Genomic DNA, 72,089 nt, shown 5'->3' with positions numbered 1-72,089 from the left:
CTTACTCTTGTATTAGGCACTTAGATAAAAGTACCTTCCATGATTTGAGAGTGCATGTTGGACAGCTCTATAATCTTACATTTCACATGGGTTCTGAAAGGACCAAATGAGCAGTGGTGAAAAATAAACACTTCAGAGAGCCCTCTAGATAGGAAATACAACCACAGCTGTCGCTATAGTCTCCTTTCAGATTCATGTTGATAACAGCAAAATATTTTCTTCATAGCTCCATTCCAAAATACGGCACATATGTCTATGTATAGCAATAAAGAAAGAAGCTGCATGATCTTTGATCTTTGAGCTGAAAGAAGGATACATATAAGCATCTTAAGTGCAAAAGTCTCAATTAGTTTTAATCTAAAGTCAGGACCTCAATAATGCACTGATAAAATGTACTGATGAGGCTTGGATGTCTTTATTTAGTTGCATTATTTTTTAAAGTCACCATCACTTTTGTATGCAGCTCCTGACCTGATCTGTGTTTCTGTCCCTTTTCCCCAAAACCCAAATTCTGTTAGTAGAATAAATAAATACATTTTTTAAAATAGAGTTCTAAGAAATTCCAGAAATAATTTGAATTACACTGTGACCACAATGTGGCCCATATACTTCTTGTCCCTGGAGATCTCAGTTTCTAAGTTCTCAACAAATCAAATTGTGTGACAAGGTTGTAACTAGATCTGAATGAAAAATAGGATTCTATCAATGTGTTAAAATTTTCCTATCATGAATCATATAAAATTACAGCCTCTGGAAATCTTTTAGGAAAATAAAAGTGCAAGGAGCTTGTCTCCTGTTTGATGTTTAAACCACAGTTTCCTCCCTGCCCATTCAGCATTTGGTTCACAATCTTGTCCTCATAAGCCATCTCCTGTGTGAACATTTGACGAGGAAGGCCCTGGAGTGTAAATGGCAAAGTGCAAACTCACATCTCTGCTATGCCTGATTTAGACCAGAACAGTGATTTTTCAGCCTTTGCTCTCTAGACCTCTGTGGTTTTTCAGAAAAAAAAAGACCCAGCAAATAAAAAGCCAACTTCCCATATGCTGCAGAGGTCTACAGACATGTGACATTTCTGAAAGGATCCACATCTCCTTTGGGAAATTTATGCAGGTAAGCAAACTGGAAAGGACTGAAGAACTCTGGACTAGAAATTTGGGTTAGTCACTCAATGATTACTTAGTTCTCATGCTGTTTGGAAGCTTGTGTTTTTTGGATGAAATTGTTTCACTCCATAGGAGGGATTATGTATTCACTGAATGAGTGAGGCAAATGGTGTCTTTGAAGTCTCTGCAAAATATAGGTATGGAACTATTTAGACAAAGTTGAACAGCTTGAGCAGATGCTTATCTAGAGCTTAGACAATGTATTCTTTTTATTTCTTTTCTCTTTGAATCAAAGCTCTACAATAATAATTAAAAAAAAAAACAACATCTACAAGACAAGAGAATGATGAAAATTAAATCACTTTCAACAAAATGGTGAGATTAAGCCTTCTGTATATTTATGAATCCTGAAAAAATGCTTGGATGAAATCAGCATCACCAATTCACTCCTGTTGTTCTCCCTCATACTGTGAGTCTTTCCGAATCAGTAGCAAAAATAGGAATGATTGAATCAGTGAAGCTGTGAACATTACAAGATGCACACTCCAACAAACATAAAATGCGTGAGTGCCTGGTGAGCATTAGGAAATCTGTCACTATGAACAATTGAAGATGACAAGTTTAAATAGACCGAGGAATTCCAGTATTAACTTACTTACAAACAAAATATTTTCAAAATTGTTGTGATCACTTTTATTTTTTTTTTAACTGAAGATTAGCTGCATGAAAAATAAGTTTATTTAAATTCCTTTTTTACGTAAATTAAAAAAAAAAAAAAAGATTCTGGGAAAACAATTAAAAATGGACACGAGCATTTCTGCACTGATCACTTCCTCTTTTTTTTTGCTAGAACTTTCAAGAACACCTTTCCCTACTCTTAGTCCTGGATGAATAACCCAGCATTACAGCCTCTCATGGGGTACTGATGGTGCCTCAGCTAAAAAGTCCTCAGTTTTCTGTTGTTTTCTTGAAAAGAAGAGAATGCTCTATGTTTGAAAAGTCTACTTTTTTCATAAATAACTTGTGAGAGTCTTACATGAGACTGGTTCTATACTGAAAGAGTTCAAGCCCTGCAGAGACATGCCATCAGGCAGCTTCAGGAGCATCTACCATGCTGGCTTTCACAGCAAAGTGGCAAGCACGGGGAGCGACATTAAAAGCATTAGAAGCAGTTTGCCTCCACAGTATTTTGTTCTGTGAGTTGTTTTAGCTGGTTTAATTCTACAGAGAAGAAGATGGGAAATGATAATGAGGGCTAAGGAGAATGGGACTGTTTTGAGATAGTTAATACCCCTCTCAGTAGGCAGATGGATTATCTCAAAGGAGGAACAAAAATTGCATTTTTTGAAAGCAACTCTAGGCTTCAGAGAACCAGGGAAATTGTTTTCTGTTGTATTTGTGGGCACAGTCTCATCTGCAAGATATTTAAATATGAGTACCCCTTTAGCACATAACTTCTGCTCATTCAGCTATCTAATTAGTTTTGTTGAATTTAGTCTTTAAACTTTAACCTAAATGGTAAAAGCAGAATGGCAAGGAAATCTTTGTAGTGTCTGTGGACATAATAAGGGTAAAGTGTCAAAAAGTAGGCTTCTGTCTTTCCTAAAATTTAATATATTCTAGTATAAACACTTGGCAAAGGACCTGTGCACTTTCATATTATGACTTTCTTATACTGCAGGTTAGATGGAAGTGGTAACTTTAAAATTAGTCATCCTAATGTGCAAAGCACTGCAAAAAGATGGATGTTTTGAACATAACAGGCTTTACATTAAACTCCAGCACAGATTAGATGAATTGTGGAATTATGTCTAATACTCTTAAGGGGTTTTAGTGATCAAACACACAGTAGATCCATGCTGACATTAGGTCTAGCATGTCTGAAAAACACAAAATGGACATCCAGCATCCTACAGTCCTGCAGTCCTACTGGTTTATGTTCAAACTTCTGCAGTGTAAAAATTTTGACTGAAAAAGCCCATTTTTTTATAGTCAACAGTAACTTCTGGGCAGTCCTGTCCCTGTGTATTTCACAGACTGGGTGCTGTATGTATCTGCTAAAATACTGTGCAAGTGGACTGATACTTGCAAATTTTACCTATGTGCTAAAAATATTTTTGCCTTCACCATAGGACATTGACATGAAGTCTGTTATAACATATTCATAACATATGAAAGTCTATACATTTGTAATATTCTATTTTTTGAGAGATTTAAATTCATTTGTTGTAAGGACCACTGATTTGCTAGTGTTCACTTACCACTGAGGAATGCTTTTCCTCATCCACAGTATAGATTTAATCTCAGTAATTTTATTCTGCTAGACTATTGCATTAGATAAGGAGAGGTATCTAAAGCCCATGGCATCTAAGACAGATAAGTCCCTGCCTGAAATCTCCTCTCTGTCCAGGACTAGACTAGTCAGCTGAGGTTAAGTGAGATGAATCTCACCTACAGTATGTAGGGCAGCTACAGCAGAGCTTCAGATCCCTCAGGTTGGGAAGTTGATTGCAGAGGAATCTGTGAACTTTTTTTGCTGTCAGAAGTCACAGTGAATAGGTCAGTATGGTTAAGCACAGTGACTAATGAAAAAGCTGTTAGTTGGAGTTGCAAACAGATCAGTTTTAAGTAATGAACTAGGTGTGAGTTTTCACAGCAAAGAATGAAATTAAATAACCATTTTTACTAGTAGTCAGGCTGCATGAAAGAAATAGCACTGTCTGTAATCAGTTTTAAGTAATGAACTAGGTGTGAGTTTTCACAGCAAAGAATGAAATTAAATAATCATTTTTACTAGTAGTCAGGCTGCATGAAAGAAATAGCACTGTCTGGTATTGGCATCAATGAATATGTGCATTTTGGACATTTCTAAAGGTTTGTTTTGGTTTTGTTTTGGGTTTGTTTTTTTTTTTTTCATTCTACAGCCTTATTATGTAAGGTGAAACAAACTGAAAAAACAAATTGGATCTATGTGGCAAAGTTTTGGTAGCTGGGGGCTGTGTGAGCAGCCTTTGTGAGGAGACTTCAGGAGCTGCCCATATGTCAGAGAGAGATCCAACAGGCTCTGAGACAGACTCATCCCTAGGTAAAGCTGAGCCCATCAGGAACAGTGGGAGCACCTCTCTGGTAGCATATTTAAGAGAAAAATGCTGTCCATCAGAAGCCTGGATAGAGGAGTGGGAATATGTAAGAGAAACAACTCTGTAGGCCCCAAGGTCAGTGCAGAAAGAGGGGGAGGAGATAGCCAGGCATACAACCAGAGATTCTCCTACAGCCTGCAGAGAGTGCTGTGACAGGTTTTTCCTTGCATCCTATGGATATCCACGGTAGAGCAAATAGCCACCTACTGCCTGTAGACACCCCCACATCAGCACAGGTGAATAGCCCTCAAAAGCAGCTGTGAGTTGTGAAGGGCTTATGCTTGAATTCCTAATGGGAAGTGCAGCCCATGGAGAGAGCTCCACATAGGAAGAGGCTTGCTGTCAGACCTGGGGCCCTGGGAGGAAGGACAGCCCTCCACAGCAGGACCCACGCTGGACCACTCAGCCTGTGGGAAGGACTTATGCTGGAGAAGTTCATGGAGGACTGTCTCCAATGGGCAAGCCCTTATGATGGAACAAGGGAAGAGTGTGAGGGGGAAGGAAGAGCATAGATGGAGTGTTGTAACCAACTGCAAGTGACCCTTTTCCCCATCCCACTGCACCATTTGAGGTGCAGGAGATGAAAGAGTTGGGAGTGAAGTTGAGCCTGGGAAGACAGGAAAGGTGGGGGAGTATGTTTTTTAAAATTTGTTCTTATTTCTTATTAATTTACTCTGCTTGGCAATAAATTAAATTTATTTTCCCAAGTCCAGTCAGTTTTTCCTGTGGAAATTGGTAAGTGATCTCCCTTATCTCAGGCCATGTGTAGTTTATTGTCCTTCTGTTAAGGAGGAAAAGTGATAGAGTAGCTTGGTGGGTGCCTGGCAACTAGCGAAGGTCAACCCACCACAAAATAATGAGGAATATTTTTTCTGAACCTGAGGCTGTGGAAAACAGATGTCAGGAAGGAGGCAGAAAAGTAACTTGTGAGGGATGAGAACAAAGTCCCCAAAACACTGAGGCTTCATCTATGCACTAGCTTATGCAGTGTAATTAGATAAGTGATTAATCACGGTTCAGTTACCAATCTGAATCTGTCCTGGTGAAACGAGATTTAAACTTGCATAAAATTGTCTGTTCATGAGATTGGATAGTTTAACTAAGATGAAAAGATAAGAGAGTCCAGTAGAACCTGATGGGGCACAGATGAATTTCAGACTAATGTAAAAACTGCCCCTAAACAGTAGAAGATATGGTAGGCTTTTTTTTTTTTTTTAATAGATTTCATAATAAATTGTTCAGTCAAAAATTACTCTGTGTGTTTATATTTTATTTTTTGCCTTTTAAAACTTCTCATGTTTTATTACTTCTGTATTCACCTGCGTGACTCCTGAATCACTCAGTCTATGTGAGCCATGGTAGACATGACTGTTGCATTTGAATGAAGAAATTGAAACATCTGAATTAAACTTCCCCTTGCAGAAACACTTGTCAGTTACTGAGGAGATCTGTTTCCCCTGTGAACTGATGCATAAGGGATTTTAAACATGTGCCACTGAAGTGCATTTTATAGGCTGTTTTTTAAAAAACCTTTTGTACAACCCTGAAATATATTTAACTTTCTCTTAACACTGCTTTGTTGGGCACTTGCCAAAATAAATTTGTAATGCAATGTGTATTATCTGGTTTACCAGTTTGGAATTTTGCCTATGTCTGCATCCTCAGTATTGATAAAACTGAGAATTTTCTAGGAAAATGGTTAAATTCTAAAGGCAATTTCATGGCTTTGATCTTTGTACAGCAATCCCAGTAACAGAGAGAATAACCACGAAGAGAAATGAGGGTATGCTCCAACAACAACTTCATACTTTGAAACAAAATGAGGAAAAGGATTTTGAGGAAATGAACTAAAATAGGTTGGTCTCCAGAATATACAATGAGTGCAATATCTTACATTACAGGTAATATTTCACTGGAGCTTATTTTTGCCTGTTCCAGGAATGGCTCCCTTGCAGACCACACAGATCTGCATCACCCAGTAGCAGGAAGCATATGATTTCCTCTGGAGACAGGCAGGGGAGCTCTTCACACTGACATAATGGAAGTAGACGCTTTAGGAATAGTTCAGAAAAACCGATGAGATGGATTTTATAATTTCTCAGAAAATGTTCAGATCTTTTTTGAGTAGCTGTTCTAATATGCATGTCAGAAAAGAGAAGGGCTATTTCTGATCTCCATAAAAGAAATGTATGAGTTAAATCTGGCAGTTATTACTATTCTAGACTGAATTTTGATCTTAGTACTGTATTGCACTGGCTGTTTTGTAATTAGGTGCCATTAAAAGAGAATGTCTATCAAAATGTTAACAAGGATGGTGGTCAATCTCTGCCAGATTTATTGAAAGCAAATACATTTACAAGTTCCATCATAAATCTTGGTCAAGTAATGAGATTCTCAACTTATTTTCCATAAAGCAGTTATTGCATTATGTAGGCAAAATGTCATGGTACACAACAGTTCAATTTCATCAGCTCTTCACATGGCAGTGAAATAATAAACCAGTACTGTTCCAATTTTGATTTATTTCATTGTCATATATTAGCCTAGAATACATACATGTATGGAATATTTTGTCAGAATAAATGTTTAAAACCACTGAGAATTCTCTTATTTCTGTTGTAATTCTAACAATAAAATGTCAAACTCTTAATTTAAGAACAAAATTAAGTATGAATATTTTTAATGTTTTGTTTTGAAATGATGAAATCAGTATTTGAAATTATTTCTAGAGTTGGCACTAACTGACTTTAATACACACAAATAATATGCAAAACCAAGTGATGCACAACTACTTCTTTAATCTCTTAATTTTTAGTGAGCGGTTCTAAACAAGAACTTGCTTCCTCTGCACATCTGAAATAATTAACTATTTAATGCAGCTTGGAGCTCAAGGTGAATTTTCAGATTTCTGGGCTGTGGGTTAATATTTGGCATCCATCTCAAAAATGTTTAGGTGTTTTTCAAAGACCAGTTTTTACTTCAGTGCCTGAGGATGCCATACAATGGTAAATAGTTTTCTTGTGAGCACACTTAATGAATAGGGAGGAACTTGTGGTTCATCTTTCTGCACTGATCAATGACTAAGCAATCAGCTGATATTTAGGGAATTCATATAACTAGTATTAGCTGTGTGGGTCTAGTTACATCTATATTGAAAGTTAGTTTTAATCATAAATTTATGTTTAAGCCTATAATTGCTGATCTTGGGTACAAAAACCTACCTCAGTCTAGTCCCCAGCAGGTGTCTGTACCCCAAATTCAGCAGTACTTGTAATTTCCAGATGCAACACAGTGGTGTCTATTGGCCCCTTGTGCTGTATATGAGGTTCATCCATATACTGAAAGTTGTAGCTACAGAAAATCCAGAAATGGTGATTCTGCAATTTCTTGGTCCATCATTTCTAGCCCTCTACGAACTTTTATTTCTTTCTGTTTTGCATGTGTTTGGAGCAAGTGGGGACAGAAAAAGAAGCTTCAATCCTAAAAAGGACTTTGAAAAGCAGATCGTGGATCACTCTAGGGTGGCTCCAAAGTAACAGATACAAAAATGTGCATTTTGTGTCTTAAGTCAGGTGGAGATTTCCTTCAGATTAGACCCCAGGGACAGCTGTGTGCTATATTATTCAATGGATATTGTTCCTGAAAGGTGCTACTGACTGCTTTGTTCTGCTTAGATGAGCAAAACAGTCAGATCAGGATTGATGTTTATGCACTATGCATTCATTTTTGGCATAAATTCAGTTTAATGTTTCCATTGTATATGTCTTTTCTGCTCTTTTTGCATTCTATAAAGTGACTGCACAGAGACAATATTGTGTAATTGAGAAAGAACAGTAAATCAGTTGTTTGATTTTGATAGTTTCTGTCCAGAAAATTTTTAGACTCAAATTAAGCATCTGAATAGAAGTTATATTTTTCCTTTGTAGTTCTATGTTTGAAATGCTGGAAGTAAGCCATAATTTTCTGGATTCACAGTGAACCACAATCACTTCAGATCAATATTACCCTGTCTGAATATATGTTATATCTTGGCTCACTACACAACACGGTTTGGAAGTTATCCTACAACTAGACTCAAGCACAGATCCCCATTTATCATGTAAGTAAATATATCATTTGTGTTTAAATTTTTTTTTTTTTTTCTTTTCCCTGCCCAGGAAAGAGGAATTTGATGACTTGCTGAAAGTTTCAGGAAGCCCCAGAGAAATGACTGCTGCACTTCATGATCAGTTTGGACACACAGGATTTATGTACTGTGATAAACATGATCTGGCTCCCTAGAAACACTGTTGTTTTAATGGCTAAAGGGCAGAAGCAACTACAGGGCTCACAAAGTATATGACAGTATATTCTCAAGCATATGGTGTCCTTTATGGGTGTTCCTCTTGAGTTTTGCTGTGAAGGGTATTAAAGGAGAAGAAAACACATTTCCTTGGCTAAACTTCTGCTCATTCATAGGGGAAAAAGTCCAGAATTATATCTTTTCCCTACTGACAGAGTATTGTAACCTTACTGTGAGAAACTTCTGCCCAATATTGTTTCTATGAATTGTTAATTGATAGTGGACAGCCAACACACAATAGTTGGTGGCAACTCTGGATAGCAAGTATCACAAAACTAAAGACTAATCAAAGGAAGCTAGTAGTTATAGTTGTTCTTCCAGAATTCCATACTGGGGGAGAAAAACAGGAGCTGGAGTCATAAGAATCAGGGGAGTAATCAGGGATGATGTATGAGTGGGATAAAAGTGTTCAAGAAAGAATCACATATGATGCCACGGCACACTGTTACCCTCTCTCTCTAGTCCCCCACTGCTGGGGTTTTAGCTGCTTGTGTAGGGGGTCCAGCTTTGATACACTCCAGCTGTGTAACCTTGACTCAGACTGCTGAGCCAGAGCTGTGAGACCGTCTGTACAGGGATAAGAAAAGTAAAAAATTACAGAGAGCAGTAGGACTGCTGATTTGTGATTGCTAGGAGACCAAGGACTCAGCAGAGAAAACATCTATGTGAAATGCTAATACCTTAAGGAAAAGAAAGGAAGGTAGCTGGAGGCTGGTGTAGGCAGGGACAGTCAGGAGCTGCCAGGTTGGGGTTGATCCATCAGTGCTGATGGAGGAAGAGGGAGGAGCAGCTTTGGCTCCATGGTGGCTCTTGGGAGCTGAGGCCACCAAGTCCTCACTCCTCAGCAACACCTGCCTGCCTGGTGAATGCTGTCCAGCTGCTGTACTGGAGGGTGGGCACAATCATGCTTAACCTCACAGTTCACTAAAATACCAGCTGTCTTTTATGTGTACTGACCAATAAGGAATTGCTTTATACCTATGAGTTACCCATATTTTGCTTGCAGAGTATTTTTGTGCCAGGCTAATGATGCCCAAACAAACTGCCTATAAAAGTATTTTGTAGAGGCTAAGAGGTGATTTTATTACTATGCTGGGAAGCCAGCATGAATATTTGAGAAAGTAGTAGCTTTATAAGAAAGGAACATCATCTTGGAAGAAGTGATTTACATTTCTGGAATTAAAAAAAAAAAAAAAAGTCATCTAGCAGAAGGTACACTGTTTCTGGGATGGATGAAGAATCCTTTGCTGTAGACATATATCTAGAAAAGCTCTGATGCTCAGAGCTATCTGACATTAAATCATGTCAAGCAGAAGCAAACAGCAATGGAAAAAAAAAAATCATTGATGTTTTTAATTAGGTTGTCTTGAATGCTCATCTGCATTCTAAAAGCAAAGGGCTTATTTCAGTAAAAATCATGGCCAGCTTCTGTAGCAAGGAAACTGGCTGTACTCAAACTGAATTGGGCCCTAAATTTGTTGCTTGGCAAGAGCAGGGGAATGTTTTGCTCTGGTGTCTGACTCCATTGGCAGTGGTGCTTGTTAATCACACAACCCATTACAATGCACTGTACAAGAAGGAATCTCAAAAACATCTTATTGCTGAGCTAAAGGCTATAAAGTGCAGTCTTTTCTGCTAACCAGATTTGTGCTCTGTTGTGTTTAGTGGTTGTTGTGCCAGTCTGTGATTACTCACAATTGGTGACTAGAGACTGTGGCTGAGAACCCTGAGTGTGAGTGCAAGGAGGCAGGACCTCAGAGCTCATGCTTTGAAGCAATATTTAGGCTAGCTTAACACTGAGCAATAAAATGAAGACAATAACATGGCTAAAAGGAAGGCTAAAAATGTTTAATTATTTTACCCTGATCACTCTTCTCCTTTCCAAATTGGCAAGCAGGAACTTGAACTTGCCAAACATGTTTTATTTTTAAATCTTTTATCCATTGGCAAATCTGCATATTGCATCAGCCCTCATAAAGGTGTTTTATGGTTTTGAACAGTTTCCCAGCCTGTACAAATCCGTGTGTTCGTGCACACACACTTAGAGAACAGCTGCACAGAGGGGCAACTCTGACTGTGGGGTGTGGGGGGGTCCATCCCCCACTGAATTTTGTAGCTAGGCAAAATCTCTCTGAGTCATGCTTCCCCCTTTTCTCAGTGCAGCAGCAGCAGCAGCAGCAAGGCTGGCACCAAGATGAGCTCTGCAGCCCACTGGAGGAGGTGCTGTGCACCCATGCGTTCCTTTGAGGGATGGAATCCCCCTGCCCCAGCACCTTCCAGCCCTCCAGCTAGAAAGCTCAGGGATTATCCACAAATACAGTGGTTTTTTGTATGTTGGATGCTCCCTCTAAACACTGCTCTAGGATCTTGTTTATTGTATAGCAGAGCATGTGAGTGTCAGCAGTGTTGGAATACTGATAATAAATCAGTAAATGGAAAAGGGGTTTAGTCTCATAAAAAATAGATATCTGTTAGTGGAATCATAGTCCTGGCACAGCACTGCCTGACTTCTTTTCATCTGGGAGATGGGAAACACTGCAGCTGTGTACACTTTCATTTACATGGCTCAACTCCTGTCCTCCTTCCTAGTGCACAAACAGCCCAACATGTAAATAACTAATATTTTTTGTATATCAGCATTCTGGTGAGCGTGACATTTAAATTGGGGCATTGGTTAGTAAGCAATGTCTGGCATTACCTGATGGCTGGTAGTGTGATCTTATTCACATTGTTATATTACTTTCAGTTAATTTTCCATTGTTTTATTCAATGAGAAATAAACAGGGTCAGTAGCTGTTTTTCTGGAAATAAGGTATTTGAATCCCATTTTTTGAGGTGCCACAGATGAATGTCACTTCACCACTGAAGAGACTGAGCTAACTTCCTTGAAGTATTTGTGTGCAGTGTGGCTGTTTCATACGACTCTGGATGTGCTCTTCCACTCAATGTAGCATGGTCCAGAGATGTCAGCAATGTTTTGTATTACAAATTGTGACTGAAATGTGCCTTCATTATTACTATGCCCTGGCTGATCTATAGAGAAAGTAAGACGTGTGACAGGGTGAAAAAAGACCATAACTTATAAGTAAAAACAATGCACTTAGGGAGATCTATTTATGTAGTTTGTGTATTTTTAATTTTCACAAAAGCTAATTATTTATTACCAATGCCTGGCTCAAAATTATTCCTACAAAATTAATTGTTCCCAATCTTAAACATTTGACAATTACAAATCAAGATTAAAAGGGAGAACTTAGTGTTAAAAAAAGACTTGATTACCTTTAAAAGGCCCCTTCCAACTCAAACTATTCTATGGGTCTAATTTTCACACTATTTTTATTTTTACCTTAGGTTTTAATACAGTTCCTTTTCATACTCCAACAAATGATCAATGCGTATTACAATCATGTCAGTTCTGTATCCAATTTATTTTTCAAATAGTCAGTGTGCTGAATCAGAGTTATCTTAAAGACCACGTTTCTCTTCATTACCTGTCAACTGATTGTGCTCCATAGCAGCAGTGTGGCCAACCAAGTCCAGGAAGAATGCACTCCTGTGCACCCCATAGCATATTAACAGCTTTAAGTCAATTTCTTCTTAGTTAGTAATGACCCACGTATTTCAGCCAGGTTCTAGGCCTCTTCCTTTCCTGGTAATTTTTCTTCAGTGATGAGAAGTTTCAGATAACAATATTTATCATTAACAAATTAAATTAAATACTGGAATGAGTGACCCAGAATGCAGAATAAAACTCTGAGATATATATAAACCATTATTTTTTACCCTGTTCAAAATAATATTTTGTAGAGATAAAGGAAAGATACTTGATGTATAAAGATTAGCAATGTATTTTGTCCTTTATGGATTTTTAAAGAGATGAATTTTCATGTAAAGATACACAAAATCTTGTCATGATTTTCAGTGTATAACATAGGGAACACTTGTAATCTATCAAAGCTGAGATTTCAATAAATCCTTATTCTAAAATAAATAGGTCAAAATGGGAAATTTGAAACTACACATGGTATCCAAGAAGAAATAATTCTTTGCTGAAACTTCAGTTCTTCCAGGCTTGCATCTTATTGAAACCAATTAGAATAAATTTAATATTTTAATAATTGAAACATAATAAACACACAGTTTCCATTTCTCCTTCTACCAATATTTGTAGATTTTTTGTATGGTAGTATAGAAACAGTATCATCTGAGGTGGTTTAGGACAGTTCAAAATTATGTTTAAGACTCCTTTGCTAGATATTTCTTTTGAGCTTTTCAGCTACAGGCCCAGAATTTGAGTTGGTCTTTTGTAGGGTCTGTGCACAAATGACAGTCTGATGCAGATATTTTGGAGACCTTAGGAAATCACAAGTGGCTTTAGGATCTGTGTTTAATCAACTGTTTTGTCTTTTTAAGATAGACTTTTGTAACATTTAACAATAGGGGAAGGATTCAATTCAATAATGATACCTAAATTAGGTCTTTACCTCTGTCATGTGGCATATATATAATTTGTATGCAGATATCTCAGACAATTTAGGAAATCATAAATGCCACTAAGTGTTGTTTTGGCAGTTGAATTTATCAATTCAGTTGCCTGTATTCTCACTGAAGCCTAGTTGAAAAGGGACTAAAGTGCGATTCAGGGCTTATTTACCTACTGGGTTTGTTCTGCACAATTTGAATATCTGCTTTAGGCAGTTACTAAATCTTTCTGGAGTCACCAATTTATGAAGAAAGACCTATAAAATTAAGATCTTTCCAAACCCTAAAAGTTTAAGATAAATTCAAGGATTTAAAGCAGAATACTCAGGGTTTGGATATTTTAAGACAGAAAAGATAAAAAGATAAAATATATCACAGGTGCTAAAGTGCTCAGTCTCTTATCACACGTTAAAATAAGTATGATCAAAAAAAAAAAGATAAAAAACTACTTTTATTCTGAGTAATTCATTCCTCATTATACTATAGTCAACTGTTGACCTTAGCTATACACAGAAAATTATAATTTCTGAGAGCTGTAACATATTTTGCCATTTCGCACTGCTGCAGCGTATGAGGTTATTGCCCTAGCTCTCTGTCCTAAGCAGGAAGGATATCTGTTTCTTACTGTTTCAGTTTATATCCTGGTATATGAACTCAAACAGTCACTAATTACAATTACCATCCTGGTCTGAGAACTGCAATGCTACATAATAGCAATGTTACCTACACTGTGTCCCTGCAGTAGGGTAACAAACAACTGACCATTGTAATCTCTTCATGAATTGCAGCATAAAGGTAACAGGTCAGCCACTAGCAGAGATCTCACTTATGGAAAAAAAAAAAAAAAATAAAAAATATCCAAGCCATGAAAGTCAAAGCAATGAAGGGCATATTTTATTTTTTTTTTTCCATCAGAAGGATCACATAAATGAACTTCATACTGCTGAAGAACAGAGCAGATGGTAATAAATGCCAGGTTGTCTTTAGATATCTGGTGAGAAAGGCCATTCCCTACTTCAAAACATTTAAATCTGTAACTCATATAACTTTTTCATACATCTAAATGACTTTATGAACTAAGGAGTTTATATTTCATTAAGACACAAGGGAGACCTCATTGCAGTTACAGCTTCCTTGTGAGGGGAAAACCAAGGGCTGGCACTGATCTCTTCTCTGTGATTATCAGTGACAGGACCTGAGGGAATGGCCTGAATTTATGTTTGGGTTGGGTATCAGGAAAAGTTCTTTTCCCAGAGGGTGGCTGGGCACTGGAACAGGCTCCCCAGGGAAATATTCATGGCATCAAATCTGCCTGAATTCAAGAAGTGTTTGGACAATGCTCTCAGGCACATGGTGTAACTTGGGGAGGGTCCTGTGCAGAGCCAGGTGTTGGGCTTGATCTTTGTGGATCTCTTACCACTCAGCTTACACTGCAATTCTGTGATTAATAGCTTGGTAAATTCAGGGGGAATGAGTTTGTTTTTTTCAAAAGAGAATGCTTTTAAAATTTTGATTTGAAGAATATTGGAAAACTTGAACTCTTCAATCCCATTCATATTAAATGAAATTTCAAGAATATTTGAATTTTCTGTGAAAGAGAAAATTTAATTTTAGACTGACTTGTTGAAACCTACACTTAAAATATGATTTATCATATTCTCGCTATTGCGCTAAAAATCAGGATATGTTTTCAGTTATTACACTTGTGGAATTCACATAAGCTCTTAAAAATAAAAGCCTGTGCCCACAGGTCTTCCAGTCTATCCATACCAGAACAAGAAACCTATCTACAATAGGACCCTTTTCAGAAATTATATCCCTAAATTAAAGCTGGGCTGTCTTAGCATGTTCTTTGGGTTTTATGCAATAACATTTTATTCATTAAAGCCAAATGGAATAAAGACATAACCTTATGAAAGACAGACATGAAAAGACATACACAGGAAGCCCGGAAAGATGATGAGGACTTAATAAAAATTAAATCTCTATCCTCTATTTAATTATAAATATTTTCTATATTAAAATCAGTTAAGCAAAAGGACAAAACTACATTACTTATCCTTTTGTTTTAGAAGGGTCTGTTATGCTGGTTATTAATTTTGGTTATTATAATAAACATGCCTGAAAGTAGCACCTCAAATAAATGATCAGACACATGGAAAAGAGAATTGACCTGTTTAAATGTCAAGAAATTGCACATTTAATTAGCGAGCTTTTTATTTCTCACAAGGAAGATTTATCAGATGACAGCATTCATATTTTAATTAGGAGAGAATACCTTTGCACTCTTCCTCAGGCAGAGTACAAAGTTTGTCACGCAAGCTGATTTTCTTTGTGAACTGTTCTGCTCTGTCTGCAGGCCCAGACACTCAGAGGCGAAATTGCACTGAAATAGATAGCAGAGAGACCTGAACAGCCTGGAGAGCCTTGGACACTTTGACATGAAAACATATTGAAGACTAATGGCCTCTTCTGGTTGAGGAGATGTTGTGCTGTCTTAACAGAGTCATAATTTTGCCCATAAACCTAATTTGACTTCATATCTGCATAGTTTTCATATACCCCTTTGATCCTCTATTTTGATCATTTCAACTAACTAGCCATTCCCAATCACAAGACAAATTCAGCACCCATTTATGGTCATTTTTGGTCCTTATGGTTTTAGTTGTCTTTGATTCCAGCGGAATGAAATGTCTACCCACCTCACTCCCCTCAGCAGCAACATCTGTTCAGTCTTTTCCTTTAGTCTCTCTGGCTTCTGTTCTCAGCTCTCTTCTGAGCCATGTGTCTGTGCTCTTCTATTCAAGCAGCTAACAAGCATTGTGGCTGTTTCTTGTGACATTCTTTGATGGGCTTCACTTTGAAGACTAACTCCACTTTGTCTTTTCAGCATGCAATTGAATGTTCTATTCAATTTTTAATATACATGGTAGGTTTGATAATGTTGCTTATAGTATGTATTGCTCATTAGTCAAGATCTCTCATTTGAAAGAGAAATTTATATATGTGTATACATATGTATTTTAAATATATTTATATATATATCACCACATTACTCTGATGACAGCAGCCATAGTATCCTAGCAACAGACTCCTTTTAAGATGAGCTTTTCAAAGGGCTATTGTCCAGAATGCTTCAAATAGGCTTAATTCTCCATGCAGGCTCTCTAGCTTCATAATTTATTTTTTTATGCAAAATCTTCTTGATAAGCCTGTTGTAACCAATAAAATATCATAAACCCTATATTTTTTAAGGTGTTTTTTTTTTAAAGTCTGCATTTTTATAATAGAGTCATAACAAGGAAAAATGGAAGTTCACTTAGAAAATCCCCCACAGTAAATTGATGAAGAGTTTTCTACATAAAATATTTTCATGGGATGTGTATTTCTCTGCATTTGTCTTGTAAAATGGATTGATTTTGCTTTTAAAAACTGTGAAAAACTTTTGCTGCTCCTCAGGGAGAGTAGAATGCCTCCACTGTGAACTCTGCTCCAGGGACCTTCTATTCTGCCCAAGAGCACAGCTTCCAACAGGACGTGCATCAGGTAAGTCTGGGTACCAATACTTGAGTTCAGACACCATTCCAACATGGGTTGCACCTAACTGGCAGATGACTGAATCAGAAATTAGGTCTAACCCTCTGACCAGCTAAGGAGAGCATCAGATGATCAGGGTGCAGGAATACCACTGCCAATAAAGAAACAGGGAAATGGAACAGATAGGTGGAAAGCTATCAGGAAAATTATCTGGTTTTATTATTCCCCAGATATATGAAAAAATTAATAAAAATTATATTTATGCTATATTAGGATACTTACTTTAATTTTACATTCACTCTATCACATAGATTCTCTTCTACCTTCCAGTTCTGTAAAATGTCAAAAATATGTACCTCTGTCAAGTCTTCAAATAACTACTGTTGTTAGCATGAGATAGGACTTTAATAGTTAGTTACTTAGAAGTTTAAAATCTTTAGTCAGTCCATTTTAGTCTCACAGAATGTAGGAAATATAATCAGTTTAGGCTTTGAGCCTTATTTGAATGTTTCATAGATAAAAGGAGTAATTATACCAGATGTAATAGCAATTCTACAATTCAATCTTTGACATTTTTTTCTGTTGCATTAATTTTTTGTGATCTCTTCAGTAAGAAAATAAATTGGGTTGGAATTTTTAAATTTATTTAGTATGTGTCTATGTGTTGATTAGCACCGTTCTTCCTTTAATACTGTTTTTTTTCCAGCATTATTTGGAAATCGGTTCTTTTCCTGTGGAATATGTCAGCAAACTTGTAGAGATAACTTTAGAAAAGAACAATGAGAGAGAGCCATTACATTTTTCACTGAGGAAGTGAGTAGGCAGAGATCTTCCAGTGATGTCCTAATGACTCCCTGTGGCAGATTATAGAAATATAGCTTTTCAACAAAGCAAAAATTAGAAATGACAGTAATGCTAGTGCTGTGGAATCTTTTAAATACTTTATACTTCTAAACTTATATTCATACTCTTCATATGTTTTCTATCATTTTCCTCTGATTTTTCCCTTCTTTGATCATTAGACTATGATATTCCTCTGGGAGATCATGACATTATAGCATTCCCTGTGCTGTGGAGATATGCTAGGAAAACTGAGAGCTGCTCTGGGAAATGTTAAGGAAGAGTTAAAAGTCTTATAGTTGTTACAGTAAAAAAGCCTATTGTGATTGCTTACTCTGACAACACCATAAAATAGTCCTGGAATCTTTAAGCCTGTTTGTCATCTGACTTAAAACCCTTGTGGGTAGGCACTGCAAACAGCAGTCATTGGTGGCAGCTAACCCTGGGTCAAGAGAATTTGACCTATCTTAGTGAGGTTTAGCAAGAAGATGTAGGCATGGGTGAGAATGATCTCTTCTGGCTGTTTTGCAGAAAATACACTGTTTATATTCCAGCTTTCTCCATTCACATTAACTCATTAAAGAGCATAAATATCTAAGGGGTGTTATAAGGCTATTTCCAGGCTCTTGGTGGTGCTAAATAACAGAACCAAAGGTGATGGGCAGAAGCTGATGCACAGGGAGTTCAACCTGAATATGAGGAAGAACTTCTTTACTGTGGGAGTGATGGAGCACTGAAACAGATTGCCCAGAGAGATTGTGGGGTTTCCTTCCTCATCTGGACACAATCCTGTGCCATGTGCTCTAGGATCACCCTGCTTGAGCAAGGAGGTTGGACCACATGATCCACTGAGGTCCCTTCCAACCCAACTGATTCTGTGTTTTCCTTCAGGTTTTATTTCCTTGGTTTCAGAGGTTTAGGTTTCAATATTCTCCACACCCTGCAAAGAAAGGAGAAAATGCCAGACAATTTAATCTATACAGACAGACATTTTTATGGTGCACTGGGCAATAACAGCAGTTTACACTAGGACATCTTACTCAGAACATTTCATATTTTATTTCTAACCTAATGAAATAGGATTTTACAGAAATAATAGACAAAATAACAACCTTAAACAAAACTACAGATCCTCCCTTAACTATGTTAGGAAGAGAGTTTAAAGACAATTAAAGGTTTGCCAATCTTGCAAAATTTCTGTGAATCTCTTTCAATAGCGCTTAAGGGATAATGGTTCTGGTTTCTGTGGCCCACACCTCACAATCTCTTATCCACACTTCATATGATGAGCTTACACACATAAGAAATAATCAGTGGTAAGCTAGAATTATGCACCACTCTGTAAATTCCACAGGTTCCCTTTGGTGAAGTTCTTCTGTAGTTGGGAACGTTAATGAAACAGAAAATGCATCTGCTGACATACATGATTGTACCACCTGCTTTCTCAGGATTTGTCCCTAAACATATCAATGGCCATGCTGCCTGTCTGAAAGGCAGAAAGATTTACACACTGGACCAATGAAAACATAACAGGTTCTCCTGCCAAATCAGAGTTAATCACAGGGCAATTTTTTTTTTTAAAAAAGGGAAAAAGAAATGTTTTTTCTTCTTGAGTTCTACTGATGAGGAATGCAAAAGCTTTGCAGTTTGGGGAAGATAGTTTAGCTGTGAAATGGGTGGTAAATTAAAAGTTTAAAGACCACAGTTTCCTAAATAACAGGAATCATGCTCACCAGCATGTTTTCTGTGATAAAAGTATCCTTGGAATTAAGAAAGAACAATAATCTCCTGAGGTCATGAGTGATAAGTCAAAAATGCCTGGAAACAAAGAAGTAGATGATAGAAGGAGAGAAGCAATTAAAACTACTGTGGAGGTATCAAATGTGTGCTTCTGTTTTATGGTAAAAACAAGGAAAGAACAAACTAGTTAGCATTTACATGAAAGACTCAGTAAAAGGAAGTTAAAGAAAGTATTAATTCTGCCTAAAAAAAGCCTTTCATTTTGCACTTGGTTACTTTCTTATTCCCTGCCTTTCACTCATGTGGGAATAGAGTAAATGGAAAGAAAATGAAAAGAAATATAATGAAGAACTTTAGAAAAACTTGCCACATATATTACTCTAGTTCACAGTATATTGTTTTATAACCAGCAAATTCTTAAGATTTTTAGTGTGGAAAAAGTGACACATTTAATTTATTACTATGCAACAGCTGTTGTGAGAAGTTAGAAACTAGACAGGACTGAGCCACTCATGCTCTGATTTGAAAATCACCAAAAATGTGTGATTTAGTTACTAGTATGATCTCTACTGCTTTTCAGAGCAGCCAGTTCCTCCTGCTGTAGCTGATGTGAAACCTAGATGTTTCTAGTGTTGAGACACTGTAGAAAATAGATCACTGCTAACTCAGACATGCACACTGTGGACCAGCCAGATTGTGTATTAGCTGCTTAGCAAGGGAAAATAGGTAAAGTCTCAAAAAGTCTTGTTCAAATTATTCCTAAGCTTCAGCTCAGTAGAAAAATGGTGATACTCTATCTATTTAGCTATGTCTATGAACTTGGATTTTGCTAATGCTCTCCAATAGGTTGCCTCTGCTTACTTTGATCCTAAAACCTCTTGGCTCAAGCACCAATAATGACTGGTAAGAATAAACTTGCTATTTTATTGTTGGAAGACAAAGAACATAATTTTCAATGTCTAGGAAGAAAATAAATGCCTCCAAAATAATAACTATCTGAATATTCACAGTGATATGCTACCACTACTGAGACAAGTGTGGAATGGTTCTTCCCACAGCAAACAACAGAAGCATTAAATATGGGGGTATCTGTGTGGTGAGAAAATGGCCCTCAAAAACTAAATTATATCTGTGGCTAATTTATTTGCTTTAAAAGATTGAACACACTGTTCTCATGCTGAATGGAACGTGTTTCACAACAGGACCCTACTGGCAAAAACTTTTATGTAACAGTGTTCTGCAAAGTGGTATAGTAGCACATAAATGCATTGCTAATAAACAGAAAAGTAGTAAATGTTTTCTATGCAAACAGAAGGAACAAAGTTATGCATAAAGAAGAATATAAATCTACCATGAGTGTTTTCAAATTTAATCAGGTCAACAGTCTTAGTGTGTCTGAGTTTGGGTGCATCAAAATGAGAGAGTGAGTTTAGTGGCTAGAATACAGAATTGAGAATCAATATTCCTAGGCTTTATTCTCTGGTACTAACTTGTTGTTTGACTTTGGGCAAATCATTTGAGAGCTTTGTGCCTAAGGTTGTTCATCTTTCAAATGAGATATTTGCATGATTTATGAGTATGTTGTGAGGCTCAACTCCCAGAATATTTGCAAGGAAAGGTACAGTCTGAGAGGTACTAGAAATTTTAGATGTAATGACAGTAATACATTGCCATGGCCAACTGTAAACGTTTCTTCATCCTAATGATGGAGCCAAATTGCGACTGTCGAGAATGTCTTCATGCTTCCAAAAGTGGAAAATCATCTAATGGGTTTTTACTAGTATAAAACTGGCTTCCAATGTTGAAGTATAAAGCAGGAATTCATTGTAATCTCTAGTGCCCTGTGGGACTGCACATGGTACCTTTTTGCTGTATTGTTTTCAGAGGTCCTGTGGGATGAAGGAACACCCAGCAGGAATACCAATGAACAGAAAAGAAATTAAAAATAAAAACAAAAAAATCTGTGTTGCAAATCATTATAGCAAAAATCCATCTGCTTTAAATAACAAAAAAGAAAACAAGTGCCTTAATTGTGCTGATTTATGGTGAAGCTATAGTTTGAGTAAATGAGAGAAGATGGATTATTTTCCTAAGAGGAAATGGCTATGCCCCCATTAAGAGCAATCTGACTTTTTTGATAGATAGGTTAAAGAGGAGCTGTTTGGAGCAGCTCAGGTGAGCCACTAGATTCCTGTGTACTTGGCAGGGAGATACAGATGTGTCCTGCCAAGAGCATCTTTATAGACAAAAGGGTTATCCATTGTTAGGACCTGGTGAGGCATTTGAGAAAGAAGAGTATGTGCTTCTTTAGAACTTTGTAAATGACAGATGTCTAGTGAATTTTTTTTATTTTTTTTTCTGTGAAAAAGCATCTACAAAGAGTTATTTGAAAAGCCACCAAGTATTCTACCAGCTGTCATGATCCAAGTTTGTGTCCGGGCTTGGGTCTCAGATGTGTGAGATCCTTATATGAATAGGTAGAATGAGGGAGGAAGGAATTATCACAAAATTAGAAATTGGGGTTTGGGGTTGGAAGTACCTCTGGAAGTCATCTGGTCCAACTCCCCAGACTGATCTAGTGGGGCCAGGACTAGTTGCCTGGAACCATGTCCAGATGCCTTTTGAATATCTCCAAGGACAGATACTGCACAGTCTCCCTGCAACCTGTGCTATTCCTCAGCTACCCTCACAGGGATTCCCTGATGTTCAGACATCAGCTCCTGTATTCCAGTTTGTACCTATTGCCTCTGGTCCTACCACTGGGCACCACTGAGAAGAGCCTGGCTCCATCCCCTTTGCACCCTCTCTAGTTATTCATATACATTGATAAAATCCCTCTGAACCTTCTCTCCCTAGGCTGAACAGTACCAACTCTCTCAGTCTTTTGGCATAGGTGAGAGGCTCCAGAGCCTTGATCTCATCTTGTTTGGTCTCATACTGAAGAGCCTGGACCTGGTTGCAGCACTCCAAGAGGGGCCTCACCAATTAACAGAGGGTTAGAATCACCTCCCTGTACCTGCTGCCAATGCTTTGCCTAACACAGACCAGGATAACCTTCTTTGTTGCAAGGGCACAGCGCTGGCTCACATTCAAATTGGTGTCTGCCAGGATCCCTGGGTCTTTTTCTGGAAGGCTGAATTCCAACTGGGTGTCAGGAAATTGCTCAACCCTGGGTGCAGGATTTTGTGCTTTTTCTTGTCAAGATTTATGAGGTTCCTGTCATCCCATTTCTCCAACCTGTTGAGATTCCTCTGGATGGCAGCAGAACCCTCTGGCATATCATCCAGCCCTCCCATTTTTGTGTCATCTTCAGAACTGCTGAGGGTACACTCTGCTCCCTCTCACAGATAATTAAGATTTTGAAAAAAAATTGAGCCGGTATTGACCCCAGAGGTACACTGCTATTAACTGGACTCCAATGACACTTTCTGTCACTGATCACCACACTCTGAGCTTGTCTATTCTAGCAGTTAATAGCTCACCTCTCTGTCTCTTGTCCAGTCCATACAGCAACATCTTGTATATAAGGATCTTATTGGAGATTGTGCTAAAGGATTTCCTGGAGTCCAGGCAGACAATATTCACTACTTTCCCCTTGTCTCCCAGGCCAGTCATTTCATTGTGGAAGTTCAACAAGTTGATAAAGGATGATTTTCTCTTAGTGTACTCCTGACACTCCTGAAGATTTTCTTGTCTTTCATGGACCTGGAAATGGTTTTCAGTTAATTCCAGGTAATTTCCAGGTAATACTCCTAGTCGCCACAATTGATAAAAAAGCAGAGTGGTCTTCAAGCTACTGAGTTTCAGATAAGATGCTATCTCCCTTTCTTTGGTGAAAACCTTGCCACAGGAATTCCAAAAGCTTCATAAGAATCTAAAAGTCCTGCCAAAGCCCCAGTGATCTAGATGCTGCAAGTTATAGTACTAATTACTGTTTCATTTTGCCACTTTCAGGTCCCTAATATAGCACAAAGTGGGAAAAATGAGGTTGCATAGGCTGACTTTACAAATTCTCCTTAAGTTCTGAAAAGCAGTCACCACTCGGCTGCAGAGGGTCCACCATGGAACACAGTGGAGATCCTGCACATACCATAGAAACTGCTCTCAAAGCATGTTTTGAAAACTTGCTTTTGACACTTTCAAAACTTCAGGCAGACAAATTGTTAAATAGCTCAAGAGAATGACTGGAAAACAAGCATGATATCAAAATACTAAGGAAGGTACATAGGATAGCCCTTTATAGAAAAATGACTTTAAAAAAAGAGAAGACAGTGGTACAGAAGGAAGATAATTCTGAGCTGTCTAGAAAATAATATTAAAAAGTCCATGTTAAAGGAATGATTTAAAAGCTGTGTTGAAGGGATAAAAAAAGGGTGACTTATTCTGATGCAACTGACGGAAAAATGAAGCCTACATGCTAACACCATTTGAAGAGAAAGGAATGTGTTTTGAAGATGTATGTCAGAAGCTCAAAGGGCTAGTGCAAGTACAGAAGTGCCTTAGCCTCCTTGTTTGATAAGAGCTTCCTTTTATATAGATAGCTTTTCCTTCAGAATACATATGCCCTATTGCTTCTCCTTATTCTTGTCTCTGACTTTTGGTTGAAGGTGCCACAGTATGTTGAAAATGCTGTTGATCAATGGCAATTTTAAAGTAAAAATAAAATATACGATTCCCATGCAAGTCACAGACATCATAAGCCAGTAAGTGCTGTAAAATCTTTATGGCTAAATCCCTTTTCATTAAAATAGTTGAGAATATTTCCTGCAAAATGAAGGTATTTGAAATTGTGTTTAAAGTTTTAGTGATCTTGATAGAAAAACTTCCATGAGAAATGATTACTTACTTCCCATGTTCTGCAATCATTGTACTAAGATACACCTAAATGTCAGATAAAGTATTTTCATAAATTATATATACAACTGCATATTTGCATTAGATATTAATCGCCTTTTAAAATTCTGGTAATTATTCACTATTTACTGGACAAAATCATATCTCTTTGAGTAGATGCTTGAAGCTGGTAGGCAGGGGTTTTCCCTGGTTTCAGTTAGAAATGTAGTCAAGATATGCTTTCATGCTTTTTCGTAGTTTTTTGTGTACGTTACCACAGAATAATTTTAAAGCTTAAGCATGAGAAACGTAATTTTTTTCATCATTATCACGCATTATATTATATTGTTTTGTTGAGTTGTATTTTTTGCCATTCTAATTCTTCTATAATCCTGAAGATATATAACCCTATTAAAAACATTATGTACTACTCATAGAAGTAAAATAAATCCTTTTCAAAGTATAGACCCACTTTCACATATGAATCTTACTTAATAATAGAACACACTAATTTGTCAAGCTTTCAAAAGACATGTTGATTAAATATTTTTAACAGGTTAAATAAACAAAAGCTATTGTTAGATGTAAAATGTGGATTTTTCAGCTGGCTATTCATCTTAGCCCAGTAAATGCCTATACCTCTTTCATAAGATAAGCCTTCTGTTTTTCTTCATTTTATTGCATGTGCATTTAAAATCTCAAGACTTCTTTTACATTATGTAATGAAATACAATGGAAGCCAATAAATATGACTTGTAATTGCCACTGATTAAGATCAAGAATGTGGTCTACTGTCTCAGTTTCTAGGCAGTAGTTTGTTAAGCCATGGAAATACAACCACATTCGGTCATGTGATCATGCCCAAATTTACAAAAAATATACAACAAAATTTCTATACTAAGTAGAGAAAGCCTTCCCTGAGGAAACCCTACATTTGTAGGGTTGTTTAATTTAACACTTTAAAAATCACTGTTGAATAATTATTAACAAATTTTAAAAAAATATGTTCTGTCCTTCTGGCATGTGGAAATTTCATTTATTACATATTCACCATCACAGAGAGGAATTTGAATTTTGCTTTAATGAAACTGAGCTGTTTCCTTACCACTTAAAGCTTGCTACAGATGAATGTGCTTTCATTAAAAGTCTTTGTGATCAAATCTGCTTAAGTCTGTTTCTCTGATTCTCCATCTTTTTGCATGAAAGCTGATGACAGATGAGTAGCTAACAATGACAAGCAGTCATAGTGCACATTTTAATCAAGCTTGCCATTCTGAGTGAAAAATTCCTCTTACAATGTTAGAATGAAGATCCTCATGTTTGCTTACACATGTGGCATAAATTTGCTACACTGGCTGTGTAGCCCAGGGGTGCTATAGCATAAAGAAACACAGCCTACGGCTTGCAAAGTGCATTTTTTGTTAAGGGAAGAACAAAAAATATTGAGCTCTTGAATGAAAAAGCTTTCATGGGAACATTTTCTCTATTTAAAGCTGTCACTGATAGCCACCTGAATAAAAGATGAAACTCCTAAAGCATTTCCCAGCCCTGTTGTCCTCAGGGTTAATGGGAAGGACTTCAAAGCAAGTTGCCAAGTGATGGCCATATGGAAAGATTTCTGCATTTCAGAAATCACATGGCAACAAAGTGCACCTTGGCACCAGCAGTTCCAGATGATTAAGTTGGACATATCTTACATCAATAGGTACAAATCTATTGAAGAATGACAGGTACAGTGTGTATAGACTAAATTACAACATTCTTGAAGTTTCAGACTTTATGAAAAGAGTATTTATATAGGAAATGTACTTTTGAAATGATGCCTGCATACTTCCCCTGCAGGTATGTTCCATTGAGGTGGCAGGTGCCACATGGCTGATTTTGATAGAGGTAGATTGGTATAGAGATCATCTAGAGATAGATGGTATATGTCTAGAGTGACAATTACATTCACCAGGCAGCAAACTCAGGCACTGAACACTTGTCTGTCCATCCTGCTTAATTGTCAGCTTGCTCCCAGCTGTCATTACAAATCATTAAGATTAGCTTTCTGACAGACATAAACTAGTGATGTTTCTGAATTTGGTCATAAAAAAAAAAATAAAAAAGATATAAAAGGGAAAAAAAAAATTAAGAAAAACTAGCAGTAGCCTGGGCTAGTTTGTTCCTTTGTTCCTTCCCTCTAGTGCTGCTATACTACCCCTGTAACACCTGCTGGAGCATCCAGCATGTGCATTTTATTATGCTATAAAAACATAACTCTGGTGGCCTGGTACACACTTTTCATGCTGTTTCAAACAATTTGAACTGAAAAAGCATAAGAACAAAAATTACCATAAGCAGAGTGCCCAAGAAGGCCAATGGCATCCTGACCTGTATCAGCAATAGTGTAGCCAGCAGGACCAGGGTGGTGATTGTCCCTCTGTGCCTGGCACTGGTGAGTTTACACCTCTTCTGTCCAGTTCTGGGCCCCTCACTTCCAGAAAGATGTTGAGGTGCTGGAACAAGTCCAGGGAAAAACAAAGCTGGGAAAGGGTTCAGAGTGCAAGTCCTGTGGGTTGTGGCTGAGAACTGAGAAATAGCCTGGAGAAAAGGAGGGTCAGGGGTATTATTCTCTACAGCTACCTGAAGGGAAGTTGTAGGCAGGTGGGGGTCTCTTCCTAATTAAAAAGTTACAGGGGAAGAAGAAATGCTCCAGTATAAGCCATTTGGCCTATGGTCCAGGAACTTGAAGGTCCTCCAAGTCTCCAAGGTCCTTGAAGCCTTGTATTCAGCAGTCTGGAAATTACTGTGATAACTTTATGAGACCATTCATAGTGCTTCAATAAAACTTCTAAGGGGAAAGTAACGCTGTATTTCTGTGAAAGGGGCAATGGAGATTAACTGTAATTTAATTTTTTTCTTCAGAAATTTTCTGGATTTTTCCTCAAACATTAAATAAAGGAGGCTTTTTTTCCCCTTCCAGAAACGGGCAGATTTCTTCTGGCTTTTTCCCTTTAAGGTGTTTTTTCCCTCACCCACTGGCACTATGACATGTAAAAGTAAATCAATCAGAGAGTTGTTCTGAAACTGTTTACTCCCTATTCTCACTCCTTATAAAACACTGGTAAAAGCTCTTGATAGATAAATCAAAAGTACTGGAATTTCTTGAACCCCACTCCATCTTCTGAAAGTCATGTTGTGGGTTAACTTTGGAAGGCAACTAAGCCCCACATGGCTTGCTCACTCCCACACAGTGTGATGGGGGAGGGAATCAGAAGGGGAAAAAAAAGAGAAAACTCATGAATCAAGATGAAGAAAATTTCAGAAGGAAAGCAAAAACTGTGCACTTAAGCATAACAAGAAAATAAATTACATTGAGACTTCTCACTGGAAAGCAGGAGTTTAGCCATTTTTCAGGAAAGCAGGATTTTATTATACATGAACAGTTACTTGCCATCACTCTGAATTTGCTCCTCTTACTTTTCTTCCTCCAGCTTTATAAACAGAGCATAACCCTCAGCCTCCTCACTGGTGGGGTGTAGCAAGAAAAGGCCTTGATGTTTTGAGAACACTGCTCAGCAATAGATAAAACATCCCTGTCTTATCAACACGGTTTCCAGCACATATCCAGAATGCAGCACCTTACACTCTGATATAAAGTAAACGAGCTCCATCCCAGCCAAAACCAACACAGATCATGTTTGGTTTGTTGTTTTTTTGGTTTTTTTTTTTCTTTTGATTTTTACCTTCCATTCCCATATACAATTTGTGGTTCAGAAAAAAATAAAAAATGCACAAACTCAAGATAATTCTTATAGCTGTAGAAAGATAGCACATTGGATAAGTTAAAGGTGGTCACTAAAGACATTTTATTAGACAATATATGTAGAGTTACTGGGGTGGCATTATGGAAAAAAAGTATTTAGAAAACATTAAAAATGAAGCATTGTCCTGTATAATTTAGATAAATACCACATGATGCTTAGGGTATCTGTGTGAGAACTTGTCTGAACAGTTTGATTTAAATGAAGTTACACTTTATAGGGAGACAGCAGAAAAAAACAAAATAAGAGAAAGAAGAGCTGTGCTACAGCATACCAAAAGTCTTTTGAGGAAACAAAGGTGAAATCACTGAAAATATCCCAGTTGACCTCGTTATGTACACTGTTCTTTAAGTAAAATCTGAGGTCAAAGAGAATATTATAACCTGCATTCCTGAAGGAAAAGGTTGAAGTACATTTCACCAGAATGAGGCTGTGACACAGAGACACATAACAATGTGAAAATATGCTTAGACCAGGAAGTAAAAATTCACCCTACAAAGTGAAGAAGTTAATATGGCAAAGGAATAGCTATATTTTCCAGAGTTTATTTGGCTCTTTCAGCTATTATGAAAGGTCTTTTCAGTTGCTTATAGTCTTTTGAATCCATTCCAGTCTAGGGCAGACAACAGGATAAAACTTATTCTGAAAAGGTTAAATGTAAGAATATAGGAAAAGAACAAAACCACAGAGACTGTAAAATCATACTGAATTGCAGAAGTTTTACTTTAGGTGATAATCTAAGCTGGGAAATCATCATCTGAATTGTTTAAATAGGAACAAGCAAAATACTTGAGAAAACACAGAGGTGTCTAAGCCCTAACTTTATCCTGCCTGACTCCCAGCTACCAGAGCAGTGATCTTCCTGCAGAACTTGATTTACACCCTCTATTCCCTTTGGGAACTAAACACTTGAAATGTTTCAGATGCATCAGTGCCTGTTAAGCACTTGTTGCTAGTTATTTACACAACTAAGTCTCTGCCTGGGAGAAGTAATTTAGAGAGTAAGACTATTGCCAGTAAAATAAGGAGCTTAAAGTGACTTTCTCACTTGTGTTTCATGGATCTGATATTTCATTAAATCTTTTAGTAAAAAAAAAAATGTGATCAACAGCTGGTCTACACCCATAAAAGTCAAAACTCCATCCCTTACTATATAGCAAATCTTATTTGCTTGAAGTATTTTTGTGTCTTTGGTATCATATTTTCTATTGTCTTCCATCAAATTAGGCTTTTTTGACTTCAGTTATTTATGAGAGAGAGAGCATAATGGTTGTTTATTGATCATTCTCATTCTCAGTAATTTCTGAGGATTTAGTGTCTGAAAAGTCTCATTAAGTTGTCTAACTCAAGTGTTTTGTGCCATTAAACACAGTCTAGAATATCTTACTTAGACTTTAGTTGCAAAAGGTAGCATTCATTTTGTCATTCTGGATGAATATTTTGAGTATCTTAGGTCATATTTTCATGATGGTTACTAGCTCAGGTTTTTGGGAGGAGACAGCCAAGAAATTTTCCAGTTTAATACATTTGAAGAAGACATCTCCTATCTCTATATTAATTTGAAAATTCCCAATTGCATGTCTGTTTATAGTTATGGTGAGACAAGTGGATGTATGTTAATTTCAAAATCTTCATAGCCAAGTGAACACTGCTTATATTATAGAAGAAATAATGCAGATAACATGTTTCAATGACTGGCTGATGTTTTACTTGTTTAGCAGTTTTATAGACAAAAAAGCTTTCAATATTAGGCTTAATGATAAATTCTTACAGGAACATTATGGTGTTTTCACCTGTTTCCAGGTTACCGATCAACTTCCCTCACCAGTGCCCGACAGCTGGTAGGAAACCTCAGTGAGAATTGTTGTTTGCAAGCCAACTAGTTGTATATTTTGTAAGCAATATTTTAAAGAAAAATAATAAAATATTGATTGTTTTCAGTAAAAATGGTACTGCAGAGTGTCCTTGAATGTAAATTGCTCTCAAGAATTAAATTAGCAATTCACAAAACGCAAGAAATATTATTTCTGACCTCATTACAATAACAAAGCTATCTAATTCTTTTACAAGTCTATGTGCCAGAATCTAATTTGGTTGTCTTTAATCTTCAAAGATAAAAAGGTTTAATATTTTAGTAAACAGCTTACAAATTATATCAGACAAAGAATCAGCAAGGAATTTTACAATACTCTCTGTTGATCTATCTTCCATGCTTTCCCTCTCAGGAAAAATCCCTTATAGTGCTTATCACAATGATTTTTCACTTCAGAAAATTGTATTTACCTGCATTTTGCTCTGCCAGGTTTGTAAAATTTTGGAGCAAAACATGTGATTTTTTTTTAAATAAGATTACCCTATCAACTTCCCTCCCTCCCTCCCTCCCTCCCTCCCTCCCTCCCTCCCTCCCTCCCTCCCTCCCTCCCTCCCTTCCTTCCTTCCTTCCTTCCTTCCTTCCTTCCTTCCTTCCTTCCTTCCTTCCTTCCTTCCTTCCTTCCTTCCTTCCTTCCTTCCTTCCTTCCTTCCTTCCTTCCTTCCTTCCTTCCTTCCTTCCTTCCTTCCTTCCTTCCTTCCTTCCTCCCTCCCTCCCTCCCTCCCTCCCTCCCTCCCTCCCTCCCTCCCTCCCTCCCTCCCTCCCTCCCTCCCTCCCTTCCTTCCTTCCTTCCTTCCTTCCTTCCTTCCTTCCTTCCTTCCTTCCTTCCTTCCTTCCTTCCTTCCTTCCTTCCTTCCTTCCTTCCTTCCTTCCTTCCTTCCTTCCTTCCTTCCTTCCTTCCTTCCTTCCTTCCTTCCTTCCTTCCTTCCTTCCTTCCTTCCTTCCTTCCTTCCTTCCTTCCTTCCTTCCTTCCTTCCTTCCTTCCTTCCTTCCTTCCTTCCTTCCTTCCTTCCTTCCTTCCTTCCTTCCTTCCTTCCTTCCTTCCTTCCTTCCTTCCTTCCTTCCTTCCTTCCTTCCTTCCTCCCTCCCTCCCTCCCTCCCTGCCTGCCTTCCTGCCTTCCTTCCTGCCTTCCTGCCTGCCTGCCTGCCTGCCTTCCTGCCTGCCTGCCTTCCTGCCTTCCTGCCTTCCTGCCTGCCTTCCTTCCTTCCTGCCTTCCTGCCTGCCTTCCTGCCTGCCTTCCTGCCTTCCTGCCTTCCTGCCTGCCTTCCTGCCTTCCTGCCTGCCTTCCTGCCTTCCTTCCTGCCTGCCTTCCTGCCTTCCTGCCTTCCTGCCTGCCTTCCTGCCTTCCTGCCTTCCTGCCTTCCTGCCTTCCTTCCTGCCTTCCTTCCTGCCTTCCTTCCTGCCTTCCTGCCTTCCTGCCTTCCTTCCTGCCTTTCTGCCTTCCTGCCTTCCTGCCTTCCTGCCTTCCTGCCTTCCTGCCTGCCTTCCTGCCTTCCTGCCTTCCTGCCTTCCTGCCTTCCTGCCTTCCTGACTTCCTGCCTGCCTTCCTGCCTGCCTTCCTGCCTGCCTTCCTGCCTTCCTTCCTGCCTTCCTGCCTTCCTGCCTTCCTGCCTTCCTTCCTGCCTTCCTGCCTTCCTTCCTGCCTTCCTTCTTGCCTTCCTTCCTTCCTGCCTTCCTGCCTTCCTGCCTGCCTTCCTTCCTGCCTGCCTTCCTTCCTGCCTTCCTTCCTTCCTGCCTTCCTTCCTTCCTTCCTTCCTGCCTTCCTGCCTTCCTGCCTTCCTGCCTGCCTTCCTGCCTTCCTGCCTTCCTGCCTTCCTGCCTGCCTTCCTGCCTTCCTGCCTTCCTTCCTGCCTTCCTTCCTTCCTGCCTTCCTGCCTGCCTTCCTGCCTGCCTTCCTTCCTCCCTTCCTGCCTTCCTTCCTCCCTTCCTGCCTTCCTGCCTTCCTTCCTGCCTTCCTGCCTTCCTTCCTTCCTGCCTGCCTTCCTTCCTTCCTTCCTGCCTGCCTTCCTGCCTTCCTGCCTTCCTGCCTTCCTGCCTTCCTTCCTGCCTTCCTGCCTTCCTTCCTTCCTGCCTTCCTTCCTTCCTGCCTTCCTGCCTTCCTGCCTTCCTGCCTTCCTTCCTGCCTTCCTTCATTCCTTCCTTCCTGCCTGCCTTCCTGCCTGCCTGCCTGCCTGCCCTGCCTTCCTCCCTTCCTCCCTTCCTGCCTGCCTGCCTCCCTTCCTACCTTCCCCACCTTCCCCACCTTCCATCCATAATTCTATTTTTTTTATTGTGATCTCACTAGATACACTATCAGGAGATATCTACCTCAGAGATACCCTTGAAAACTATAATATACCCTTGAAAACTATAATTTCTTGAAACACAGCAGAATTTTTTTGAATATATTTGAAAAATTCTTTTATATAGTGCTTAATATTTCTTTAATGATTGTCTTTAATAGATATATTAGAAATAAAATAATGATATCCAGATCTCTGCCATGAGTGATACATGAACAGTATCACAAAAGGCATTTAAATGTTTGGGGACATACATACCTACAATTCATATTGCAAGAACCTCTTGAAATTGAGTTCTACTTTTTTTTTACTTGCTCTGTAATTATTTATTATTTATATTGTGGTAAAATCTGTGTTCTTCAGTTAAGCTTTAAGTTAGACACTCACTCACTGAATAAAATTTATTTCCAGTAAAAAAAATGTTTACAATAAAATATAAAAATACAGCAAGAGTGATATAATTAAAGCAGAATGGGGAATCACAAGAAAGCAATTATGTATTATTGGTTTGCTTGCTTATAATATCTAAGACATAATGATGCACTTTCAAGACAACTATTAACTTGGGGAAAAAAAGCATTTCAGTTATACATTGACAAGTTCTGGTAATTTACAGAAACATCTGTCTGTGAAGATCAGTTTTTAATACATCTTTAAAAAAATGCATCTACAGTACTGGAAAGCTCATAATCTTTGAGTAAGTACCAAGAAAGGAGAAACCAGACGATCAGCTCAAATACAGCCCAATATTCTAGATAATAGCTTTAAGCAAATAAATAAACTACAACAAACCAAATTACACTGGGATTTGGGATGTGCTAAATTGAGTCAATAGGGTTTTGAAGAAAATAAATTTTGTTAAGCAGATTTGGTGAAATTTAAAAAAATGACCATATTAGCAAGAAGTTTAGGAATTCTGTTAATGATTAACAAAACAATCACGCATGTGGTTTTGTTTCTGCGTTTGATCACAAACAAGCTTATTTTGGAGTATTTCATATATTCCTGGTATGCATTCCTGCTGCCTACCCAGGACAAAGTTAATGTCAATGGTCAGTATCTTTATAAAAATATAAGTAGATATAGGTGCAAAACAAACATTTTTTCTTGTCCTTGAGAAAGACATAAAACAACAAAAAAGCATGTAGGTATTTTTTAAACTTAGACTAAAGGTAAGGAGAACTTTTCAATGTGGTGGGCTGTCTCTCTATCAAAATTGAATTTTCCAAGACATATACTTTAGCTAAACAAGAGATTTTCAAGAGAAAATCTGGAAATACTGGATAACCTATAATGTACATGAGCTAATAATTGTTTCTGGGGTATTAAACATGAGACCATGAGGAGAAATGGTATCATCTCTATAACACAATATCCTGAAGAAACTGACTGATTTTTAAGCTAAGCATTTCAGTACAGTTAAATCAGCTGTAGAATTCCTACTAAAAATATCCCTAAAAGCTCTGAAAAACAAACAAATAAATAAATAAATAAAGATACTTAAAATTTTATTGAAAATTACAAAACAAGCACTCAAAAAATAGACTATTTTCTTGACTAATATATTAGTTACTGAATAAGGAGTGCAAGATCATTAATGCATCTAATACAAGTATTTTAATTTTAGGTTTTAAAATATTTTTCTCTGAAATAACTGATTTACAGATGAACTTGTCATATATATTTTTGTTCAGACACAAAGGCCCAAAGTGCAATCCAACACCCACTGAAGGCTATTAGAAACCTTCCATTAGAACAATAGACACTGTATCAAATATAGAAATTAAATAAAGTGACAAATAATAGGGTAGGAGGAAGCACTGGAGGAGAAAATTCAGAACAGATATACAATGGATTATGCCAGCACAATAGTACAGTACAATTACTATGGGTGTGGAAGTTTCAATGTTACACAAAAAGGGCGTTTTTGAAACACCTATTGTGAATACGACATGCATTTTAAACTTCTTTTAATATGTCTCTAGAATTAGTTACTAAGGTTGTATAGTCTTTTACAAAGGAATTACATGTAACATGGCATTACAGGTGTCAGAAAGGTGTCTGAACAGGCAATTCCAACAATTTTGCAATGCATAAGAAGTAATTATTAAAAGTAGCTGTGAAACAAATCACAACAATTATTGAGTGAATAATATTTATTCAATGCAAATATTTAGGATTCAAATGTGAGGTGTGTCAAAATTATCAGCAAGTGCATGAATACCTGACAAGCATTCATTCTTTCTATCAGGAAAAACTTGATCCCAATTGCTATAGGAATCATTAAATAGCAAATGTGGACCTATGAATTTCCCATTACAAATATAGATACATTTACCATAATCCCTTTAACTTCATTTAAACGAAAACTCTCTTCCACTTTTCATACTCGTTCCTCCTCTTTTTTTGCAGTGACTAAGACATGAAGTACAAAATAGCTGTGTAAATGGATTCTGTTCATTTCCTGCTTGGAAAGAGAAAAAGAACATTTCACTCTTAATTCTTTTTTTCTGTTTTTTATTATTATTTTTTTTTTCCTTTCATATTATTCTCTAAAACAAGGAAGGGGAAAATTAGGGCAGTCTTTTGTAAAATGCTTATGTGAAATTAAATAGGCTCTAGGCCACTTTGATGACAATTTCCATTATTGGGCGGAATGAATGGACAAGAACAGAAAGCCAGAATCTACTGTTAAATTTTCTGGAAGTCCACTGACTTTCAGTATCTTAGTTCTGTTGCTATTTCCACTTCTCATAATTAGGAAGAGATCTATCAACCTCAGCCACACACATCCTGCCCCACCTTCTCCATAGTGCCTCCATCCAGCAGCTGGGTTCACAGTGGGAACTGGAAATGTTCAACAGATAAAAATGAAATCATCTTTCTTCAAACGATCCCTGCAAGGACAGAGGACACTGTGAGCTCAAATTGTAGGAAACTAAGAGTATGAGGCAAACATAATAAAAACCCCCCATTCCTTCAGAAGAATGTCTCCTATTGTGTATGCATTCTTTGCTTCTGCCATTGTGGCACTTACAAACTGGATTATTGCAAGAAATAAACATGCACACCAGTGGACATGTATATACACCTATGAATGTGATGCTTCCAATTCCAGGCCTACACTGGATGGCAGCAATAAAGTCAACATTTAGTAAAAATAATGGGAAAATAATACAGATGGAGGATGACACCTGAAGAGTACACCTGATTCGATTATAAAGAACAAAATTCAAATGCCGGAGGGGAAATAATAGCAACCCCCAATGTCCAACTAGTTACATCCAGCAGAGGTAGCAATTTCTCTGATTCATCCAGGCTAACAAGCACCATTCTCTGCAACATATTCCTTTACACACTGAAGTGCTATTCAAGTGGTTTTCAGTTATAACTTATTTTCCTAGCTGATTAAAATGTTGAGTATTAAAACTGGCACTGGTTCAACCATCAGAGTTCATTAAATTACTCAGGAGATGTGGACTGCGATAGTAAGGCCCATGAGGTAAAATGAAATGTTCTATTTATCAAGTCATACCCTGCTGTGCTATTCATTTGGTAATAAAAACTTTATTTTCTCCGCTTGTGTCCTTTCTCATTAATGAGATAAAAAGCATAGTCATTTTATTGGTTTGTACAAATACCTGAACAATCAATCAAAAGCCAACAACCCTAGATAAAGCTTCTCTGGAACAAAAAAATAAGAGTTTATTTTTTGAGAAATAATTATGTTCCATTTTAGAGTTGCACAGGATTTTTTGACTAATCAGTCATCACATATACCAAAGTGATAAATATCCATTATCTGGCAAAGATCAATTGATATAAGGACAAAAGTTTCAGTTGTGCAGCTCTGATATGTTTGTTTTTCCCCTTTTCACATGATTTTGGTATTGAAGAGGCAACAAGGCTGGCTCTGTGAGAAGCTGCTAGAAGCTTTCCCCATGTCCAACAGAGTCAAAGCCAGCCAGCTCCAAGATGGACCTGCTGCTGGCCAAGGCCAAGCCCATCAGCGATGCTGACAGCATTTCTGGGATGATGTAGTCAAGAAGGGGAAACAAGCCTGCTGCTACACCAGCAGAAGTCAATGGAGAAGAGTGACAATATACAAAAGCAACAACTCTGCAAACCCCGAGGTCAGTGCAAAAGAAGGGGCAGGAGGTGTTGAGGTGTTGAGGAATCCAGGTGCTGAGATTCCCCTGCAGGCAGTAGTGCAGACCTTAGTGATTAGCTGGGTCCCTGGCTGCAGGGACACAGCTTGGTGCAGCTGTGTCCCTGCAGCCCGTGGAGGACCATGGTGGAGCAGAGAGAAACCTGGAGGGCTGCAGGCCAGAATGGGTGGATATCTGAAGAAGGCTGAGACCCCATGGGAAGCCCATGCTGGAGAATGTTTTCTGGCAGGATTTCTGACCCCACTGGGGACTCATGCTGGAGCAGTCTGCTTCTGAAATACTGCATCCCATGCTGGGGCAATCTGCTCCTGAAATACTGCATCCCATACTGGAACAATCATATGGAGAGTTGCTGCCTGTGGGAAGGAGCCATGTTGTAGAAGTTGTGGAAGACTGTCTCCTGTAGGAAGGTCCTCACACTGGAGCAGGAGAAGAGTGTGATGAGTTGTTCCCCTGCAAAGGAAGGAGCAGCAGAGATTTCTGATGAACCCACCATGAAGCCCTGTTCCCCATGTCCCTGCACGGCTGGGGGACAGAAGGTAGAGAGATTGTGAGTGGAGTTAAGCCACATGCTTCATCTTGACCCTAAGGACCTCAGGACTGAGGCTTGTGAGGCTCACTTTGAGCTTGTCTGTACCTGTCTGGAGGTTTTATTTCACCTGGTTTTGCTGTTGCAGCAGCTTCTCTTGTGATCAGGAGTCTATGTCTAAGCAGTTTTGCTTATCTCTGTGTGACACACCATAGTTTCTATAGAGATAACAGTAACAAGCTGTTATTCTGTATAAATTTAAGAATTTATGACTGTAATTTGATAATGTAATGTGGAGAAATATATGCCTCTTAGCAGGGACCCAGAGAAGTGGAAAAATAGGGTGCAACATAAGGAAGTACAGGCATGGGATGCTAATACATGGCTCATAGGCTTGGTACTGGTCATAACCCCATCCTTATAAATGACTAATAATATATATATGAATATATATATATATATATATATATATATATAAAAATGACTAATATAATGACTTATGATCAGTCAGAGAAGTTCACACCTGGAACTATACAAAAACAGTTTGAGGAGCAGCAAAGAGAACAAATACAAAATAGTTTGCAACATATCTAGCATATTTGAGTATAATGGGAACTTGCTGACCAATCAGGAAAGACTGAGGTATAAAAGCAGATTAGAAAATATTGAACTAGATCCTGAAAAGGGGAAAAAAAACCCACAAGCATCATAGTCCATGATGAAGGGCAAGGGACACTGCTGACACATTGTTCCCTACCCCAAGGCATCAATATTACCACCCCAGAGAGAACTGAAGGGTAATTTGGAAAACCCCAAACAACAGGAGAGGTAAACTCCAGGAAGTGTGTGTAAAAACGATTAAATGTGTTGCTATTAATACTTAGAAATTTTCTGTACAAGAGAATTGTTTTTTTTAAATTTTAATTTTTTTCTTACGGTGAGTTGACTTTGGCTAGCTGTCAGATCCCCATCCACCAACTCTTACTTTCCCTTCTCAACAGGACAGAATAAGTAAGCAAGAAAAAATAGGATGCAGTATATTGTGACTTCAAATAACAACAGAACATCACTTATCAAGTACCAACATGGGCCAAAACAGACTCAGCTTGAGAAAACTGATCTAATTTACTGTCAATTAAAATAGAGCTGGATGGTAAGAAAAAAGCCTAAACCACTCACCCTTAACCATGCCTTTTCCCTGGCTCAACTTCATTTTTTCATTGATGACTCTACCACTTCCTTCCACCCCAAGCAGTGCAGAGGGAGGGGAAACAGAGGATTGTGGGCAGCCCACAACAGGTCATCTCCAATACTGCTTCTTTTTATGCTTTTCCCCCTCTGCAACTTGGTCCCTCCATGGGCTACATTTCTTTTAGTACCTACGCACACAGACGATTTCCAGCTCCAGCCCACCCCCTGCAGCATGTGTATATTTGCTGAAGGGACTGTGGCCTGTGGAACTCCACACTGCAGAGTGGGAAATTCGTGAACAACAAAAGTATTGGAGAGCAGCTTTCGTGGATTGGCCACAACCCCCTCTGTCTGCACTCCTCATTCTTCTCTGAATGGTACTTAGGTAACATTGAAGCAGTATTTGTTCTAGAGATTCCATACATTTGTAGGAAATACAGAAAGTACTGTTATAGGATGTAAGGAAGACAAGCATTTTCTATAATTAGAGACAATTATAGCTATGAATAACTACTCCATCATTTTATATATAAAGATCAGTGACAGAAAAATCAGCAAATCACTTATTGGAAATCACACAAGTACTACAGTAAAAAAAAAAAAATAAAAAAAATCAATCATTTGAGACATCTAGGCCAGTAGCATAAACACAACATATTCTGCCACTTCTAGTGTACCAGCACAGTATCTGTTATAGAGGCATTGCCTGCCTCAGATTACATACTACTCACTGGTTAACACACACACACACAAAAAAATTATCCATCTTTCAGTATGGAACTAGGTTACTTAGCCTGGAGCTTTATCTTAAGTACTGTTGGTGTGACACTGAATCATGTTATCCAGAATTACCATATGTTTTGGTGTACTGAGCTGCTCTAGGATCAGGCAGACTCTGAATGATTGTGCAAAGGAAAACTTCCCTATGTTCTAAGTGATCTCAGGCATTTTGTAGCATTATGGACAACATAGCTACATATATTTTAAATGTAGCAAGTTGGGAATGTCAAGACATCACTATTATCTGGTGCTGGTTCTATAAATGACAAATTTGAGCTTCCATTTCTTTCCTTAACATTGGTAATTGTTTTGCCACCTACTTCTCTTTTCTACATAATCTGTTTCATCCACTTACAATGTTCTGTTTGGCAACAAAATGAGTAATAATAAGTTAAAACCTCTTCTAAGCTTTGCTTACTACTGAAAATGTGAGCAACTGTCGAGGGGGATTGGAAGAGGACTGTGGAGTCACAGAGGATATCCTGAGGGAAGTAGATAAGAATTTAGGTATGCGTGACTGAGATTAGTTGATGCCTAGGTAGAAACATATTGTAAAGCAGAAGGAGGTTTCATTGCTTAAATATCGACCTTTAGGAGCACTTTTTTCAATATAAAATTCTTTCTAGCATTCAGAAGATGTCTTTCAGAAGATGTCTCCTGCAGGTCACACCTCATATACAGAAATCCCTTGCAGATACCCTGAGATTTCCTAAAGGTTTAGGAATGGGTCCTAGAGACTGAAGCTTGTATGTGGGTGCCTGAATTGTACTTCAGGTGCTTTCAGCTTCCTTTCAGTTTCTTTCACCTGACTGTGTGCTGCAGTAAGGTATCAGGAGTATTCAGAGAGCGGGGATTGGAGTTTGCCTTGAGGCATTTCTGGAGAGAATCTGATAGGTAAACTCTACAAAGTAGAGAGAGTGACTCTACAAAGTAGAGAGAGTGATTCTTGCTGGTGGAAGTGTAGGCAGGAGACAAGAGGGAGAATCGTAGTTTTCAGTATTTGGGTATGTGAGAGAGCAGGTGATAATGGAGAAAGGCTCCCAGGTAAGGGAGGAATGAGGAGAGGTTGCTGAAGCCTTGTCTTAGCAGAGAACAATGGGAAGATACGGTTTTGTGGGTTTAAGATTACAAATCTATTTTTTTTCTTTGTCAGAAAAACAATAGCTGTCCCTAAATGATAATTTTTGAATCTTGGCTCCATCAACCAGTCAAACAGATCTATTCATAAGAATTAAAGTATTCCTAAATATGTATTGTTTTAAAATGTCCATCATCACTATCAAATGTCCTTGATTATTGCAGGCCTGGCACCAAAACTGAAAATAAGTATTCATGAGATATATTTGGGAGTAATTTTTGCTATGAAGATGCATTTTAAATCTTCCAAGTTGATTTAAGAATGGGGGAGTCACAAATATAGCCAGAGACTAAATTAGACCACATTCATATGGATTCCTATTAATAATAGGAATGGTTAGCAAATAAAGTGGGTCATTTCAGTAAAGCTCACTAATTTACAGATTTCCAGGCCTGTTCATCAAAATTTCAGTATTATCTAGTTGCCACGCAGTTTGAAATATTTCTCTTATGGAAATGGATTCATGGAACATTCTTGCAATAGAAGATGAAACAACAAAAACTATAAAGGAAAAATCAGTGACTGTGCTTTGTGTCTAAGTGAAGAACTGGTAGAAGATACTCAGAAAAAAACCAACACAGTTAGTGAAGGGTTAAGCCTGTATTGAAGCATAAAACTGGGAGAACAAATATCAGGAAGGATATGTAGCACATGAAGGGTACCTAAAATGTATATCATCTCATATTATGCAAATCATTCTGAGCATGAAACCTCAAAAGGCAAAAATGAAATACTGGCTGAAAATCCAACAGAGATTTTTCAGTGTTAGGAATGAGAAATAAAAATGTTTGGATTTTAAGAGCAACCAGACAACAAACCTTGCAAATGAACTATTGGCTTCTTACATTTCCTGTCTAATTATTAAATATAAACATGCACATACAGAAAATAAATTGTCATTCTTCCCAATGCATTGAGAAGATGTTTTGTTATACATGGGGGCACATTTGCAACTCTGCTAAAATGCATTCTATTGTCCAGTACTGAAGTTATTTGTGTTCAAATAAAGTTACTTCATGCATTTCTATGAACTGCCAAATAACAGAACCTCTTAAAATGTGATCCCAAAAGACTTGTAATTCATTGAGTGTAGAGATGCATTTAATTCAGCTTGACCACTTCTCACTGAAACATATTTCCTTGATGGGAAGCTGTAGGATGCTGTGTTATTTAGCAGTTCATTTTAAAAGAAGATAATAGGAAAATATTGTATATGAAAAGGGGCTATATTGAACAAATCAATGTTGCAACAGAGCTGAGAGGTCTTGGAAAACAGCAGAGTTAAAAAAAATCCAGAAGAGAAAACTTGTGGCTTCCTAAAACTTATATCAAGTCTAAGGTATTCTAAAAGTGATGTAGAAAGAATAAACTTAATAATTTTTCTCTTGGATTTGAAACTGGTTTATGTATTGAACTGGTTTGTATAGAAATGGGAATAAGCTGTCTTGTGGAAAAATCGTAATGCTCTTTTTTTGACATCAAAATTGCACTTATTTAATTTAATATAATTGCTTGAGCTGTTCTTTATCCAAGTTACAGCCAGCAGGGCCTCAGCTCAGTTGGCTAAATATTGCCACTTGGAATGACCAAAAGGATGCCAGTATCTGTGTGTGTTGGCAATTAAGAAAACATGCCTACAAAAGGTTATCGACAAAAGATCTTACTGGCATGACACATGAATAGCAGGCAGCATAGTCCACCATATCTCTAAGATATGACAATCTCTAAAATAAGAGACCTGCCTTTAGAGAATAATTTAAGCCCTATATCTCAGCTGGCTGCAGTAAGAGCTGGGAGATTGTGTGCATGTAGATGTTAACTTAACTGGGGTGTTTAGAACCCTGTATTGAACCCCAGATTAACTTCCTGAAAGAGGAAGATATGACTGAAAAGAAACATGGAAAGATAATTCATTTTGTTGTAGAATTTAGGCAAATAAAATAGTTTTGGACTGCAAACAATGAAGCCAGTTATGGTTTGCTATCTGCCAGGTCCCCTTTGACACTTTTAAAATGTTTTGATGACATAACTGTTGATTAGTGTGATTCAATTCAATGACCCTCAGTATCCGTCTTTTTACTGAGACAGACGAAGCCCTCTTGAATTATCATGAGATCAATCATACAATACAATATTTGTTTCTTGTTTACTGAAGTAGTTCTGGCTTTCAATCAGTGGAGAGTATTACTTGTTAGAAGAGTTTGTATTTAATGTCTCAGCCCATATCTACATAATGAACATTGCTTCTCTTTGCCCAGGAAAGTGGTAGAGTCACCATCCCTGGAGAGCTCAAAAAAGCATGTTGATATGGTACTTGAGGACATGGTTTGGGGGTGAACATGGTGGTGCCAGGTTGATGGTTGGACTTGATGATCTTAGAGGTCTTTTCCAACTTTAACAATTCTGTTATTCTATGATACTATAATCCTGTACATGTGCAAAGGCCTTTTCTTCCTCAGACTTCATGAATAGAATGTGGGAGTACAGCCTTCCAGAGAGACAACTCAGCAAAACCATTTCAATTTTCACTCTAGTATGGATAAGATCTGTACCATTGCATGAATGAAGTGAGTGAGAAGTATTTAAAATAACATATTAAACTGTTGAAACTGCTTCAAATTAGTTGATTCAGTTTGACCTGATTTAAAGAAAGAAAGATATTTGAAAAAGGCATGTTTTACAAATCTGTAAAAGAAAGCATTAAATAAAATTGTCTTGATAAATGAGCTTTTAAGGAAAAAAGGATTTAAGGAACAATAATAATATGTATGCAAAATACTAACTATCCGAAAATGGAAGAAGGGAAGGAAGAGCAGGTAAGAGAGCAATGTGACTAAGTCTTGAGTTCTTCATTAAACTGAAACCTAAGCAGAAATCTTATAGAAAGTAGAAGCAAGTTGCAAGTTTCCATTAGGTTTATAAAAAAGTAGCACAAGCATAAAAAGATGTGGGTTGGAAAGGCTAAGACAGAAAACAAGATGCAAATACTCTGAGTCATCAAAAATTGTAGTGAACTTTGTAGAGGGATTAGTAAAGAATTGTTGGTCTGTTGTTCACTGGGGACAGTGGATTGTAAACAAATGACACCAAGGAGGATGAAATGTTTAATGCATTTTTTTTTAATTCTGTCTGGCCCAAAAGGTTAGCTCGAGCTGATTAGAGTGGTCAATGCCAATGAAGGCAGAATATGAGAATATGAGAACTGGTTCCCTTACTGAAATATAGAATGTAATATTTTTTGATGAACTTTAGGATATCTGTGATATCATGGAGCAGTTATGACACAAATCCTTCTGGAGAAGCAACTGGAGGTCAGTCAGCACACAGAGAAGTATCTTAGAAGCAGAGGATAGTGTTTAGTCTGAGCAAAGACTACATGTTTGAACTGAATCTAGGCATCAGTAGGAAATTCATACTAGTGATGATTCACATAACTCAGCAATTCTGAAAACATCTCAGGGCAATTCATTGTCATCTCAAGAAGGATCTATGACTGCATATCAATTTGAAATTAGAACCCTTAAATTCAGTTTTGTTATATAGGTGCTTAAAGGAATGCCAGGTACTGGATTAAAATATCCTCATGTACAAACAACAAACATCCTATTGAAACAGGGAACTTGAGTCAGAGTAAGAACACCCTGCAACGTCTCAAATAGCAACATATATTGCTAATCCTAAATTCCCACTGTGGTCAATGGAATACAAAATGCATTTTGGTTGCTCAAATGTAAGCCTCTAGTACCACTTGTGATCTTCAGGCTAGCTAATGAGGACATGGGGCTCACACTGATCTGGTATCATATCCCCCGTGACTGTCTTGGAGACACTGCTTGACCACAAATGATATTAGACACTTGTATGTGTAATTTAATCTCTGTGTTTAGAGTTTAGATACCTTCAAAACTTATGGAAACTTCTATATAGATAAGAAGTTATGCTATTATATCCTTATACCTTTAGCAATATATGTCCATTTGACATATGTTCTGCCCTGAAGTGCAAGGAAAAGCAGTGCAGTAGTGGCCATAGAGCTTGTGGGGAAGAGGGGTGTGTAGGAGAGGGATATAGATTTATGCTGACAAGGAAAAAATTGTTAATAAACTACATCATGATTCTGAAAGATAATAGATTAATTAATCTGAGCTTGAAAAAAAATAAATCTGGTCCAACTCACCTAATTTTTTTTACATCATGAGATCAGAGGCCCAGGGAATTTAGGATGCTTTTATATATGATAACTTCTTCTTTTCCTTCTTTCTTTCTATGTTTTTTTTTATATTTTTTTAATAATCCAGGTAAATAAGTCAATTTTTGTTGACTCTTCTACAGGGGCCTTAAACAATGTTTGGAAAACTGTGCCCAGAGAATTATTTGTGGTTCACTGCCAGAACGAAAAGATGCACAGAGTGGAGCTTCATTCGTTTTTTTCATTAACAACAGGGATGATGGAATCAAGAGCATATGATTAAATTTCCAGACAACACATAGCTGGGAGGGACTGTAGGCATACTGAAGGATAGGATGAGAATCAAAAATGATCTTGACAAATTGAAGAAATGGTCTGGAAAAAAAACCAGATGCAGTTCAACAGAGACAAGTGCAAGGAACTGCATTTAGACAGATATAATTAACAGCGTAAGTGGGAAGATAAACAAATGGTTGTGAAGAAATTAATTCCCTGACTTTTCAGGGATTAGAGTGGGTCATAAACTGAACTTGAATCTGTAAAATCATCCTGTCATGAAAGAAAACAAACATCATATTCAAAGTATGTATATATACATACTATATATATATATATACACTATATATATATATATATATATATATATATATATATATATACACAGTAGTATATATATACTAGAATGTAAGTATGCAAGATGTGTTAAACCTGTTTACTCATTAGTGGGGCAACAGGTAGAGTACTGTCTGGACAGGTCAGCTTCAAAATGTATGTCAGCTAAAGCGAGGAATTTTAAATTCAAGCAGTCCCAGATGCAGATTGGAGTTCTAGAAAACAAGATCTAAAAGGTAGCATTGAGTAATGTATAGTGAATAAAAGACCATGGAGAATATACAAAAAAAAAAAAAAAAAAAAATCTATTTTCAAAAACACACACACAGCACATGTATATACCACATACACACACACACAGCTGTCCACACAGATCACAGACACACAGAGCACTTCCACAAACACACACAGCAGAAACAGCCTTATTCTGCCCACATCTCTAGCTGAGGAGAGTGGAGGTCTGCTAGTGAAATATATTTATGCACATTAATATTAATATGTACCTACATATGTATAACAGGGACCTTCCTCAGAATCTGGGCTCGGACACTCAGTTTGCCCAGTAGCTGTGCCTGGATCTCAGTCTCCCTGGTTTCTAGCACCTGGGCATACTAGCCCCATACTAGCCCCTGGCACTACAGCCCCTCCCCAGTTGCTGGTGCAGACCATCTCACTCAATACACACATGATAACACTCAAACACCCAGAGCTGCCTGGGACTCCCTTGATACCCTGTAGTCAAAGTTCCCCAGATTCTCACCCTTACAGACACACACACCAGCAGGTCTATGGTCTCTCTAGAAACTGCTGGCACTCCTCTGGTTTCCTAAAGTCTGGGAAATCCCATTTCCTCCTGGGGTCTCACTGGTGCAGGCACCTCTTCCCTCCAGATGTCTGAAGTCACCAGATGCTGGCTCATCTGCCTGAACTTTTTCTAGGGATCACACATAGTCCTACGCCAAGGGTAAGTCCAGGTGCTGCACTGTGGACACTGGGGCCTCTGGCTCAAGTCCCACACCAAGACTGGCACTTGGGTTTCACTCAGTTTGGTCTCTCCTGGCTACTTGCTGGCACCCAGGCCAATGCACCCTCTGACCTGTGGTCCCACAACTCTTGCTGGCATTCAGACCCCATTCCACATGTACACACAAGAGGGAATCCCTCCCACAGGAAAAATGGATAAAATTTGTGCTGAGCAAATGAGGGGTATGGCCAGACAAATTATTTTGAGCACCAAGCTATTTACATACAACTAGCCTTTTTTATCTCCTTATCCTTATGTTTTCCCAGTCTTGTTCCTACTCAGGATTCACTTCAACACTTTTGGTTCTTCCCTAAACATCCCATTATGAGTCATGAGCAATCCCCAAATGCTCTTCCCCTGGATCCATAAAGTGTTCTATATACCTAGGCAGTCACCCCCACTCAATCCAAAAGGTGCTCCAGCACTGATTCATTGCAATGAATCCACATGTGACACCCATCACAGTGAATCAATGCTGGAGCATATGACACATTATGGGATGCAGAAAATGTGTTTAAAGGTGCCTGTGTGAATGAGTCTGAGTGCCAGCAACAGGCATGGGACCATAGGCTGGTGAGTGCATCTGCCCAGGTGTCAGTAACTGGACTGGAGAGACCAGAGTGCCTTCTTGGATAGAATAGTTTCTGATGACTAGCCTGGATTTTTCATTTTTTTTGGATTTGGGACATGGTTCTATCATTCATAACAGTCTCAGGATATGTCTCCTGTTGGTGAACACTTTGGCTGAACGGTAAAGAGCAGGTGGTCACAGGAAATCTGAGGTTTCCAACAAAGCCTTGAATACTTGATGGAGATACTAACTAAATTAAAGAGTGAAATGCTTGGGTTTCCTTCTGAATGTGAACAATTGACCAGTAAAGGGATGAAAGAGCAAGAAAATGCTAGTGACACTCTTGTTCATTAATTTTGCACAGCTAGAGCTGTAATGGACTTCAGCAGAATTAATCCCTAGATCTTCAAGATTCTTTCAGGTTACATATTATTAGGGAAAGTTTCAAAAGCAAGTTCCTGCAGTTACTAATGTCAGCACATAACTTTTCTTCAATAGCTTAGTGCTTCTTTTCAGCTCGTTGAACAGACAGTTGTAAAATTTCTGTTTATGTAAACAATACTTACCCAGTTAACAGTCTGCTCATAGTAATAACAATTTGCCCAAATTCTATATTTTCCAATCAATGGAAAGAAGTCTAGTGAAATAATTCTGATTAGGTCATCCAGTCTTCTGCTACTACATGCAAAGTATCCATTAAGTAGTCAATATTAAGAGAAGACATCAGGACAACCCCTGAAAATGATTAGAAAAAAGTTAATATCTGTGGTAGCCTTTCTTGGAATTATGGGGCTTTTTTCCCTAATTAAAGTGGAAATAATAATACAGTCCAGTTTAGTTTTCTTGGTTCTTTTTTGTTTTTGTTTTGGTTTGGTTTAAATTTTTTTTTTTGCATTGCACTTTTACAGAAATAGCATTATATACAGTTATAAGAACAGAGTAATCTTTCCTATAACTTGTCTTTACTTTAGTTAGATTTAATACTTGTTTGGAATGTTAATTGTTGCATAATTTTTCTGCATATGAAACAGAAATATTTATAGTGTGAGGATAACCTAACAGTTAGAGATGGAATCCCCTGAGATAATTGATTTTATTTCTGAATTCTGCATATGAATCATATTAGAGCATTTCCTTCAGATTTCCTTCATGTGATGAAAATTTATTAATATTTAACCAATGTCGGTGTGCAGCAAAATGATTTAATTTTTATGTAATACTTTGAGATAATGTCATGGTGTGCACTGTTTAGTAAGTGCTTTAGTTTTTACATGAGACAAATTATTTTTTGTTGTATTTGTGAAATCTGTTCCAATAGTTTGAGATTTGTACTGGTTCACTTAACAGAACACAAATACTGACCTAGCTGTGGAGTTTTATATGCATGTATTTGAAAATTATTGTGAATTTCATAAAGGTTACTTTAATCTACAATAGATGTTTCACCTGTGCTACTGTTCTTAGCAGAGACCTTCATTTAATGTTCTCTAGAAACAGCAGACTGCAGAGAACTGATTAATAAAATTTCAGTTTGATTTCCTAGACATTTTCATTTAATATTTAGTCATAATCTAAATTACTAAAAGTAATTTAAAAATTCAGAGTATGTAATAAAGTGACCGTTCACTCTTATTTTCACCCCTTTCTCCAGGAAAACCATTCAGCATCAAGTCACAGAAAGAACAGGATGTGAAATAAATAGTAAATCAGACTATGAAAGTTCAGGACAGATTCATCTTTTTAATATATAATGCTTGATTAATCACTGAGTTTAGAAACACTTAACTAATCTTAAATAAATACCACTGTTGTTCTGTGCATGAAAATATTGCTGGTTTTTTGTACAAAGGACACTCTAAAAGCTAAGTAGTCTAAAGGAATGAGACAACACCATAACACATCTAAGTATTTGAAAAAATATGCCAAGGTATAATGTTTTGTTTTTTTATAATAAACCAATATATACAAAATTAGAAAAAAAAAAAAAAAGAGACAATGAGATAAAGAAATTAATTAAGAATTAATTAAAGAAACTAATTTACATTTACTGTATGAGTTCATGGTAACATTGCCTATTATTAACAGAAAAAAAATTAAGTTTGAAGATAATTCTAAGCAACAGGAAAGAACATTTTACCTATATCAGGACTATTCCATTATTTATGTAAATTAAGGATCTTCCTGAAGAAGTTCACAAGACATGAAACAGTTGATGCAAGACACATGAGAAAAATGACCTGTCATCTTTTTCAGCAACATAATAATTTTAATAATTACAAAAGATCATTAACAAAAAGTTGTTTGGTGCTGGTTCCTTTTTTGATCATTCTGCCAAAAAATTGAAAGGTAATAAATTCTCTGTGTCTACTGGGGAAAAAAAAAAAAAAAAGACAGAAAGCCATAAGCTAAAATGTCAGCTGATCCTGACTTGGAGCAGAACGGTTTGACTGAATAACCCTATGAGGTTCCTCCCAGCCATATTTCATATGAGTACATAATTAGAAATTGGCAAATGTTTTGAAAAATGCTTAGCTGAAGTAAACAGAGCAGTCACGTATCTTCCATTGTGTGTCCCTGGAGCTGTGTGCATTTGTGATACTTCTGTGACACAGAACAGTCTTGCACCTGCCCAGCTTTTTTTCTTTTACTGATGTCAAAGTGCATTATAAAGAGAGCCAAATATATTGTACTGATTTCTCAGACTGTGTGACAGAGTCAATTAAAGGTTAATAGAGTTCTCCTAGGTCTAGCAGGAAGCTAGTGGCATAGGAATATAACCAAAATTTGATGATTCCCAGTTTAAACACAAGCATATCATACCTAGCCGTGTTCACAGTGCTTTGAAAAGTTGCATTATACCTCGTGTATATGGTTTGTCACTGGAAAAAACATAACTGACATATTGGTATGGCATACTGGAATATTTAAGTTTTCCCAATCACAGAATGGTTTAGGCTGGACTTTAAACCTACTTCCAGATTAATCCATTTTTTCCAATATTTTTGGAGCTGTGCTAAATCAAAAAAAAATGTCTCAAAAAGGAATAAAGACCACACCACTTTTTTTTTTTCCCATTCTATTAATCTGCAGAAAGAAAGAGCTGTAGAGTTCCCAATACTTAAACACAATATGCTTGTGTGTGTGTATGTGTTGTGATTTTTTATCATTGTGTTATTTCCATGCTGTATAACTAACCCCATCTTTTACTGTGATTTCTTTAGTTAAGTGGTACAATCTGTAGGGAAACTTTCACAGCAGCTGTTCCCCTCCATAAGGCAAGATTCACATCTTAAAGCTTTTCTTCCCCAGACTAAATAAGAAGAGCATTTGAGGCATTTCTCTTACCATTGTTATATATTTATAGATGCATTTTGATGGTATGTCTATGCCACACTATATAAACACCTACATATTTAAAGAGCATCCTTGAAAAAAAAAGAATAAAAATAAACACAATTCAAGATTTTTAGAAGTATTAACATATTGTCACAACTAGAAATTCTAGTGATTTTAGTGTCATAAAATGATGATGTGCTTTACATCTTTGGACATTCAAAATTCGTAATTTCAAAGCCTGTGCAACACAAAACCTGAATACATTCAAAGTCACTTTTGGCAGGCTGCACACCCTGCTGGTGTAGGTGTAGCATCTGTGGACCAAAACCCCTGATTCCATTTTCTGCCTCACAATGAATATTTCTAAAAGTATGTCAGAGACAAATTCTAACTCCTAGTTCTTCTGCTAAAATGAAAAAAAAATGGAGCTCCTGAATAATATTAAACTTAAATTATTTTGGAGGCATGGATGGCTTTTCATCTTTTGATAGAAGCTGAGCATCTGATTGTGTGTTTATCCACACAAATAAGCATTTGAGAAACCAAGAAAATTACAAGACCAACAGGAGTTTCCTAAGAAGTACAGCTTTTGGAATTTGAACATCAGGATGACAGCCTAGAGTCCTTATCAACATCCTTGCTTGGTATGTGGTGGCAAAGTTTAATTTTATTTGAATTTATAACAAAAAGGTTTCACTGACTGTTTTGCTTTGTACAGGGAAGACCAAATCTAAGCTAATACAAATGGACCACAAAACTTTCATTTGACAAAAGGGAAAATGCCAATAAGGGGGGTAGACTTCAGTCAACAACAACCACAAAACTGTAGTAAACAAGCTGTGTGATCTGACAAACGGTGCAAAATATTTCGTATGCCCTGGAATGAAATACTTTTTTCCTTCTTGAATTAATTGTAATGCTTTTATTTCTGTGGGGGAAACCTAACCATAACACAATATATCCAATTCCTGGAATAATAATTTTTGATATATAAGGTTCAAATTCCTGTTCTTTGTCCACACTAAGCCAAAAATGGATTTAGCTGTTCCCTTTTGTTTCCCTGTACTTCATTAGACAACTGCTTAATCCTCAATGCTTTGTCATACTACTAGCCATTTTAACCTTTCTAATCTAGTTTTGTTCAAAAATTCTTTTTGCAACTCTACAATGTAACTTTCCCTAATTCCACTTCTGTTGAAATTAATACATTGTGTTTCAATACTATAATCACACTTCTGTGAAGAAATGTTTATGATTGACTCAGGTTATACATTCATCTCAAAATACTTATTTCAATGCATTTGTCTCTTGTTCACCTTTTTTTTAGTTGTACATTCTGATTTTTAGTCATACAAAAAAGAATTAACAAATATTACAAGCAGTACAGATGAATGAAGAGTATGAAAGTAGAGTTAAGACTTCTGTGCTGAAAACAGAAATAGTTAATGGCTTGGAACACTCATAAAACAGTGTCAAAAATTCTTCAAAAATTTAACAAGACAATCAAGTAATTATAATAACCTGTGCTAATGAGTCTTGACAATGGCTGTTATGATACAAAGACTATCACAAAATTACATGTCATCTGTATGTAGTTTTGCTTTTATATGTGTATTTGTGTGCATATTATGAGAAAATAATATTACTTTGGAGACAAGAGCTGTTAAATTACAGAGATATTGAATTATACAATGGCCAGTCCTTCAATTTATTTTTAAAGAGAAATTGTGCCAAGTGACAAACAACAGAGCTTGAAGGTCAAAACTGTAGTGACATGTCTTTGAAAAAAACATGTTGCATTTACTTTTCCCTTCTAATAGTGTTTCTAACAGCCAATGTTGTTGCAAAGTAATATTTATGGTGTCAAACTGTCTCTTCTATTCCTTCATTCATTACTGCTGCTCACTGTCACTACTTTCTTTTTTCCTCCAGCTCCAGCTGCACTAACCTTGTCTCTGTCTGTAAAAGCACAGACTACTTTAGCTTGTAGACAATAATGAGTAGTTTCAGTGCACCCTTGGAGTTTAGATCATTATCTAGCATATATTTCCCATTCCTCTGCTTTAATTTTGTAAGGTATTTGAGTACATTTTTCTCTGACACTATATTTCCAGTGCAATAGCATCCCCCACTATAGACCTCCTTCCTGAATGTATCAATGTAACTTTTTCTGAAAAACACTTTTTAAGAAATTTCAGCAAATCCAGGTTGCCAAGTCTAGATGATTGATCACTTAAAGTCTGCGTCAGTGCTGTTTTCTGACAATTTCAGGTTTCTTATAATTTCTAACCTCTCAAGAAAGAGTATATAATATCTTTCCAGAATCATGATCAATTTTTCTGATCTCATATAATAAACTTTCTCCCATAACCACTTACCTTGTTTATGTACTCCTGGCATCTTACTCATTGATATCACCTTTTCAGTTCCACTGTTTCATTTCTTTGAACCTCTTCCTTTTCTGCCACAAGACACTGAATAATTTTCTGCTTTTTAAACATTATCTTCAACCTTGCCTCCTCTGAGATTTTTTTGTGCTTTATCTGTAGAGCTGTTTCATTAAATTTGTCTTATTTTTGCTTTTCCCTTTTTCACTGTGACTGGAAGTATCTGACAAAACTGGCTAAAACTGTGCTGTCTACCATGGCAGCAAACATTGGGCAAGTTTCTCACACACCTATATCTGCATGTATTTTGAAAAGACACTAAATCTCCCTCAATTTGTTCAGTATTCTGAGACACATTCTTTTCTGTCACAACAAATTTGTGCATTTCTTCAAGATGATCCTTCAAGATACCTAGATGTATTTTCCTCAGTGTCAACTATTCACTTGTCAGTATGAATATTTTTCATCAGGTGTGTACATTTCACTTTGAAAAGCATGTCAAAGCTTGTGAAATTTATTTTTGGATCATGAGCTTTGTCTTGTGCTGTGGCTAAAGTTTATTTAGTGATGACAACAGAAAATCAAACAAATGAAATGAGAAAAATATCCAGTCATGTTCAAATCACTGTAAGTGATAATTAGTTCTCACCATGTTCATTTTTCCTTTGAATTTCATTTCTGTGAATGGTTACAGCTAAGAATTATGACTTAAATTTCATATGCTGGATATTCAACAGCAAGAAACAGATCATGTATATAAATTTATCAAATTTAAAGTCATGAATAAACACTGACTGAAAACACCTGTCAATCTTGGGTCATTAAAAGGCCAATAGTTGCCTGGAGCAATCTAGCTATAGCTAGATGTCAATACAGAACAGTTGTAGTATAATGTCACCCTCTTTTCTGGATAGCCACCACTACATGTGCAAGCATGGAAAATGTTATGGTAATGGAAGATTGCTTGTGTTTGTTTCCTTCTTAGGGTTATGCTTATCACAAGTAAACCAATTTACCTCTTACTGTATTGCTGCTTGGCCCTTACTTGTTACCACTCTACTTAAATTTTATTTTTTTCACAAAAAAATCTGCACTTTTCCTTATGAAAACTGACTCAGTGAAACTACTATTTATAAAGTTTGCTTCTGTGATTTTTATTTTTTCCCTCCCACTTGCTACTCTTTTTAAAAATTAAAAAAATCAACCTTTAAAAAAATCTTTGTTCTTTGGTATCTTCATGCTTCCTGAAACTTATTTCCTCAGTGCTATCCAATTTAAAAGTAGATGCTTTTCTTCTGAGCTTATGATGCGCTTACTGAGATAAAAATAATCCCACTCTAGTTCTATAAATAAACATTTAGCCGATTTCTTCTATTTATCTTTTGCAATCTGTGAGAAAGATTGTGAAAAAAAACCTAAATTACAGGTCTATGACGAAAATCATCATAAAAAAATTAGTCTCCTCAAAGATTTATCCAAAGGTTTTGTTTGCAGTGTGCTGTACTCAACTGAAACCTCACACAGATGAGCAAAGCACCAGTATCTTCAGCTGTGAAACAAAGCCCCAGAGCATTGCTTAGTTAGGATTCATTAAAGTGGTGCCAACAGAGATTGATTCAGTGTGGTTGAAAATACATCTGGAGGCTGAAACTTTGCAGAATTTTCTCTGTACATTAGTTTGCTTTATGAAATGCAAACTAGTGTACAGAAAATCTTAAAATCTTAGAAACCTTAAAATTCTTAAGTTTTGGGAAGCACATTGTGCCCCTGTTCAGGGCACTCAATTTCTTGGCCAGACAGATGTGTTTTCCTTTTACATCTTTGAATGATTTCTCTAGGATCCAGATGGGACAAGGAAGGGACACAAATATGGTTTGGCTTGTTCTGTAGCTTGTAGTATGAAAGACTCAAAAATTGGAGCAGTCAATAGTATTTAATAATATGTTTGAAGCATTTAAATTCTCCCATTCATCTATTAAAAGGCATCCTATATAACCTTCAGAGCTTTTACCTCTGTGTAAGAAAAGTCCTATCAGTTATTCGCTGTTTCAGTTGCACACATTGCTTTTTTTCATTATAGTGCAGCATATGAGAAGAGTTTTTAATCACAGTTATGAACGGTTTTATTCTTCCAAATCCCATCTTTCAGATTCTTGAGAGAAAAACATATTCCAATTCCACAATAGATAGGGAGGAATATTCTTTTTCCACCTATTCCAAGCCTAGTATTTCAAATGTCTTTCCAGCAGGATTCGGGTATCTAATACAATTTTTTCTAGTGGTCTGTAGTGCTACCTCCTATTTGTTTTAAGTTTCTCCAGTACTGCAAATAAGGAATTTAGCATTTGAGCTTTTAAGGTGTAGTGGGCTGACCATGGTTGGATACCAGGCACCCACCAAAGCTGCTCTATCACTCCCCTCCGCGAGTAGGCAGAGGAGAGAAAACACAACAAAAGTTTCCAGGGTTGACAGAGAGAAGATAGAGTCAGAGGCAAAACAGACTCAACAACATGAGTCCACCCATAGGCAGCAGTTCTCCACAAACTGCTCTAGTGTGGGTCACTCTTCCATGGGGTGCAGCCCTTCAAGCACAGCCTGCTCCAGTGTGAGCTCCCCACAGGGTCACAAGTCCTACCAGCAAAACTGCTCCAGCATGGGCTCCTCTCTCCATGGATCCACAGGTCTCTGCCAGGAGCCTGCTCCAGCATGGGGCTCTCATGGGGTCACAGCCTCCTCTCAGGCACCACCTGCTCCAGTGTGGGGCTCCTCCCCAGGCTGCAGGTGGATCTCCACACCCTGTGTCCCTCCATGAGCTGCAGGGGCACAGCTGCCTCACCATGGGCTGCACCAGGGGCTGCAGGGGAATCTCAGCCCTGGCACCTGGAGCACCTCCTGCCCCTCCTGTGCTGACCTTCGTGTCTGCTGAGCGGTTCCACTCACATATTTTCACCCCACACTTCTTTGGCTGCAATTAAATCTGTGCAATACCTTTTTTTCCTTCTGAAGCACGTTACTACAGAGGTGTTAACACCATTTCTCATTGGCCCAGCCTTGTCCAGCAGCACATCTGTCCTGGAGCTGGCTGGCATTGGCTCTGCTGGACATGGAGGAAGCTTCTGGCAACTTTTTACAGAAGTCACCCCTGTAGCTCCCCCTGCTACCAAAGCCATGCAAACCCAATATGTAAGTCTATTTTCTCATATATCAATGACTGTGCATATTTATTTTTTTTTTTTAGAAAGTAATTTCATGAGATCTTTTTTAAATTTCTGTTCATTGAGGTTTCTATAGTGCTTTTCATTCTCTTCTGTCTCTTGCACACTTTGCTACTTTTACTTCATGTTTTTTTTCTTAATACTAAATAGGATCTTCTTTCAGGAAAGCTTACATATAATTATCTCTGTTTTCTGTGCAAGAAATACATTAATTAAAATTGGAAAAATAAAGCTGCTCAGTGAATAATGATGTATATACTATGAAGTGGATGTGATTTGTGCTCCGCAAATGTGATGCTTTTATTACCCACCCTTGGGGACCTACCAGAGTGAACAGAAACCTCTCTATTCTTCTCTTAGCATTATTTCAAGGAGAAGCAAAGGTGTATCACTAGGACTGACTAGCCCAATATGAAGTATGGCTAGCTTATATATGTGATTTTGAGACAAAAATAGAATGTTCAGATGTGGAATGCTGTGCCATGCACAACAGAATTTTGGAAACAGGAGGAGAACAGAATTTTCTGATGCTCACTCGAATCACAGCATCTCATATCCAGTTCCTCTTGCCAGCTTTCACCAGTGGAAGCTGTTCCTCTATTAGGCAATGTTTGATGAGTTTTATACTGGTAAATTGTTATGTTGTTTGTTAACTGTTTCAACAGCCTCCGTAAAGAGGCTTTATAATGCTTTCCAGGCACAGTTCAGCTTCTCATGTTATCACTGTAATGACTCATCCAGTTTTCTAATATAAAACCAATTCTGGCTTTCAGCAGATCTCTTCTGGATGAGGGGAAATTTAGGAGGTTGCAACTAAATGAAAGTACTATTTCAAAGTTAGTATTCATGCTTCCTGACCTTGTGCCACTTAATGGTTAGTAAGAAAAATGCATTATTTTGTATCTGTGTACATTATTATTTGTATTTGTATACATTACTATATTCTATGTGACCTGCTCCCAGACTATATCACATCAAGAAGACATAACAGGTGATTTTTTGATATTTTAATTGCTTGTTTTCTGGTATTTACTCTGTAGAATAGATCTGTTCAGTCTGTGGCCATTTTTTTTGTTTTTCCTAATGTGTTACTGTGGTTAGACAGCAAAGAACCACACAGCTCCTTCATCACTCCCTCTCAGTGCAGTATAGGAAGGTAGAAGAACTAATACAAACATTCAACAAAAAAAAGTTTCACACTTGAAGGCAGACATTTCCCTCTATTCTTTCTCACAATCATCCTGAGACCTTAGTGTTTCCCATTCTTGACTAGGTACATTTTTAAATTAAATGAGCTCTCACCTTTTTTCATAATTCCCTAAGTCAGCTCAAGGCAATGGTATTTTGTAAATGTTCTTAGAGGAATCAATAATAAATATTTTCTCGATTTTAAAAAAAAATTAATTTTTAGAAAAATTCAGTTGAATTTTTCAAAAGCTAGTTGCACCGGTCAGTTCAAAACTTTTAGTATGTGATGAATCAAAAAGAGGAACATCTGTTACTGTAACTGAAGCCAATTGGAGAAAGGTTAAGGTACCTAAAATTAGTGAATAATTTTGTTATCATGGGAAAAACATAATTTTCTGTTATCACAGAATTTCTTTTACAAGTTTTTCTTCCCTTCCTCAGGTCCTCCCAGGTATAATAAATCCCAAAGATCCTAAGCCCTTAATGGGCTGTTTGTGGTTTTTATTCAGCATAACACGGGTCTTTAAGGGAGTAAGGATTTCCAGTAAGCCTTCCAAGTCTAGGGCTCCTGCCCTCTAGACTTTATTTTCACTTAAAAATTGACAGAAAAGGCAAGAGGCCAGATTTATTGCATCTTTATTCAGAGCAGATGGAAGCAGATGAAACTATAAACAGCAAAGTAGCTGAGCATGGAAGTTAACTAAAACACTAAAGTGAAGCTGTTAAATCTGACACAGGGACTAAAGATACACTTCAGAAAACATTGTTGCTGAATTAAGCACTGACAGAAAGCAGAAGCTGATTTCATAGGACAATGAAAACCAAAAAAGTTTTCTAAAAATGTTAAAAAAAGATATTAATAAATAAGCAGTGTTAATTTAGAAAAGCATCAGATTAGTTGGTCTAATGAGCCGTAGAAACTGCCAGTATAATGCATTCTTGATTTTCATCATAAAAGAAAATGTGTAAATTTTGCCCTTGGTGAGTAAACTACTTCTGAACATGAAGAAAATATTTCCTTTTAGGGCCCATAAACCTGCCTCTAATTTTGTCTGCATAAAACTATAAATCATAAAAAGACCAGCTATGAGGGGAGATAATTTTGAAAGTATTGTCAATAATCACAGAATTATAGAATCATAGAATAGCTTGAGTTGGAAGCAAACTGAATGATTATGTGGTTTTGCTATGGACACCTTCCACTAGACCAGGTTACTCAATGCCCCATCCAAACTGGCCTTAAATTCTTCTGAGGTAGGATTGTCACAGCTTCTGTGGGCAACCTGTGCCACATAGTGTCTCACCATGCTCGGTGTAAAGCATTTTTCCTCATATCTAATCTAAATTGACCCTCAGTTTAAAACCATTCCCCCTTGCCCTGCACCACATGCCCTCATGAAAAATCCCTCTTCTTCTTTCCTATAGTCACCCCTTAAGCACTGGAAGGCTGCAATAAGGTCTTCCTGGAACCTGCTCTTTTCCAGGCTGAACAACCTTGTTGCTCTCTAAAGGTGCTCCAGCCCTCTAATCTTTGTGGCCCTCATCCAGACTCACTCCATGTCCATACTCACGAGATCAGGGCAGAGGAGCAGAATCACCTCCCTAACCCTGTTTGCCGCGCTGCTTTTGACACAGTGTTTTGCTTTCTGAGCTGCAAGTGCACATTACCAGCTCTTGTTGAGCTTCTCATCAGCCAACACACCTAAATCCTTCTCCTCAGAGCTGCTCTCAATCAATTCTCTGCTCAGTCTGAACTTGTGTTTTCAATTTCCCCAACCCATCTGCAGAACCTTGCATCTGACTTTGTTGAACTTGATGAGGTTTGCACAGAAGCACATCTCAAGGCTGTTCCTCTGGATGGCATCCCATTCCCCCAGCATGACTGTGACACATGACACAGCTCTGTGTTCTCAGCAAACTTGATGAGGGAACATTTGATCCCACAGTCATGATGTTGATGAACAATGTCATCAACAAAGATATTAAACAGACCAATCCTAATACTGATCCCCGTGGAACATCACTCATTACTGCTCTCCACCTGGAGATGGAATCATTCACCTAAGTACAGCCATCCAACCAATTCCTTATCCTCTGAGCATTCTATCCAGGTCTCTCCAGTTTAGAGACAATGATATCATGTGGGACAATGTCAAATGCTTTGCACAAGTCCAGGTAGGTGGTGTCACTCTTCCCTTATCTACCAAACATGTAACCCCATCATAGAAGGCCACCAAATTTATCAGATATTATTTGCTCTTATTTTAACCATCTTGCCTGTCACCCACCAGCTCCTATTTTTAGACATACTTTAGCATCATTTCCAGGACGATCTGCTCTATGATCTTGCTAGACACCAAGGTCAGACTGACTTTTTGTTTCCAGGGTTGTCCTTTTTTCCCCTTTTTAAAAATGGGGTTTTCAATCACTGTGAACTTCACCAGACATCCATGACCTCTTAAACATGATGGATTACACCTGAGTCACTTAGAAATCAGTGCCTCTGCACCTGTAGATGTGTCTCATCAAATCCCATGGACTTGTGCACTTTCAGGTGAAAGTGGTTTCCTACAGCAGGCAGTTCTTCATTCACCCAGTCCCTGCCTTTGCCTTCTGTGGCCTGGGTGGTGTGGTTGGAGCACATGCCAGTGAAGACTGGGGCTAAAAATTTGTTGAATACCTCAGAATTCTTCATATCTGTTCTAACCAAGTCTTTTGTTTCCCCCTGGACAGGGCCTGTATTTCCATAGTCTTCATTCTATCACTAATTTAGCTATACAAGAGTTTCTTGTTGCCCTTGAATTCCCTGTCTAGATTTAATAATATGATACTTTCCTTTACTAACATGTTCCCCACTGCATGGACAATCACTCTGTGTTCTTCCAGGTTAACTCTCCTTATTTCTACCCTCTTTGGGCTTTACTCTAGGTTTCAGTTTGTCCAGGAGCTTCTTTTTAATCCATACAGGCCTCCTGGCATTTTTTTCCTGTTTTTTTCCTTGTTGGCATGCATTGCTCCTGACTTTGGAGTAGGTGATCCTTGAACATTAACCACCTTTCCTGGGTTTCTTTTCCCTCCAGGGCTTTATCCAATGATGGTCTACCAATATGCCTGAAGCTCAGGGTAGCAATCTTGCTGTGCACTCTCTTGACTAATCTCTTTCAAACTCCTTCCTTTTGACCAGTAGAACTGATGAAAAAACCCTGTGCTCCAGAGAGCCTTACTGCCTGTCCAAGGACTCTATAATACCTGGTCCTCCTCAGGCTGCTCCTGTCTATCACTGGTGCCCACACAGAGCAACAGTAGCAGGGAATAGAGGACTGTACAAGGATTGGTGTTCTCTCTGTGACATCCCTGATACGAACCCACAGAAAGCAGAACACCCCTCTAGAGAGTGTGTAGGGCCCACAGACATTGCCCTCGTACCTCTCAGAAGGGAGCAGCCTGCTGCCACCACCCATCATCTGTTGTGTGAGCTACCAGCTCCTGGGAGGTCTCTGCACTCTGCTGGGGCTTTCTGATTTCAGGACCCACTCTGGTATGCTGAGATCCCCCACTTCACCGTGAAATCCTCCTGAAGACAAGCTTATCACCTTGACAAGCAAATTCATCACTAAGATGCCCTTTCTTTTAAGAAGTGTAGGTACTTACTAGTTGCTGTGGTAGTCACTGGCAACGGTGTCTGCCTTAAGTGCATTATAGCACAAAACATGTTTCAGGTACAGTTTGTTTTGCTCCTGGCATGCTAACTGAAATGGTGCAAGGCTGCCTGCTTATTTACACATCTCTCCCCCCACCTCTCTCTATTTCTGATAGCCAGGTTTACATCCTGCCTGAATTAAGACTGCAGTAGGTGAAAGCGTCTATAATCTCTCATGGATGCCTTGAATTAGTAATGATGCTTTTAGAGGCAGTAAGACAGTGGTGTCCAATTTCTTTCTGTTATTTCCCATTTCAAACATAATATAAAGAAAATTTGCCATCTCAGTTGTTAGAATTTTCTATGATTTTTAAAGTGATGGCACCTGTATTTCAGACCTAATTAATATTTGATTATAATCTGTTTACAGTAGAATGAGTTTATAATTCTTTAAATTCATATGTATTGGGTTTTCATGGCAAGGTTTAGGTATTGAGGGGGCTATAGGTGTGGCAGCAGTAAGAAGCTGCTAGAAGCTTCCCCTGTGTGTGACATTGCCAGTGCCAGCTGGCTCCAAGACGGACCCACTGTTGGCCAATATTAAGTCCACCAGTGATGGTAGTAGCACTTCTGGAATAACATAGTCAAGAAGGAGGAGAAAAACCCAATTGGGCAGCTGCAGGCAAAGAGAGAAGTGAGAATGCGAGAGAAAACGGCTCTGTAGACGCCCAGGTCGGTGAAGGAAGAGCAGGAGGTGTTTTAGGTGCAGGAGCAGAGATTCCTGTGCAGGCTGTGGTAAAGACCATGCTGGGACAGGTGTGCCCCCACAGCCCATGGAGGTCCATGGTGGAGCAATTTCTCTACAGCCCCTGGAGGATTCCACACCAGAGCACGATCCCTGAAGGACACTTTGACTCCATGTGAAACCTAACTGGAGCAGGTTCCTGGCAGGAGTTCTCCTGGCACCTGTGGTCCTGTGGAGAGAGCAGCTCATGCTGGTGAGAAGTGTTGTCCCAGAGAGGGTTGCATGCTGGAGCACTCTGTTCCTGAAGGAATGCAGCCTATGGGAGGGATCCTTGCTGGAGTATCTAATGAAGAACTGTAGCTTGTGGAAGGACTCCTGTTGGGGAATTTTATGCAGGACTGTCTCCTGTGGCAGGGGAAGAGTGTGAGGATCTCCCCTTGCAGAAGAAAGAGCAAGAGACAATGTGTGATGGATTGACCAGAACCCCCATTCCCTGTGCTGCTGGCAGAAGAGGATTCAGGAGTGAGGCTGAGCCTGGAAAGAAGGGAGTAGGGGAAGGTTTTTTAAGATTTTTTTTCCATTTCTCATTATGCTACTTTGAATGGATTAGCAATAAATTAAACTAATTTCCCCGAGTTGAGTCTGTGCTGTCCACAATGATAGCTGGTGAGTGGTCTCTTCCTGTCCTTGTCACCAGCCTTCTCTTAAATTATCCTCTCCCCCATCCAGCTGAGGAGAGGTCCGATAGACCCACTTTGGTGGACACCTGGCAACCACCTAGGATAAGTAAGCCCAACACACCATAGAATTTTGATAAAAATAAAACCCAGGAAAATATAAATAGATGTAAATGTTATGAGGACGAGAAGGGCATTCTAAATTTCAATTATTCTCTTTGAAATATTCTAAATATATTTATACAAAGATGAGGTCATTTAGAAATAAAGCTTCTTGGCTTTCAAATAGGCTTACAGAGGAGAAAGAAGTTAATTTGATGTGTCCCTGCAGTTTCTGTTATGAAAAAATGAGTGTGATGAGGTGACAGTAATTAACATCATCATGTGAAGAAATGACACCATCCATGTTCTCTTTCAGGGAATATAAAATGGATTGTTGATTGTAAAGCTAAGAGGCAGATCAGAGTACGAAGGGAATGGCACTTTTGGTAGAGAAATTTTAAATCCCAGACATCTCAAAAATAAAAGCCAGCAGAATAGAAACTGCAGATTGTTTAGTCACAGGAACATATGGCATCATGCAAAATACTGAAACTGAATGATTAAACAGACAGACTGAACATTTATATGCATGGTACAGAGCTTGTAGCCTATTTAAAGTCAAAGATAAGTACTAATTCTAAAAGCTAATGAAATCAGAAGATCATTTCTGGAAGCAATAGGCACAATTTTATGATGTTGAGTACCTTGATTACCTCAATTAGTTGCATAACATGGATTTACCAGAATTTGCTTGTAAGAGTCATTTTTGGCTAGCAGAATATGCCGAGGTAGTTGAGTGTGTGTGTCTGTGCGCATGTGTCCTTTACATTGTGCCCAACAGTATACTTTATGTATACATAAAAGAAAAAATAATTTAATTTTGTTTGTCCTTGAAGATTGGTGTCTGCAGTGCTGGTGTTACAACATGAAAAGTGCCTGATTCCTGCAGAGCTACTGTGAACTCTATATAGAAATTGGAATTTATTTATCTCCATGGTATCTGAAAAAATTATACAGGGACCAATATTTTCTGCAATAAATAAATAGCTGAAATACATTGCATGAGACAAGACATGCTCTACTATTTAGCACAAACTTGGCAGAAAACTATGAATGCTTTCTAGTCTTTAACAGAGTCATAATCTGTGCTGGGATAATTTTTTCGTTTGTTTCCTCTAAGTTTTTTTTGTCACTAGGCATGTGAAGTCAAAAAAACCCCAAATGCTTCAAATATGCGTGAAATGTGTGAAAAATATTATTAATAAAAATAGATCTAATTTATTTGCTTTTAGATGAAGATCTGACTCTCCTGAAGCAAAAGAAAAATGATTTTATCCTCTCGGGATTTTGTTCAGGTGATATGTTTACTTAAGAATTTTTTAAGAATATTATTACTTGTACTGCCTTTTGGACAGCTATAAACTACAGATGTATAGACTTAGATCTAGGTTTTTGTTGCAGTGATTGCTTGCATATATACCATGTGGTTTTTATGACACACAATCCTATAATTTTATGGGGTTTTGTTCATGTTTTCTTTTTGATTTGGTGTTCTTTCTTTAGTTTGATTAGACTTACAGTTTGTATAGTCATGACTATTACAGAATAGTTTTACATCAGAACAAGCAAGATAACTTCTTGGGAGGCTGCCAGATAAGTGCCAAGAATAAAATAAAATAGATTTTAATATCTGTTTGCTATAGTCAACATTTTGATGCCTCATGTTCACTTTTTAGTATTAACTGTAGGATGAGCTCCTACTGAGCTATTTATCCAACTGTAATTTTTATCTAACTGTGATTTTCAATTTTCATAGCCTAAATTCTCATATTTTTTTCAGTTAAAGCATACACAGAAGAACGTTTATGGTGCATGAAGTGGCAGGTACACATTAACCTCTAGTTAATTTAATACTTTTGCCACTGCCTGTTAATATACTTAATTGTTGTTTTCAAACAGTAGTTATCTTATATCCAGATATTCCAGTAAATACTGTGTAGACCTTTGAGGAAATCTATCAATAAGCATAATTTTCAAGAAAGAATTGAAAATATTAAGGAGTAAAGAATTACCATTAGATAATGGGACAAATCTTATGTATATATGTAAAAGTGACAAAAAATAATAGAAAAAAAAATGCCCTGCTTGCATTTCTTTATTCCATTGTCACTCTTTTTTCCTTAGGGGCAGGTGGCATGAATATATTGTTCCTCTAACAGTCGTCTTTAGAGCTGGCCAGATGAGGAGGAATGGTTGGTTTAGTGCTGCTAACCTGTTTTGTGTCTTCTTTTACTGATTTTCTTGTTCCCAACATCTCTACTGTAATTGTGCTGAAATAGTTGTGCTGAAAAGTAAGGCTTTTGCAAGTGTTAATTTAGCAGCTGAAAAGATGATAGATTAAGCTCCTTTAATTCTGGTCACTGCTTCCCTAGAGCACTGCTCCAAGTGGAAGGTATACAAATAATCATTAATGAAGCCATAATGAATCTATTCAGTAGATCACAATGATCAAATAACAAATTTTTGGCTACAGTGGTGTTTTTTTTGAGAAAGTTAATCTTTTTTGTCAGAATTACAATGTGCTGACCAGAACAACATATTTCATTTGCCTCCTTCTGCAATGTTGGGTCAAAATGTTAGAAAGAAAGCAAGCTGTAATAATTTCCACACTATTGATACCTTCCCTCAAGTCTGAACCCTTCTGATTCAGATTCAAATACCAAATCAAACCATAGCATAAGAAATCCAAACCTCTGGTCAAATACTTCTATAATTATGTATTGTGATCACTATTTTCTGTGAAAAGTAAAATTTTCCTGGTGCCACTCTCACTGCCAACTTTTAGTGAGGGCAACACTAGAAATGCAATTCATATGGCTAATAATTCTAAATCCCTTTTACTGTTCCTATACTACTCCCGAAACACCTTTTCTGTCAGCAACTAAACTATTCTATAAAATATGAATGACAAAAGAGAAATTAATATTCTTTGTTCAGAATGTATGATTCAATCTTCTAAGTACCTATGTAGAGCCATGTGAAATTCAGCAGGGAATTTTTACTTCAAGCTATGAATTATATCTCACTCTGAATGGATTTTTTTCTGCTATTTAGATCCTTGAATGTGTAGCAATCTACTTGAAACACTGGGAAATTTATGCCTATTTTCCATCCCAGTTCATTATAAAAGCTTGCCACTGAATCCAGTGGTAACTGGATGGAGTCCATGATACCTGGGACTACAGCTATAGTAAGAAGAACTGGGAATTTATAAATAAGCAGTTATTATCCATGTTCTTACATTTTATTCAACTGTCAATCCTTATGGATAAATTTATGTCAACTTACAGTTAAGTTAAGCAGCAATTAGGTCTTCCCATTAATTTATAGACAAAGATAGGTTCCTCTAAGAGGCATATTGCTGGTTATCTTATCAGGGATGAGTTACTCCTTAGAGATGTTGTTGGTCTTCATTTGGAGTTGAAGTTCTTGGATATAAAGTTGAAGACGTGGATATAAAAAGGTAAGACACAAGCTTGAAACCAAAAGAATTTTGGAAGGAGATTAAAATTACTCAAGCTACGAATAATCGAAGTTATTAAAACTTTGTATCACTTTCAGTAAGACCAAAGTGTATCCAGGGGCAGAGACAGGATGGCTAATGGAAGTGTCAGAATAGAAATGGAAATTACCACATCTAGGGAGGAAACAGAATTCAGAGTTTAATGTCCTCTGGTCAAGACATTTATTGATTGTCACTGCAGAATAATGAAAAACTGGCACATTTTAAAATTTTGATGAGTAACTTATTTATCAAATTTGGAGTATACCTGTAAAATAACAAACCATGTACTTTAATTAATAGAAAGAAAAAATAACCCTGAGAAAGAGGAACCCATGCTTTAAATTCAAGAGCATAGAAACCTTTGGAATAAATTAGGAAGTAATAATTCTAGAAATAGAAATTAATGAAAAATCAAAACCATCTTTTAAAAGATAGATAATACCAAGATAACTTGGTATCTTTATTTGATAGAATAATTGATTCCCTGGATATGAGAGAAGTAGAAAAATATAACTTATCTTTTTATGAAGTGCTGGAAGTGTTTAACTATAGAAAAATATTAAAGTGTTGAAGATGTAGAATTAATTAAAAAAACTGATGCTTATAAAAAACTAAATAAGAGAACTTCCTAAGTCTGCTATCATTTATGCATTATATATTATTTTTATATTTTGTGACCGTGCTAAATTCTTTGCTTGCAAAAATAAACCCATTTCTGATCTGAAGGTCTTCAGTGTAAATTGTTTCAGGATAGTATTAGGAGAATCAGGAAGAACTGCTTGGTCAGTTAGAAATGATGATAAAACTTCAGACAAAATGCATTAAAAAATACAGTGCAAAAGTTAAACATTTCAGTTCTGTTAAATCATTTATGTTACAGGAATATGTTTGCTCCTTGTCCCAATTCTTGGGTCAGAACTAGTCCTATAATCATTAGGTAAATTATAATCATTAGGCCCTATTCATAACCATGGTAAAAATGCATAGCTGCTCTGAACTCCAGAACACGCACAGGTTTACAGTACCTGAGGTCTGCCCCATGGATAGGTATGGCTCATATGCAAAATACCCTTCAAATATTAACAAGCTCCTGGCTTCTTAGAAGGGACTCATTTAGAAATATTTTGAATTTATGACAGACTTGTTCTGCAAAAGAGTTGCACAACTGATTTCATGATCCAAGTGTTATTGAAACCAAAGATAACTATAAGAATTGCAATAATTTTTCTTTCATATACACCAAACTAGAGCTTTTCTTAGAGCTTTCTGACTTGTTATCATGTAGAAACTTTCCTTCATTACCATGGATCAGCTTTCCTTCATTTCCCTACGAATGCATCTTACTTTTAGGGATGAAACAATCTTTTGTATATGATTATGGTTACACGTATGTGTACATATACACACATATACACTAAAAAAATGTAAGAATCAGGAATCATATTTCACTGTAATGGGTATGTTTAAAAAACATTATAAATAATGCTTGTAATGGTAAAATAAACTTTTCTAGACTGGTACTTGTTATCAACACATTTCACGCAAAGCTTTTGTTCTCATTATTAACCATTATCATTACATAATCAAAGCCATCATTTCCCAGCAAGCACACTCAACATTTTCTGCGATTACAGAGTTAACCTGTGTAATTAGCAGTGATGGCAACAGTACTTCATAGCCTGTCACCACAGTGCAGATGACCAGGCCAAGAGCTCTTTAATAAAAGAGATGAAGTAAACATCTCCTCACTTTTACCCCTCTCCAAGTTCAACAGCTTGTTCTTTTACAAGGTGGTTGATTTTCAAGTCAATTCCCAGTCCTTGCCTCCCACCCTGAGCTACACACTGCCTGAACATGGGAAAAAAATGATTTTCCAATCTGCAGCACATGCCTCATCCTGTTGCTTGGCTGCTGCTCCCTTGCCTAAAGGAGAAGCAGTCTTCACAGGTGCTTTTTTCTAGGATGAGTAATGATCCATCAGTGCATTGCTAGTAAAGCTGTTGGGTGCACAAAAGATTTTACAGGTATGCTGACATGCTATTTCATACAGATTCATGCTAGTTCATTCTTTCAGTACTTGTCTGTCAGAATAACAAGAAAAACTATAAAATGTCTTAGAAGAGACGTTTTAAAACACCATAAGGCTGAAAGCTTTTTATTACATAAAATTATATGAAATTTGGATGTTTTTATTTTTATCAGAACCTTCTTAAAGCAGTAATTTTGTAACTTTCAAAACAGCTATGCTATAGCACTCCCTGGTGCAGTGGGGATGGAATTTGTTTATCCAGTTCTAAATCAAATATGGTAAAATTGTTTCCTGGAACAGGAAATTGACTCTGAATCTACCTTTACACAAAGTATTTTTCTTTTCTATTTTCATTATCATGGGCCATGTTTTATGAATACTGCTTTGTGGCACAAATATATGAAAGAAAATGTTCCCTGATCTATAGAAAGAATGCTTCTGTAAAATGTATATTTCTTAATTCTGGCCTTTGGATATATAAAAGCTGTCAAAAAATTACTCTTTTCTCTGAACCCACAAAGGAATTGACTAGTGATTAAGTCTTTGTCTTCTTTAATTTTTTTCATAGCTTCTAGTTATGTAGCTATTTCACTCAACCCTGATAGACTTCAAACACTTTACTGCTGATTTAGCCATACACATATCTAATTGTATCAAAAGGTTGTGAAGTCACAGTTGTTTTAAGTCTCTCACTGAAATGTGTGACTGTAATATTGTGAGAAATGTCTATTTTTCATTGGTTAATACATTTTATGGCTGAATAACAGATTGTCATTCAAATTGATTGTTTCACTTAAAATGTTTAACTGCTGAGGTGGATTGCTTTGGTACACCATTACTCAAAGCAGAGAATATACATTTTAGAAAGGTTTTAAAATGGAGTAATTAAATGATATTGAAGTATGGTCACTGGCTTACTAAAAGGAAGGCCAAAGCCTGCTGACCATATTTTAAAGTTATTCCATTTTTTTAAAATGAATACTCATAGAAATCAGTGTAGCATGGATGTTTTCCTTGACACTATATACATCAGGTAAAGGAAAAACTATGGGGTTTGAAGCATTTTATTATAATTTTTGTATTATTATTATTATGGTTACATAATAATATTATGAATTAATATATATTTGTTAGTTATATGAAAGGGAAAGATTGCCTCACCAAAAGCTCATATAAAAATTGAAATTTTTTTTAGATACTAGGTACACTAATAGATACTATCCATTACAGGAAGTGGTTGCAAATTAAAAAATATATTTGATTTAGCTGTTGTCTGCCTTGAACCTCTCCCTCAGAGGCAAAGCAGCGAGGCATTCTGTTGCTCCATCTTCTTGGAACTTGGGAAAAAAAAAGAAAACAGGTAGAGGAGCAATGATGTCAAAATTAGCCATATTGTATTGGTTGTGATTTTTATCAACAATTGAATCTTTAAATACAAGCACAGAGGGATCCATGACCAAACCCAGCAATAGGAGAGAAGCTGATGAGCTCATGATAATGGAGTTAGACCATTGAAACTGTTTCCTTGGTATGTATTTCCTTTTTTCTTTCATTTTTCTTAAAATTATATGTTTAGAAATGTTTTCCTTTGTTTAGATTAAAGTAGTTTTATGTATGTTTGAACCCTGGGACTTAGCAGTAGAATGGAAACCCTTGATAATTAAATATTGCAATAAACAACATTTTAACTGTTTAGGAAATGCTTTTACATTCAGTATAAGTAATACACATTTTGAAATGTAGAATTTTCACCTGAAATGCAAATGCTACAATGTCTAATGAATGGACTGCTGTCTTGGCATCTTGATTCATAGCACCTTAGCTAAAGAGACAGACTCCTCATCCAATCAGTAGAGAAAATAAGTGCCTCTGAAAAACAATTTTAGACAGTCTTGGTGATGGGTACGTCCCTAGAATGATATAATACTTTCATAGACTGCACAGGGACTTGTCTAGACCCAGCAAATAACAAAGCACTAGATATTGAGTGTATTAGAATTAGCATATGCAAGTTTGGAGTAAAATATTCCTCCACCAGAATTTACTGATGACCTTGCTTTGCAGAACAGATGCCTAGTAGTTTGCAATGATTTTCTATGGACCATTACATCAGCATAGAAAATCCAGAGCCTTGTCTATATATCTTTTACTCCCATGTCAAGGAAGGATGGAGGAGAGTTAGTGCTACTACTTCATTAATGAATACAGACAACACAAGGACAGAATGAATCAACTTTTACTCTAGTGGCAGAACTATATGACTTTTTCTCGCAAGGAAACTGGGCAACATACTTGAAGAAACCTGCTGGGAATATTTTTTGGACATAATGAAGTAGTAAGAACTTGCGTTTGGATTGATAATATCTTTCTTTTGATTCTGTGCAGGCATCTGTAGTGACTGCAGCAAGACCAATATATTTCCATGTCTTCTGAAAATTGGCCTAAGTAAACTTCTCCAAATTGTGCTAAAACCTTTCTGCTGTAGTGTTTCAAGACAGATACCATGTACTGAGTTACCAAATCCTTCACGGGATGATCAATGGTTTCCTTGGTTTCTTTGATACAGAAGAAATGAGAGGAAGAAGGAAAAAAAGAGAAAGAAACCCCCCCAGTGTATTTTGGCTGTCTCTTTGACTCTCATAGCAGAGGAGCAGGGAGCTAGAGCAGAACTGTTATGCTGATTTGTCTTGGCTAGAAAATCCTCTAGGGAGGGTGCAGATCAGACAGGTGTAAAAGCTGCAAAATCAGGATGTGAACCACATTTAACACTGGCAGCACACAGTGACAAGATGCTAAAAAAAGTGTTTTTATCTATGGTGTATCCAGATTCTTAACAATGAAATAATATTCTGAGGTCATTCAGTGCCACTCTTTCGTGCAGGGATAATGCTCAGCTTTCTGAATGTGCACCTTTAAATTTATTTTGAAGCCACTCGTTCTACCTATTTATTTACCTACTTTTAGGCATTTCTCAGCAATTTGCTCTGTAGCATCTGCCCTGTAGAAGGGCATCGTGATTTATCTACAGCTCTGAATATATTACTTGTTAACCTTTACGAACACCTAGTGTGACTCATTCCATCTTATCACAGCAGACGTCAGTGGGAGTAAGCATCACTCAACAGGACAACCAGTTTGTACAAGATATAGGTGCGTGTACAAAATGTACCCAGATAAAAGAGTCAGTTAATTTTTAAACTGTTAAAAAGGCATATTAATACAACAGTGCAGTCTGCCCTGGGATATGAGCCATGTGCATTGGTAGACACAATAAGAGGATGAAGAACCTCACAATAGCCTAAATAAATGAACAAGAGAAATTCATTGTAATCATCACAATTGTATCTCTAATAAAAACAAAACAAAACAAAACTCAAACAAACAAAAAACCAAACAAAAGCAAACACAACAAAAAAACAAAACCAAAAACAAAGAAAAAAAAGCCCCCACAAAACAAATTGCTTCAGCCCTTTATGAGTCTTTCCCTTTTTCCAGGAATTCCAGTGTTGTTAAAACAGACACTGCAGATCACCTGAGAAGTTCCTTGTTTGCTGTATTGCTCTGGCTAATGCTGAGTTCTACAGGCTTGGGAAGCACTGCACTTAAACAATTTAACTTTCAGTGGTTTGTCCATGCTGCAATTTCTAAACTTTTTGTGCTCATGGAGCTGAAATTTTCTAAGACATGTACTTAAGCATGTATACTGTCCTTCGGATTGATTTATATTGTTAGATTCATGCAGGTCTTCAGAAAACCAGCAGTGCACTCACAAAGCCAAATTTCTGGCAATTTATTCTAAACTGGGCAAAATAAGAAATAAAAGTACATAATCCACGTAATCTGTTGAACCAATTTAAACACATGCAAGCAAGCAATCAAAGTTAGGATGACTGTTGTCTCTTCCAAGTCAAGATTATTTTGTGAGGACAATTGTCTTCAAATTTCACTTCCAAAAAGAGACTTTGTGAAGGTTTCCCTGGAACTTTCTTTCTTTAATGGATGGAATTGTAAGAATAGTCCAAAGCAATCATGATAGACATCATGACCAGATATGGTTGTGGGATCATCATAGTATGATTTGGGTTGGAAGGGACCTTAAAGACCATCTAGTTCCAACCTTCTGCCATGGGCAGGGACAGCTTCCACTAGACCAGGTTGCTCAAAGCCCCATCCAAACTGGCTTTGAGCACTTCCAGGGATGGGGTTTCCACAACTTCTCTGAAGCACCTGTTCCAGTGCCTCATCATCCTCACAGGAAAAAAATTCTTTCTGATATCTAATCTAAACCTGCTCATTTTCAGTATGAAGCTTGATGTCATCGGCATGTTTGCCAAGGGTGCACTTGATCCTTTCATCTATGCCTAATAATATTAATAAGTGTTCCAATATTAGTGGAAGCACTAAATAACACCTGTTCCAATATAGATTCCCTGACGGACACCACTTGTCACCAATGTCCATTGGGACTCTGATCCATGAACAGCTATCCTCCAAATGTACCCAACCAATTCCTCATCCACCTAAGAGTCCACCCAGTGAATCCATCTCTCTCCAGTTTAGAGAGAAGGAGGGGACCCATGTCAAAGGCTGTAGTGAAGTCCAGAAAAATGACATCTTCCCTTGTCCACTCCAGCACAGAAGGATGCTGGGTTGGTCAGGGAGGACTTGTCCTTGGTGAAGCTGTGCTGGCTATCCCAAATCACCTCCTGTCCTCCACGTGCCTAAGCACAGCTTCTAGGAGGAGCTTCTCCATGATTTCCCCAGCCTTCTGAGGTTTTTTTAAATTATATGTTTTGACCTGGACACATTAACTGCAAATATTAAATTTGCACTGTACTCAGCAGCCACTGTCTCAAAATAAGGTCTTTAAAGCCATACAGAGAGGCATTTTTTTTTAAATTATGACAAATGCCATGTGTTTGAATAAGATTGTTCCTATATCCTACAGTAGTTCACCTTAGTAAGTCTAGTAAATTTGCTGTTAGGAAGATTTCCTCCACAACCAACAACTACAAGAATTTAGGAAGTGCTTAAACATTTATCTAGGTGACTGAATTAGGGGCCTAAGAAAGACAGTAAGTTA

At 37.5% G+C, this 72,089-nt stretch overlaps 2 long non-coding RNA genes across 3 annotated transcripts; one reads left to right on the top strand and one right to left on the bottom strand.

Moving 5' to 3' along the window:
• Window positions 1–35,564: 35,564 nt before the first annotated feature.
• Window positions 35,565–54,722, bottom strand: LOC147654694 (uncharacterized). Its single transcript, XR_015282912.1, has 2 exons — window positions 54,541–54,722; window positions 35,565–36,601 (listed from the first exon to the last, which is right to left on the bottom strand). It is a non-coding gene; the product is annotated as an uncharacterized LOC147654694 (long non-coding RNA).
• Window positions 54,723–58,925: 4,203 nt separating this feature from the next.
• Window positions 58,926–70,406, top strand: LOC111926082 (uncharacterized). 2 transcript variants are annotated; one of them, XR_002862660.2, is made up of 7 exons: window positions 58,926–59,947; window positions 62,705–62,767; window positions 63,253–63,296; window positions 63,597–63,664; window positions 64,850–64,935; window positions 68,446–68,534; window positions 69,392–70,406. It is a non-coding gene; the product is annotated as an uncharacterized LOC111926082 (long non-coding RNA). The 2 variants fall into 2 exon arrangements; XR_002862662.2 differs by having other exon boundaries at window positions 59,759–59,846.
• Window positions 70,407–72,089: the final 1,683 nt, after the last annotated feature.

This window comes from Cyanistes caeruleus, chromosome 2 (genome assembly GCF_971803275.1).
Source record: "Cyanistes caeruleus chromosome 2, bCyaCae1.hap1.1, whole genome shotgun sequence".
NCBI classification, from domain to species: Eukaryota; Metazoa; Chordata; class Aves; order Passeriformes; family Paridae; genus Cyanistes; species Cyanistes caeruleus.
The sequence above is the reverse complement of the archived record's forward strand: the minus strand, read 5'-3'. Positions and strand labels throughout refer to the sequence as shown.